The 72,089-nt window shown below is 35.7% G+C and overlaps 1 long non-coding RNA gene across 1 annotated transcript; it reads right to left on the reverse strand.

The window, feature by feature from the left end:
• Positions 1 to 16,814: 16,814 nt before the first annotated feature.
• Positions 16,815 to 28,066, reverse strand: LOC135277744 (uncharacterized). The gene is made up of 3 exons (XR_010345331.1): positions 27,871 to 28,066; positions 18,761 to 19,039; positions 16,815 to 16,926 (listed from the first exon to the last, which is right to left on the reverse strand). It is a non-coding gene; the product is annotated as an uncharacterized LOC135277744 (long non-coding RNA).
• Positions 28,067 to 72,089: the final 44,023 nt, after the last annotated feature.

The following is a 72,089-nucleotide window of genomic DNA, read 5'->3' on the forward strand; positions in this document are numbered from 1 at the left end:
AGATTTCAAATGCCTCACCATAAATAATTATAAGTAAGATGAAGGATATGTTAATTAGCTTGATTTAATCACACCACATTGTATACTTATCACTAAGTTTATACAAGCTTTATCAAAGCTGAGGTAATGGTAACCCAACACTATTCTGTGTACCGTTTACCCAAAATTATCTGATAATTTTGTATATAATTCATAAACTAGCAAAGATGGTATTACAGTCAATTGTTTTCAACTCCAAATTTTTTAACTAAATTTTAATAATTTGAATATCTTGCTTTGAACATTCATTGGTTCAATTTTTTAAAATTCTGCCAAGCTCTGTGAGAATATTAGCTGGACAACTGCTAGAAAGATTATGAAATATTGTAAATTCTGCACTAATGAAGGAAAAAGAAAGTTTTCTATTTCTATTATTAGATTTCTTAAAGCCATCATTTTGCTTCTGTAAAGCCTATTGAAAATTCATACTACAGAAAATTGTTATTATGATATAGTAAAACAAATAAACCAAAAACAGACATTTTGGAAATATTAAACTACTTTTAAAAGTTAAGCAATGTTATCATATTAAAATCAAACATTTCCACATTTAACATACATGAGACATACCAGCTCAAAACAATAGAAAAAAAGTACATATTGAAGAAAATCCTAAATTTGTTGCAATATAATTTTAATCCAGAAAATAATTTGTCCCATTACTTATTTTCAGAGAACAAATACTCACATAACCAAAAAAGAGTATCTGTCTGGATTATCTCCAAATCTTTCCTCCCTGTCTCCCTTCTCTCTTTTCTTTCTTTCTTTCTTTCTTTTTCTTTCTTTCTTCTTTCTTTCTTTCTCTCATTTTTTCTTTCTGTTGAGGTTGTATTTTCATTCCATTTTTTCTGCCAGTTTTAATTTCAATAATATATTGTAGACTACTGTTCACTGTTGACCTCTAACAAGTATCTGTATCAATAATTAACATTGAAATGGAAGTAGAAATAAGCTAAAAACCAGTTTAATTTTTGTTTTTAATTAATCCCTCCCCATTTGACTTTAAGAAAGATAAGTTTCTGGGAGGGGTGGGGAAGATGGCTGACTTGGTGCGGCCAGATGAAAGAGCTGCCACCAAGGGGCTGGGACTACTGGTGCACTCCTAAATCTTCAGAGGGAAGTTACTCAGCGTGCATAGAGGGAAGATATGAGACCTGGGCTGAAGAAGCAAGAAGTTGGGAATACTGCATATGGCTACCAAACACCAGGACTCATCCTGGACCCTAGTTACTCTGGGGGAACAGGTGAGTTGAACTGGCAAGGAGCAACATATTCTCACCACAGGCCTCTGGAATCCCAGCAGGAAGAGATCCTTCAACCACTATGGACATTCAGACACCGAGTTGGCAAGAAGAGCTGTTTAGAGCAGTGGTAGGAGCAGCACATCGGCTGATGCGGAGCCCAGGGGGTTTAGTGCAGGAGCATTTCTAGTGGAAGCTGACCAGAGATTCCCATCCCTTTAGGCTCACGTGCTCCCATAGGAGACTTAAGACCTATGGGAGCTATTGAATCTGAAATTTGCAGGGCAGTCTTGCCCAACCAATGGGGCTAGTCTGACCTGAGCTCCCCTTAGTTTGCTGGCCTTTCACAGGGCTCCAGCCTGGCTTTGTCTACTTGCAGGGCTGCCTAGGGTGCACTCAGGTCCTGAAGCATAGCTCCTGTGCTGGTGAACCTTGTCTGACTGGCAGGTAGAGAACACTAACAAGGCAACCCCTTTAGCCATGTACCAGTGTGCCTGCTACCTTCCCATACTGCGGCTTTTCCTGGGCCCACAACCTCTCCCCTCCACCATCATTGCTTTAGGGGTGTGTGTGCGCATGGGTGGGTTTGGTCTTCCTTTTATACCAGCATGGATTTGTGTGTGCATCCTGCCATGTCACTACTCCAGAATGAGTACATCCTGCCTCCTGCTGTACCAATGTAGCGGTCAGAGCTTTGGCAGGTACAGAGCCTGGTATTGTTTGCCTCTGTGTCCCCACCCAAATATCATTTCAAATTGTAATTTACTTGTGTGAAGAGAAGGGCCTGGTGGAAGGCGATTGGATCATGGGGATGGTTCCCCCATGCCGCTCTCCTGATAGTGAGGGCATTCTCAGGACATCTGCTAGCTTGAAAGTGGCAGTTTTCCTTGCGCTGACTCTCGCCGGCTGCCATGTAAAATGTGCCTTGCTTCCCCTTCACCTTTCTCCACGATTGTAAGTTTCTTGAGGCTTCACCAGCCATGTGGAACAGTGAGTCAATTAAACCTCTTTTCTTTGTAAATTACCAAGTCCCAGGTAGTTATTTATAGCAGTGTGAGAAGGTACTAATACAGAGCAAGACAGCCCCAAACTGCCAGTGGGAGTAAAAATAGGCACAGAGAGCAATAGACCATCCTCTACTCTGAACGACCACTCCTGCCTGTGGTGCACAGAAAGCACACACAGACCTGCACCCACCCATGCCCTGTCCCCATGCTACCACCACCACCAATGCAATTGTGCCTTGGAGCCTCCCAAATCACTCAGCTGTGCTGCATCTGTCACTGTTGTGAAGACCTGCATGGAGGCAGGCACCCCAGCACCCACTATCACACAGCGCTGCCACTGCCACTTCAGCTGGCATGTGCAAATGAGGATGTATTCCTCTACTACCACACTATGAAATGCTCTGGCTGGCACCACCTATCACAGTGTAGTGACCAGTGGTCTAGAAACACCTTGGGTCACATAAAGCAGTGGATTCCTAACCTTGAAGAGTCAGAGAACAAAGTTGGGGGCCAATTCAAGTCTCACAGAGTTAGAGTGTGCAGTCCACAAGTTGGGAGCTGAATATAGGCCCCCTTAAATCTTTCAGAAGTAAAGCCAGTTGACTGATTCCACCTTATACCATAATCAAATCCCCAAGGCCATTAAACAGGAAAAAAGAAAAAGAAAAAACCATCCAAAGGTCAGCAACTACAAAAATTAAAGAAACATTAGCCCACAAAGATGAGAAAGAACCAGTGCAAGAACTCTGACAACTCCAAAAGCCAGAGTGCTTTTTCCTTCCAAGCAACCACAATACCTCTCCAGAAAGGGCTCTGAGCAAGACTGAGATGGCTCAAAAGACTGAAATAGAATTCAGAATATGGATAGGAATGATGATCATTGAGATGCAGAAGTACATTGAAATCCAATCAAAGGAAGCTAAGAATCACAACAAAACAATAGAGAAGTTGACAGACAAAATAGCCAGTATAGAAAAAAATGTAACTGACCTGATAGAGCTGAAAAACACACTACAAGAATTTAATAATGCCATCACAAATATTAATAGCAGACTAGAGCAAGCAGAGGAAAGAATCTCAGAGTTTAGATACTGGCTTTCTGAAATAAGACAGACAAGAGTAGGGAAAAAAATGAAAAGAAATGAACAAAAACTGAGAAATACGGAATTATGTAAAAAGACAAAATCTGTGTCTAGTATATCTATTTGGAAACAAAAGATATGATTCTATTTATAGCATTCCATTTTTAGTAGTGAATCTCCATTTTCAAAATATGATAATTCTTGATGGCTGAAAATTTTAAATCCTAGAAAACATAGCATTCTTACATGCAATGTTAACACTGTTTACAAACAGTTGTTGGTCAAAGATTCATTTGATGAATCTGATTTTTCCAAAATAGATGATTCTGATGATTCATACAATTTTGATGTTAGTTTTGTTTAGAAATAACTCCAAGAAAATTTTTATACTTTTTTTTTATTTTCAAATTGGAAATCAAATTTGCTTTAGCCTCAGAGAAAATGTTCATGCAAAATTAAATGAGGGCTGGCAGTGAGCTGTACTTTCTTTTTCTAAATGAAAACAGGTCAAAGAAAAGAAATTCTAACATAGAATTTCATATCCAGTCAAACTAATCTTCATAAGTGAAGGAGAAACAAGACGCTTTTCAGACAAGCAAATCTGAGGGAATTCATTACCAACAGAAGTGCCTCACAGGAGCTCCTGAAGGAAGCACTAAATGAAAAGGAAGGGTCGTTACCAGCCATCAAAGAAACACACATCATAAGTACACAGACCAGTGACACTATAAAGCAACCACGCAAAACAAGTCTGCATAATAACCAGTTAACAGCATGATGATAGGATCAAATCAACTCTTACCAATACTCACCTTGAATTTAAATGAGCTAAATGCTCCCAATTAAAAGGCACAGAGTGATAGGCTGGATAAAGAACCAAGACCCACTGGTATGCTGTCTTTAAGAGACATATCTCATATGCAATGACATCCCTAGTCTCAAATAGTAGGATTGAGAAAAATCTATCAAGCAAACAGAAAACAGAAAAAAGCAGGGATTCCAACCCTAATTTTGGACAAAACAAATTTAAATCAAGAAAAATTGAAAAAGAAAAAGGATGCTACATCATGTTAAAGGAAGGGTTCAATTCAACAAGAAGATCTAATTATTCTGAATATATATGCATCTAACACAGGATCACTCAGATTCATGAAGCAAGTTCTTAGAGACCTTCAAAAAGACTTAGACTCCCAAAAATACTGTTAGAAGACTTTAACTCTGCACTGACAGTATTAGACAGCTCATTGAGGAGGAAGATTAACAAGGATATGAAGTACCTAAACTCAGCATTGGAACAAATAGGCCTGAGACCTGATAGACATCCACAGAAATCTCTACCAACAAACAAACATTCTTCTCATCACCACATGGCATATATTCTGAAATTAACCACATAATCAGACACAAACACTCCTCAGCAAATGCAAAAGGACTGAAATCATAACAACCACTCTTTTGGGCCACTGCACAATAAAATTAGCAATTGAAACTATGAAAATCACTTGAAACTATACAATTACAGAGAAATTGAATAAACTGCACCTGAGTAGCTTTTGGGTAAATAATGAAATTAAAGGAGAAATCAATAAATTATTTAAAACAATGAGAACAAAGATACAACACACCAGAATCTCTTGGACACAGGGAAGGCAGTGTGAAGAGAGATCTGTATAGCACTAAATTCTCACTTCAAAAAGTGAGAAAGATTTCAAATCAACAACCTAACATCGTAACTAAAAGATGTAGAAAACCAAGTGGAAACCAACCCAAAGCTAGCAGGAGATAAGAAATAGCCAAAAGCAGAGCCAAACTGAAAGAAATTAAGACAAAAGACCATTCAAAAGATTGACAAATCCAGGAATTTTTTTAATTAGTAAAATAAATAGACTGATAGCTAAACTAATAAGAAAGAAAAGAGAGATGATTCAAATAAGCACAATTAGAAACAACAAAGAGAATATAACCACTGATCCCACAGAAATATACATAATCATCAGATAATATTATGAATACCTCTGTGTACACAAACTAGAAAATCTAGGAAAGCAATGGATAAATTTGCAAACACATACACTTTCCCAAGACTGAACTAGGAAGAAAGTGAATCCCTGAACTGACCAATAATAAGCACCAAAATTGAATCAGTAATAAACAGCCTACTAACAACAATAACAACAAAAGGCCCACGACCAGAGAGATACACAGCTGAATTCTACCAGATGTACAAAGAAGAGCTAGTATCATTTCTACTGAAACAATTCAGGAGTAACTGGTTCTATGAGGCTATTACCTTCCTTATACCAAAACCTGACAGAGACACAACAAAAAAAGGAGACTTCAGGCCAATATCTTTGATGAACATTGATGCAAAAATCCACAACAGAACACCGGCAAAACAAAACCAGCAGCACATCAAAAAATTTATTCACCACCATCAAGTATGCTTTATCTCCAGGATGCAAGGTTTGTTCGTTACATGCAAATCAATAAATGTGATTCATTACATAAACAGGATTAAAGTTAAAACCATATTGTGATGATCTCAGTAGATGCACAAAATGGTTTTCAATAAAATTCAACATCCCTTCAGGCTAAAAACTTTCATTTAACTATGTATTGAAGGAACATATCTCAAATAATAAGAGCCATCTATGACAAACCCATAGCCAACATACTGAATGGACAACACATCCAAACATTCCCCTTGAAAATTGGTACAAGAAAGGATGCTATTCAACATAGTATTGGAAGTCCTGGCCACAGCAATCAGGCAAGATAAATAAATAAAGAACATCCAAATGGGAAGAGAATTCAAACTATCTCTGTTTGCAGAGGACATTATCCTATATTTAGTAAACCCCATAGTCTCATCTCAAAAGCTCCTAAAGCTGTTAGACAACTCAGCAAAGTCTCAGGATATAAAATCAATGTAAAAAATTACTGGCATTCCTATATACCAACAGTCAGCTCGAGAGTCAGAAATGCAATTCAATTTACAACTGCCACACAAAAAATAATAATAAAATACCTAAGAAAACAGCCAGCCAAGAAAATGAAAGATTTCTACTATAAGACCTATAAAACACTGCTCAAAGAAATCAGAAATGACAAAAACAAATGGAATAATATGCTTATGGATAGGAAGAGTCCATATCATTAACATTGCAATACTACCCAAATAAATCTATAGATTCAATGTTACTCTTATCAAACTATCAATGAGATTTCTCACAGAAATTTTTTTAAAAAATTTAAATTCATATGGAACCAAAAAAGAGTATGAATAGCCAAGGCAATCCTAAACAAAAAGAACAAAGCTGAAGGCATCATGCGAGCCAACTACAGGGCTATAGTAACAAAAACCAGATGGTACTTGTACAAAAACAGACACAGACATGTAGACCTACAGAGCAGAATAGACATCCCAGAAATAAGGCTGCACACTTACAACCATCTCATATTTAATGAAGCTAACACAAACAATCAATGGAGAAAGGACTCCCTGTTCAATAAATGGTGCTGGGATAACTGGCTAGCCATATGTAGAAGATTAAAACTCGACCCTGTTCTTACACTATATACAAAAATCAACTTAAGATGGATTAAAGACTTAAATGTAAAACGCAAAACTGTAAAAACACTGGAAGAGAACCTAGGCAATACCATTCTAGACATAAAAATAGGTAAATGATAAAGATGCCAAAGCAATTGTTTCAAAAGCAAAAATTGACAAATGGGATCTAATTCAACTACAGAGCTTCTGCAAAGCAAAAGAAACAATCAACAGACAACCTACAAAATGGAAGAAATTTTTGCAAGCTATGCATCTGACGAAGGTCTAATATCTAACACGTATTCAGAACTTAAACAAATTTACAATAAAAAAACATATAACCACATTAGAAAGTGGGCAAAGGACATGAACAGATGCTTTTCAAAAGAAGACATATGGCCAGGCATGGTGGCTCATGCCTGTAATCCCAACACTTTGAGAGGCCAAGGCAGGCAGATCATGAGGTCAGGAGTTTGAGACCAGCCTGGTCAACATAGCGAAATGCTGTATCTGCTGAAAATACAAGAATTTGCTGAGCATGGTGAGAAGCGCCTGTAATACCAGCTACTCCGGAGGCTGAGGCAGGAGAATTGTTTGAACTCTGGAGGTGGAGGTTGTAGTGAGCCAAGATTGCACCATTGCACTCCAGCCTGGGTGACAGGGTGATACTTGGTCTCAAAAAAAAAAAAAAAAAAAAAGACATATATGCAGCCAACAACCATATGAAGAAAAGCTCAACATCACTGATCATTGATCATTAGATAAATGCAAATCAAAACCACAATGAGATACCATCTCAAACCAATCAGGATGGCCATTGTTAAAAAATCAAAAAATAACAAGTGCTGGTGAGGTTGTAGAGAAAAGTTAACACTTAAACACTGTTGGTGGGAGCGTAAATTAGTTCAACCATTGTGGAAAACAATGTGGTGATTCCTTACAGACTTAAAAACAGAACTACCATTTGAACTTGCAATCCCGTTACTGGGATATACGCAAAGAACCATAAATAGAAATATAAACTGTTCTATCATAGGGTCACATACAGGTGTATGTTCATTGTAGTGCTATTCACAATAGTGAAGATGTGGAGTCAACCTAAATGTCCATCAATTGTAGATTGGATAAAGAAACTGTGGTACATATATGCCAGGAAATAATACTATGTTGTCATAAAAAAGAACAAGATCATGTCATTAGCAGGAACACAGATGGAGATGGAGACCATCATTCTTAGCAAACTAATGCAGGAACAGAAAACCAAATACCACATCTTCTCACTTGTAAGTGGGAGCTAAATGAGAACTCATGGACACATAAAGGGAAACAACAGACACTGGGGCCTTTTAGAAGGTGGAGAAGGGGAGGAGGGAGAGGGTCAGGAAAAATAAGTAATGGGTACTACAATCAATAATTGGGTGATAGTCTGTATAAGGAATTCCTGTGGCACAAGTTTACCTATATAACAAACCTACATGTGTACCCCTAAACCTAAAATAAAAGTTAAAAAAGAAAAAAACTTTAATGTCATTAATATAAATTGACAGTCATTATCATTCATTATGAAACAGGGTGTAACAAAATATAAATTAAAGAGAAATAAAACATCAAATTAAATCTATAAGTCATTGCTTAAAAAAAAAGACAAGTTTCTTATCTTCTTAATGATATTGTTGAAGTAGACATTAAAAACTAAATTAAGAAGTAGGGAAAAAACAATGACAAAGATCAACTGACAAACTAACAAGTATAAAATTAATACATCTTCATTTAACCCATTTTCATGTATTTTATTCCTTACAATTGTTCCTAAGAACTATGGGTGCTAAATATTGTGGGCATTAAAGGGAGGTAGAGAAAGTGAAATTAATGCCTATTTAATAATATTTCAGTTAGTGTTGACCAAATTGAATTTACTTCATCACAGTCATTGATTAATTCTACCCTACTCTTGGTTTCTACTTTTTTTATGTACGTGACATGCAGAGGCAATGTGTGCCAAATACAGATTCTGACTCCTAAATTTGCAACACAAGCTGAGAGGCCAACTATCCTCAACACGATTTATTTGCTTAAAGACTATGTTCAGCATAGATGAATTCCAGAGTGTGTAGTATTTTGCTCTTTGTTCATAACAAATATTTCTGGACAAATAGCTTAATTTTCTTGCATTTGTTTATATTGACTGATTTGCAAGGATTCCAGATTTACACTAAAGCAAATGCTACTAGTGTAATAAGTTTATTAGTTTATGTGTTTCCTTTAAATACAGGATATATCATGGTCAAAACACGTTTTTCTAATACCATTATTCATACTAAACTTTTCATCTGTCACAATCATGAGTTCGTATTTGTAATAGCTGTTATAACCAAAAACACTTTGAAAGTTAACATTTCTCTGTGTTACCTATTTCCTGACTCCTTTTAATGCAATATTTTTGCCCAAAAATTCAAATAAAGCACAGTGTATTCCACTTGTGAGTTCATAAGTTGAGCATCATATGTTTAAAGCTACTTTACATAGGCAAGTTTGTCAAATAATATTAAAATAGAGTCAAGAGTCATTTATTGTTGAGTCTGATATGGGACAATCGACAAGGTTGCTTGATTCATCTAGCCGTTTTAAATGTAAGATGCTATTGCTGAATGTATACACACTCAAACAAAAGCACATGGGAAACGAATAGTATATTTACAATTGCAGGCAACGTAGAAAGTTATCAGTCTGATGTTTCTTCTCATTCCATTCCAGCATGTACCATAGTTGAAAATGAAATGTTGAGATATACTTTGATTTCAGCTTTGAAGAGAGAATTACTCTATTTGTAGCAGTTAACGGTGTTTGCCAATGAAAGATTTATATAATTTAATTATTTCAACTTCAGTGCCTAGTAATAAGTGTGGGAGGTCTTGAGGCAGGTAGTAGGAAGTAATACATGCAGTCTTTAAAAATTTTTATTTTATTTTATTTTATTTTTTGACACAGAGTCTCACCTCACACTGTCACCCAGGCTGAAGTGCAGTGGTGCAATCTTGGCTCACTGCAGCCCCTGCCTCCCAGGTTCAAGGGATTCTCATGCCTCAGACTCTTGAATAGCTAGACTTACAGGCATGTGCCACCACATCCAGTTAATTTTTTTGTATTTTTTAGTAGAGACAGAGTTTCACCATGTTGACCAGGCAGATCTCAAACTCCTGGCCTCAAGTCATCCACCTACCTTAGCCTCCCAAAGTGCTGGGATTATAGGCCTGAGCCACCATGCCTGGCCTGAATTTTGTTATAACAGAATTCCTTTTTATTCTCCTACTAATAATCCCACCTCCTGCAGCAAAGGAAAATGGATTTACCATATAATACATATACAAAACAATGCACTGGGGCATGTTTATTTGGAAATGAGGTGCTGTGTATTAAAAGACACATGTTCATGTTCTTTGCTCTCTCTTTGATGTTCGCTGTTACCTGATATTGAGCAACTTGCTGACCACAGTATCTCTCTCATAGTTTTTTGAAATTTCTTCTCCCTTGTGGCTAGACAGTAATAAAACCCTATATTACTTAGAAATGTTTGGTTTTAATGGAATCCCAAATTGTACTTGCTTCAGTTAAGTTTTTTTGAAAAAGTAATTTATTGACATGTAACCAAAAATACTGATTTCAGATATAGAAAGACCAAACTCCCAGTGAATATTCTGAAGGTTCTTATAGTATCATTCTCAGTTTGGTTTATTAGCTCATTAGAGGGATAAATACTTTTCTAAAAGCTGTGGTGCTTGGAAGGCTGAAGTACAAGAATAGTTTGAACCTGGGAGGCAGAGGTTGCAGTGAGCTGAGATCACGCCACTGCACTCCAGCCTGAGAGACAGAGAGAGATTCTGTCTCAAAAATAAAAAAATAAAAACTCTGATGACAAGTCTCTGGTAAAATGTTGACCCAGTTTTGGTCAATTTCCGAAACGAACAGATTGGAGTTGGGACTATTCTAGTTGACCATGCCCAGATTTTATTTCACCGTTTCACTAAAGATTATAGAGAGAAACTTTAGCCATATCACATGAGATAAAAGTATAAAAGGAATGAAGAGTCACACATTGAATTGTATTGTTTAGCTATTTCTGCATAATGAAATATTCTAAAACTTGTTGTTTTAAAACAACGAACATTTAGTATTTGTGTTAAGTCTATAGTTATCTGGGTGATTCTACTGATAGCTGGATTCTAGTTGGATTCAGCCTGTCTTAACTGTGCTTGTTCTTATGGCTGCTGTTATCTGTTGTGGGTTGAGTGGACCTGGATTATGTAAGATGACCTTGGCTGTTATGACTTGGCTGTGATCCACATTCTACCTCATTCTCCAACAAACGAACGTAGACTTGTTCTCATGGCGGAGAAAGGGCTTCAAGCAGAGAGTGGAAAAAACAGAAGCCTCTTGGGTCTAGGTTCAGAAATTGCTTGTCCTATCTACTGCATTCTACTGACCAGGCCAAGCCATCCCAGATTCAAGGATGAAGAAATATACTATGCCTCTTAATACGGTCCCCTCTTAGTGGGGTGACCAGGTCAGATCCAAAGGGCAAACTTATAATGCAAAGGGCAAAAATAGAAGGAGTAGTGGAAATTTAGGAACATTAGTACAACTAACCTGAAGCACCAATAAAGGGAGAAAGTAAAGCTGGGCAGGAGAAATAAATTTTAAAAGACGTCTTTACTGCTGACTTTAAATGTGGACTGTGACTTTTGTGGTTAAGACCCCCCCTTAAGCTTCTGGCTTAAGGCTTAGGCTAAACTCAGCTTTATAAAGTCCCACAATTCTTCCAACATAAATAATGATTTCTCAAAGATAATAAAGCAGTACCTTGTTCCCCATTAGTTTTCTCTTTCTTGCCTGTATCTTCCTCAAGAGCCCTATAAGGAATGTGTATTTTTCAGAGAAGTTGTGGGTGTTTCTGTGCTACATGCCATTAAAAATCAAAACCCAACTCTGATTTCTAACTTTGGCTGAAATATTAATCCCACTTGTCTGGACTCTATCATTTATCCAGGGCTTTTACAAGAGTGACTTTTTAGTTCTCAAATAGCTCAGCAAATAATGTATTTATTTTGATCCTTTTTTTTTTTTCAAAGAAAAAAAGGAACTTTCTAAATTAGTGTGTAAGCAAATTGGAGACACATTGCGTAGGGCTTGCCTACCAACACTTTTTAGTCAAACATAGAACAGGCGACAGCTATTACATGGGAGAATATGAACAACAGTTCTGGGGTGAATAAATTTTTCTCAATGTGACTGAAAATACACATAGTGCTAGAGAAGTCTAGGCACTAGGTCAGATCCAAAGGGCAAGTATTTTAAATTAGCAAAATTTCTTTCTTTTATACCAAGCTTGTACAGCCTGTAACCCAATGCCGCCCAGGACAGCTTTGAATGACATCCAACACAAATGTGTAAACTTTCTTAAAACATTATGAAATTTTTTTTGCAGGCTTTTTTGTTTTGTAGCTCATCAGCTATCATTAGTGTTAATGTATTTTGTATGTAATCCAAGACAATTCTTCTTCAACTGTGACCAGGGAGGCTAAAAGATTGGACACCCCTGTTTTATATCTTTAACAGGATAATAAATTAGGTCAGTGATAGTTATCAAAAGGTTTTTTTATTTTATCATATTATGTACCCAAGTTTATATATTTTCAATGGTTTTAAAAGTATGATTCAATTAATATTCTTACATATATATTAGATACTAATTTTAAAAATAAAGAAAATTTATTTCCAGGGATCACTATATTACTGCTTTGGATAGAATAAATAGTGTTAAGATAAATGAATCATATTTTTAGAAACTAATATTATGCACTTTTCACCATTTTAAAAGAATGTTAAGAAAAATTTATTAATGAGTTCATTAGGAGAGGGTGATATCTTAAAGGCTATATTGATAATTCTGACTTTTGTTTAATGTTTTCAAATAAATTATTTTATTTATATGAATATCCAGAAATAATAAAGATAATGTTAATAGGTTTATTTTTTAATGCTGTGCTTTGTGTTTAATTCAACAAGCAAACATTATTTGTAATATTTACAATCATTTAACATAACATCCCAACTCTGTGCAAATAGCCTTTTTCTTACTGGGGAGGATATTAATTAGTAAAACATAAGAAACATATACTGTAAGAGAAGACCTGTGCAGTTTTTTTTTTAATTTAGTCATAATAACATTATCCAAACAGGTTACCATTTTCTTTACAGAAGAGTAAAATCAGCCTCTAAAATGATGTCTTGATGATTATGTTCATTACTAGGGTGTTAGCACTGTGTAAATGACAATGACCTCAATCTCTCCTTTTCACAAAATGAAAGCTCTTATAGAAGAAAACAGCACCACAAATAGGATATTTTATGGAGATCTTACTTCACTCTCTACCCATATAATTCTATAAAGTAGAGGGGTAATTTACCTTGCAGAATAAATTTGCACACCCAAGGATTCCGGTCCATAAATGTATTAATAATGTTTATATATTTTCCTTGAGGCATAAATTGTCAACTGTATTAAAAGCAGAGACAACCAGAAACTTTCTCCCAAAAAATAAAATAAATTACCTAATTCATGAAACCCAAAATGTATCACAAAATAACTAATGTGGAAATAATTAAAGAAAATCAGATTCAAAATTTAAATATATAATTACTATTTTTATATAATTAATTTCTTGTCTATATATGTGCATTTTATTTCAGATTCTAATTTGGTAGTCTGAAAACATGTTTTTATATTCTTGAATAGAGCTGGAAATTAGACAGCACGGCCATGTTTGCTAATATCTTCTGATATGGAAGAGACACAAGATTCTACATAATGCAGAAATGGAAAGTCTTGCATCCATTTTTCTGGATAGTTCAGCTGAATACAGATTTGCTTTTATTTTTGAGGGTAACACTTTCATACTTTCATAAACTGAATAGATTTTAATTGCACCTGTGATATATCATATGTGGATTGAACCTAGAGGCATATTACATGTAAGGCTGAAATTACTACTGCTTGATAAACTACCAGAGAAATGTATTCATTCTTTCCAGCTACTAATTTATTACTCAATATACTGAATAAGCAATGTATTAAAATGCACTCTCTGAGCTTTCTAAGCTCTGTTGGTCTTTCAATTAACAAGTTGGCATCAGCTCAAACTCTTATCTGACTCACTATGATATAAAATCCAACTTTGTAAATTAGGGATATATTGACTTTTATATTTTTACTTTTGATTAAAATCTGAAAATTTATCATGCAATATTGTTGTTTGGGGATAGAAAAGAGTTTGAAGTATTTCTGGCCAGGAAAAAATAATGTGTTAATTGAATGCTTATCGATTAGTTTATTTGAAACCATTCATGATAAGAAATCATCAGAATAATCATGCTTTACTTTAGCTTGAAATAAAATTAATTTCATTTTAAACTGTTTTAATGCCCTTTAATATTGAATATATAATGCTGAGATAAGTGAAGTGGTATTTATTCACCATTTATCAGACAAGTTTAAGAAAAATTGAAAATTTTAATTGTATTTGATTTGACCACTGTTAAGATGATTAGTTTTCCTTATCATATGGACATAATTTTAATATTTACTTTTGGAATAAGAATAGAAAAATGAGGGCAAAGGCTGAGCAAGAAGGAGAGGATGAAGAGTCAAGGGAGGGTAGTGGGGAGTAGAAAGAGGATAAAGAACTGAAAGAAAGAATTGTTACGGTTTAAAATATATCACTTAGCTATCAATTCATCACTAATACTAAGCCTATACAACACAGCATTAAGTTGTACATTAAGAATTACAAAGTTAATTTTGATGTATAGAAGGCTGTTCTGGATTCAAATCTGAAATGGCTATTTTGACACGTAAGATTTTCTAGTTTGTGCGGTTTTAAAAATATTTTTCCATTTTTTGTTATTGTGGAAAAATATATGTAAAAAAATTTGCCATCTTACCCATTTTTAAGTATACAGCTTGGTGGTGTTGAACACATCTCCGTAACTCTTCATAGTGTAAAGTGGAAACTCTGTACCCATGAGTCAATAACTCCTCATTCTCTCCTCCCCCAGGCCCTGGTACCCACCATTCCACTTTCTTTCTCCATGATTTTGACAATTCTAAATATCTTATATATGTGGAATTAACGGTATTTGTCTTTCTGTGACTGGCTTATTTCATTTAACCATGATTTGTTTTTAGTTCAGCAAATATATAGGTTATGTACAGAAGTTCTGTCTTAGTGATTCAGTTTATGCGTGTTTATGCAATGGAAATGAAAAACTAGTCAATTATTAAGCTAATTTATTTCCAAAATACTTTTCACAATTGAATTTTTAAATGTTTCATAGCTTTCATCCCTAATTCACTTATCATAAGGAAACAGAATAATATATCTATATATCACTAGAGAGAGAACTTGATATAAATATTTTTGCAGGACCTATATAAAATGTTATAGCAATATATATGGCACACACCTAGAAAAATATAAATGCATATGTATAATTACATTGATATATGGACATTTTTATTATTATTTATTCAGAATTTAGATTACTCTGACTTTTCAACTTATTTGTGACAAACATCGAATAACAAGTCAATGAGATTATTTTACATATATAGACACTGTGTGAGTCCTATGCAGGTTTTCATCCTACTGAATAATAAAGACAGACTCCCTAACACGCAGAGTCAATCTAGAAATAAAACTGAACACTCTGCAAAATAACATGGAAGACAATTTGTGTTCTTAAAGAATTACCAAGATTCATTTTCTTCCCTAATGTCACTGTTTCATGACTTCCCAAGTCTTTGAGATTTTTCTGGAGAAAGCTTCTACTCGAGTATATTTGAATCATAGGTAAAGTTTTTATTGTTTTCTCAATTTGAGTTTTTAAGACACTATATGTGAACTCCATTTTTTGCCAACAGTAACAAACCACGTGGCTTGTTAGGTTATCTAGGCTGAGCAAAACTTCAAATGCAACAAACTGAACAACAATAAAGATAATAATAATCTACCAAATTTTTCCATTTCTACTGATTGTTCTTCCTATTACAACTTCTGACATATGCATTGGTTAACCATTGACTTTTATCAAAAGCAATTATAAACATCCATTCTATCATGAAACTACAAAATCTGGGGAAGATTATAATGAAGGTTTCAGGTCACTCATGTTGTGCAGTGATTCACACTTTACGTTATAATTGCATTGGAGACTGGAACATCTGTGACTAAATCTAACCTGACTCAAAAATTCATCATAACATCAACTTTATATACGATTTATTATGGTCATACAAAAGAATACAATTATGTCTTTTGAAGCAACAGGGATGGAACTGGAAGCCGGTATCTTTAGTTAAATGACTGAGAAACAAAAAGCTAAAATATGTGTTCCCAATTAGAAGTGAGAACAAAACGATGGGTACATATAGATATACACAGTGGAATAAAAGCCATTGGAGGGAGGCCAGGGATAACATCCTAACTATTGGGTTCAAAGCACACTATTCAGGTGATGGGTACACTAAAAGCCCAAACTTCACCACTATGAAATATATCCATGTACCAAGACTGCACTTGTACCCCTAAGTCCAAAAAAAAATAATTTTAAAAAATAGAATAAAATTGTATTTAAACTCATACATCAATTTCTAAGAGCAAGTGAACCAACATTTCTGAAAATAAATAAAAATTGTCATTGCTTATACATTTAGAATATTTTAAAAAAGAGGTATCAAAATATATAAAATGTGAATTATTATTATATATGTTGGGTGTATATTAATGTAACCTTCAAACTAGCAAACTCCAGTTTATCAGAAGTTTATAAGAGGAGTGGGGCTTCTGCCTACTGAGGGCTACTCATATGTATACAGCATCTAGTCTTCTGCTTTTCCCAAAGCAAGTATCAATGAATGCTTATATCTAAAAACTATATTCATATTATTTCTGCTAATCAAATAATTAAGTTCTACTTATTTATATGTTTATTTGTCAAAGGAAATATGAAACTAATTTGGAAAATACATTATGTGTTTTTCTGCATTATTCAAAAACAACTTAGAGTTATTTATGGATTTATTTATTTGAGATGGAGTCTCACTCTGTCACCCAGGTTGGAGTGCAGTGGTGTGATCTCAGCTCACTGCGACCTCTGCCTCCCGAGTTCAAGCGATTCTCCTGCCTCAGCTTTCTGAGTAGCTAGGATTACAGGCATGTGCCACCACACCAGGCTAAGTTTTGGATTTTTAGTAGAGATGGGGTTTCCCTATGTTGGTCAGACTGGCTTCAATATTTACTTTTAATATATGAAAATTATTGCATGCTTACTTATAGATACTATGGGCTTTCCAAGTAGGTACCATGTCTGGCTCATCAAGTAATTATCACAGTGCCTAATCCAATGCCTGACACAAAGTAAACATTCAATAAATATTCAAAGGAAAAAAGTGAATTTCATATATTAGTTTATAGGATGGTAGTAGTTTTTCTATTCACTAATTCTGATTCCTCAGTCTGGTATGGAGATTATATAAATACATATATATCAATGATAGTGTAGCCATAAATAAATAACACCACTTTTTCCCTAGGTAAAGCTCAAAATAATTTTGGTTAAACACGGATTATGACCCTTTTTAATTTCTTGCAATTAAGGATTGGAAAACACCCTTGTCCTATGACTCTTTTAGAAAAATACTCTCTAAGAATTTTTTTAGAATATCACAACAGTTAAAGCTGTAATTGTAATTAACAATTACAAGACAGTAATAAGAGTAAAGCTATTCCCTCTGTAAATTCAACTAAATCATAAGTGAATTCTACTCCAAAATTCATACTGAAAATAATGTAAATTCAAAATAACTTTTCCCACTAATTTATTCTATAAGCATTCTGTTATGATTCTAAATAAATGATAACGAAGCATACAATGACCCCATCTTGTTAGATATATGAATCTAATTTTTCCTATTAAATATTATACTTGGTCAATAGCATTTCTGACTAAGACAGAGTGTGCTTTTCATAGGTAACCACAACAATGCCTTCCAACTCACATAATCATCTCCCTGAACCTGGAAACATAGTGAAGGTGACTCCACAACTATTCTGGAACCATATAATGCCACACACATCTATCTTGTTTCTGAGGATGCTCCCATTTGGAATACAGTCACTATGCTGCAAGCAAGCTAAAATTAGCCCTCACAGAGAGTAGATGTTTCAGCTCACATCCCAGTGGAGGTTCCAGTTGACATTTAGCATCAACCCCTATTTATAAGAGAAGTCATCCCTTTTACCAGCCATAGAATCACCTCTAACCTTCATGTATTTCCGGCTGAAACCCATACTCTGTGGAAAACAACTAAGCTCATCCCCGTACTGAACAAGAAGGCTTTAAAATTCCCCTCAACTTGACTAATCTTAGACAGGTTTCTTCCTGACTGCAGATCCAAGACCTTTCTTTTATAGAGCATCTACTTGAGAAAACGTGCAATTATAAACTTTTTCTCTGCCTCTATGAGATGTAAAGCTTCTTCCACTTCTCACCAGTTTTACAATGAATGTCTTCCTTAAAGTCTTGGAAACCATCCCTTCGAAATGCGAAATCATTTAAGGAGATATTGTCCCTAATTTTGAATCTCTGTGGGAGGTTAGGAGTCTAACTTTAAGCAAAGATAGATAACCTAATCACTTTGCCCAATCTCTTGGCTAATGTTGCTAATAATGTCTTTGCTAATATTTTTCATTAGCTTATTCCAATATTTAAAAGTTCTCCAGCCTTTTCTTTCAGTGAAGTTGAATATAATCACTCTCCTTTATTGAAATAGTCTTGATACATATTTCAAGAGCCTTGAATGAAGTCTTCTTTACCTTATTTTTATTTTTATTTTTCTAGAAACAGGGTCTTGTTATGTTGCCAAGGCTGACCTCAAACTCTGGCCTCAAGTGATCCTCTTGCCTCGGCCTCTGGAGTAGCTGGGACTACAGATTCCTTGCCATTTGTAACAAGTGTCCAGAGCATTTTTCTTCTTTTATAGCTCCTGGTTGAACTTTTAGCCTACAAAATTCATTTACATTTTAAATGTTTTTATGTCATTAAGTTTGGGGTTATTTTATTATAAGAAATAGTAGTTAGAACACAGTTTATCCTGAGAAAAATTATCACTGCAATATATAGTTGAAATTATATACAAATTAAAAATATGAGATAACAGTACTATTTTAATGTAAATGATTAGAAGAAAAAATAGGAAGATTAATAATTTTAAATTGATCCTTTTCTCAAATACACCACAATTTTTTTTAATTAACCTTTGCCACAGAAACCTAACACAATTCATGCTGGAAGGGAGGAAATTGTTCACCTCCTCTTGGCCAACAATTGGACTGATGACTACTGTCAGAGAATGCTCATGATCAAGGTTAGATTTACCATTCATTCTTTGTCACTACTATTAACCTCAAGTCTTAATCACTGCTACCAATTCTATTTTTACTGTAATCATAATCTTTCTTTGTCAATTCAAAGTTTAAGCTTTCTCCACTCTCCTCATATGTTTTTTTCAACTCTCTTTTATTCATCAGTGTAAACAGAAGCCAAGAAACCAATTATAGTGTAGACTCATCTGTTTTATTACACTTTTTTCTTTTTTCAGGTTTGGTAAAAGAGATACCACTCCTTCTGTCTTAAGCCAGTTCTTTCAACTACGCCTTACATTTCAACACCTTCCACATTCTCAGTAGAAACTTACACCATAGAGACAGACCATAATAGATGCAAAGATTTCCATAGACATTTTGTTAGTAAATATAATAATTATATTTCACTTTCATATTGGTTGACTTCTCAGCAGCACTTGAGAGTATCTGCAAACCAAAAGCTCAGAAAACAAAAGCAAAAATAAACAAGTGGGACTACATAAAACTAAAAAGCTCTTGGGTGCACACACACACATACACACACACAGAGATACACACAAAATAACACAGTGAAGAGTGAAGAAAATCTAATGATTGGGAAAAAAAGAATTGGAAACCATATATTTGTTCAGGTGTAAATATCCAAAATATATAAGGAATTCACACAACTCAGCAGAAAAAAAGAACACAAATAACCCAATTAAGAAATGAGGAAAGAAACTGAATAAACATTTTTCCAAAAAAGGCATACAAATGCCAAAAGATATATAAGATGGTGTTCAACATCACCAATTAGCAGTGGAATGCAAATCAAAACCACAGGGTGATATCACCTCCCACCTGTTAAGATGACAATTATCAAAAAGACAAGAGATAACTAGTGTTGGTGAAGCTGTGGAGTAAAGGGAACCCTTGTATACTCTTGATGGTAATGTAAATTGGTACAATTCTGCAAAACATTATGGAGGCTCCTCCAAAAATTAAAAATAGAACTACTGTGTGACTCAACAATCCTTTTTCTAGATATAAAAGAAATCAAAATAGCACCTAGTAAAACAATCTTTACTTCCATGTTCATTTTAGCATTACTCATAATATTCAAGATATGAAAACAGCCTAAGTGTCCATTGACAGAAAAATGGATTAAAACAATATATTAATATGAAAGGGATTATAAATATATATATTACAATATTATATATATATATTACAGTATTATTCAGCCTTGTAAATAAAGAAGATACTTTCATTTGTGACAGCATAAATGTTGTTACAACATTCATATTGGTAACCCAGAGGACATTAGGCTAAGAGAAACAAGCCAGACACAGAAAGAAAAATATTTCATGATTTCACTTCTACAGAGTAAACAGAGAATAGAGCAGTGATTACCAGAGAAATCAGGGAAAAGAAATAGAAGGAAGTGGATCAAAGGTTATGAACTTGCAGCTATGTAGAATGAATAGGTCTAGAGCTCTAATGCAGGTCATGAGGTTTATAGTTAACAATATTGTATTGAATACTGAAAATTAACTAAGAGAGTAGATTTTTAGCCACTATTGTTTCAGGAAAAAAATGTAATTATAGAAGGTGATGGAGAGAATAATTTGCCGGACTGTAGTTATCATTTCACTATATGTATTAGTTCATTTTCAGGCTGCTAAAAAAATTTACCTGAGACTGGGTAATTTATAAAGTAAAGAGGTTTAATGGACTCAGTTCCACATAACTGGGGGTCCTCACAATAATGGCAGAAAAGATGAAGGAAGAGCATAAGTACTTCTTACATGGCAACAGGCAAGAGAGAGCGTGTGCAGGGGAATTCTCCTTTATAAAACCATCAGATCTTGTAAGACTTATTAACTATTACCAGACTGGCATGGGAAAAACCTGCCTAATGATTCAATTACCTCCCACTAGGTCGCTAATAAAAACATACCCAAGACTAGGTAATTGATAAAGAAAAGTGGACTCACATTTCCACATGGCTGGGGAGGCCTCACAATCATGGCAGAAAATGAAGAAAGAGCAAAGGGACATCTTATATGGTGGCAGGCAACAAAGAGAACATGCAGGGAAACTCCCCTTTGTAAAACCATCAGATCTCATGAGACTTACTCACTCTTATGAGAATAGCACAGGAAAAACCTGCCCTCATGATTCAGTTGCTGCCCACCAGGTCTCTCCTACAACATCTGGGGATTATTACAATTCAAGGTGAGATTTGAGTGGGGTCATAGAGCTAAGCCATATCATTCCACCCTTGGCCCTTCCCAAATCTTATGTCCTCACATTTCAAAACCAATCATGACTTTCCAATAGTCCCCCCCAAATCTTAACACATTCCAACATTAACCCAAAAGTCCATAGGTCAAAGTCCCATCTGAGACAAGGCAAGTCCCTTCTGGCTGTGACCTTGTAAATCAAAAGCAATAGGGGTACAGGTATTGGGTACCCATTCCAGATAAGAAAAATTGGTCAAAATGAAGTGGCTACAAGCCCCAGGAAAGACCAAAATACAGCAAGGCACTCAAATCTTAAAGCTACAAAATGATCTCCTTTGACTGTATGACTTACATCCAGGTCATGCTGATGCAAAAGGTGGGTTTCCATGATCTTGGTCAACTCCTCTCCTGTGACTTTTCAGGGTACAGCCCCCATCCTGGTTGTTTACATGGGCTGGTGTTAAGTGTTCACAGCTTTTCCAGGTGCACAGTGTAAGCTGTCAGTGTATCTACCATTCCGGGGTCTGGAGGATGGTGATCCTCTTTTCATAGCTCTGTTAGGCAGTGCCCCAGTGGAGACTCTGTGTAGGGGCTCCCACCCCACATTTTCCTTCTTCACTGCCCTAGCAGAGGTTCTCCATGAGGGCCCCACCCCTACTGCTAAATTCTGTCTGAACTTCCAGGCATTTCCATACATCCTCTGAAATCTAGGTGGAGGTTCCCAAGCCTCAATTCTTAACTTCTGTGTACCTGCAGGCTCAACACACATGAAAGCTGTCAAGGCTTGTTGCTGGCATCCTCTGAAGCCATGGCCTAAGCTGTACCTTGGCCCCTTTTAGCCATGGCAGGAGCAGCTGAGATTCAGAATACCAACTTCCTAAGTGGTACACAGCAGGGGGGCCCATTTTTTCATTCTTGGCCTCATGGCCTGTGATAGAAGGGGCTGCCCTGAAGGTCCTTGATATCTCTGGAGACATTTTCTCCATTGTCTTGGTGATGAGCATTTGGCTCCTTGGTATTTACACAAATTTCTGCAGCAGGCTTCAGTTTCTCCCCAGAAAATGGATCTTTATTTTCTATAGTATTGTCAGGCTGCAAATCTTCCAAATTTTCATGCTCTGCTTCCTTTTGAACACTTTGATGCTTAGAAATTTCTTCCCCCAAATACCCTAAATTACCTCTCTCAAGTTCAAAATTCCATAGATCTCTAGGGCAAGGGAAAACTGCCACCAGTCTCTGCATAGCAAGAGTGGCCTTCACTCCAGTTCCCAACAAGTTCCTCATCTCCATCTGAGACTACCTCACTCTGGACTTTATTGTCCGTATCAGTATCTGCATTTTGGCTAAAGCCATTAGATATGTCTCTAGGAAGTACTAAAATTTCCCACATCTTCCTGTCTTCTGAGCCCTCAAGGTCTCTAGGAAGTTTCAAACTTTCTTGTATTTTTCTGTCTTCCTCTGAGCCCTCCAAACTGTTCCGACCTCTGCCTGCTACCCAGTTCCAAAGTCACCTCTGCAATTTATGGTATTTTTCACCAGTGTCCCACTCCTGGTACCAAAATCTATGTTAGTCAGTGTTCTCTAGAGGGACAGGATGAATAAGATAGATGTATATTTACCAAAGGGAGTTTACAAAGGAGTACTGACTCACACAAGCATAAGATGAAGTCCCACAGTAAGCCATCTGCAAGCTGAGAAGCAATGAAGCCAATCTGATTACCAAAACCTCAAAGGTAGGGAAGCCAACAGTGCAGTCCTTAGTCTGTGAACAAAGGCCCAAGGGCCTCTGGGAAACCACTGGTGTAGGTCCAAGAATACAAAAGCTAAAGAACTTCGTCTAACATTCAAGGGCAGGAAGCATGCAACATGGAAGAAAGATGGAGGCCAGAAGACTTAGCCAGTCTAGTCCTTCCACATTTCTCTGCCTGCTTTTATCCTAGCTACAATGGCAGCTTATTAGATAGTGCCCACCCAGATTGAGGGTGGGTCTGCCTCTCTCAGCCCACTGACTCAAATGTTAATATCTTTTGCCAGCACCCTCACAGAAATACCCAGGGACAATACTTTGTATCCTTCAATCCAATCAAGTTGAATTCAGTATTAACCATCACACTATATAGGTGTGCGTACTAAATTGTTGTACACCTAAAATGTATGTAAAAAGAAAAAAGAACTTGAAAATAAAGACACATATAAAAAAGAAAGTACATATCTGAAAAAAACTGCCATGAATTTCCTATACCACTCCAATTTTTAGGCTTTATATTTTTGATTACTTTCATTCACTCTAGCATTCTTATTTCTCCACCGTGTTTACCCTATGCACCCCCATAGCTTCAGTTACCAATTATATACTTCCATCTCACAAAACTATACTTTCAGTGAAGCTCTAGTTTCAAAATTTCAAAAATATATAATCAAATGTCTCCTGAATATGTACACTTTAAGGTCTTACAAGCAAATGAAACCAGAAGAGAAGATTTTAGCACAGGCAAAGAGATTAGAAAATAGAGAAAAAGAAGGAAGAGCATTCAAAAGGATATATATGACATGTGACATAGAAGTTTCCCAAATGAGAATGAACTGCAGTGCCAGAACAATAATGTAACTAGAATAAATACAATGCATATTACATCTGGTGAGGGAACAAATTAAAATGGAGGAAAATAAGTTTGGAGGTCAAGTCCCTGAGATTATTATGCCAGGAGGGTGATCCAGGATGTCTGTAGTACTATTAAAAGCTGAACAAGGCTAAGAGAGATGACAGAGGCCTATTTACTCTGTAGTAGAAAAGGTAATAAGAAATTGTTATATGCAATATTATTTATTATATAGGATTTATTAAGTGTTGGAGTGCTGACTCTATAATGAAAACTTTAAGTATATTAACTCATTTATCCTAGCAACAGTGTTCTTAAGTAGAAACTCCTTTATCCCAATCTTTCAAGTAAAGGGTGTGTGAAGAGTTGTACACCTTGCCCAAGTTCAGGAAGATAAATAAGAAGTAAGGCTAAGATATAGTCTCAGCTATACTGACTTGAGTTCATGCTTTATGGCATCTGTCACAGTTTTAAAGCTGAAAAAATAACTCCTTCCTTGAACAAATTTTAGTCAGGTTTCTCTAAGCCCTTCTCCTGACTTGACCTCAACCTTAGCCCCCATCCATGCTAAGCATGCATGGCCCAGTTGTAGCAAAAATTCTACTAAGTCAGTTTAACGAAAATTCCCCACCCTTGATATCTGATCGCTCTTCACATATAAGGAAATTTATAATCCCTTAACTTTGATAGCTTATCCCCCAGCCTATCTTCAGCAAGAAATATGTAAAGTTTGCTTAGAAAGAATTCCTCCACCCTGAAGTTTCCTCTTAGTAATTTTTCTATTGATCCTTCTAATTCTGCTGGTTGACTCTATTTCCACTGTCTTTGCTGTACGCAGAGCTGACAGTGATTTCACTACCCAATTGCAAAAGATTTGATGGCTATTGCAATAGGGCTAAAGAGTCTTCTTCCTCAAAAACTATGCCCTTAAGGAACATATCTCAAAATAATAAGAACTATCTATGACAAATCCACAGCAAACATCATATCAAACAGGAAAAAGCTGGAAGGATTTCCCTTCAGAACTGGAAGAAGATGAGAATGCCAACTCTCACAACTGATATTCATCATAAAACTGGAAGTCTTAGCCAGAGTAATCAAACAAGAGAAAGAAATAAAAGGCATTACATGGGAAAAGAGGAAGTTAGATTATCTCACTTCACTAAGGATATGATTCTATACCTAGAAAACCCTAAAGATTCTGACGAAAATTTTTTACAGACAATAAACAATTTAGTAAAGTTTCAGAATACAAAATTAATGTACAAAAATCAGTAGTATTTCTATATACCAGTAGCTTTCAAGGTGAAAGGCAAATCAGAAATGCAGTAAAATTTATAATATCTACAAAAAATACCTAGAAATATATCTAACCAAGGAGGTGAAAAATATCTATGAGAATTTGTAGAGAGAAGAAAACATTTCATGCTTGTGGATCATTAAAATGACCATTTCTCCCAAAGCAATCCAGAATGTTATTCCTATAAAACTACTGCTGTCATTTATCACAGAAATAGAAAAACATATTCCATAAATCATATGTAACCAAAAAGAGAGCAAATAGCCAAAGCAGTCCTAAGCAAAAAGAACAAGCCAGAGACATCACATTCACCTATTTCAAGCTATACTGTAAGTCTACGGTAACCAAAACAGCATGGTACTAGTACAAAAACAGGCACATAGACCAATGGAACCAAATAGAAATCCCATAAATAAGACTGCACACCTACAACTATCTCCAAAGTCAACAAAAATAAGAAATGAGGAAAGGACTCCCTGTTCAATAAGTGGTGCTGTGATAAATGGCAAGCCATATGCAGAAGAATGAAACTGGACCCCTGCCTTTCACCATAAACAGAAAGTAACTCAAGATGGATTAAATATTTAAGTGTAAGACTTCAAATTATAAAAATCCTAGAAGAAAACCTAAAAAATACCCTTCTCAACATCAGACTTGGAAAATAATTTATGGTTAAGTCTTCAAAAGCAATTACAACAAAAATAAAAATTGACAAGTGGGATCTAATTGAACTAAAAAGTTTTGCACAAAAACTATCAATGGAGTATACCAACAACCTACAGAAGGGGAGAATATATTCATAAACTATGCATCTGACAAAGGTTTAATATACAGACTCTGTAAGAAACATAAATCAACAAGCATAAAACAACCCCATTTTAAAAATGGACAAAAAACATGAACAAACACTTCCCAAAAGAAAATGTACAGGTAACCAACACAGATACAAAAAAGGACTCAGCAGCAGCAGCAGTCAGCAAAGAAATGCAAATCAAACCCACAACAAGGTACCATCTCTTAACAGTCAGAAGAGGTATTAACAAATGATAATACCTCTTATCATAAATGATAACAAATAATAAAAAAAAATATGCCAGCAAAGCTGTGGAGAAAGGAGGTGCTTATACAATGTTGGTGGAAATGGAAATTAGTTCAGCCACTGTGGAAAGCGGTTTGGTGATTTCTCAAAGAACTTAACACAGAACTACAATTTGATCAAACAATCCCGTTATTGTTTATATATCTAAAATATAACCACTCATTCTACCAAAAAGACACATGACTTGTATATTAATTGCAGTACTATTCACAATAGCAAAGACATGGAGTCAACCTAGGTGCTCATCAATGGTTAACTGGATAAATAAAATGTGGTACACCATGGAATACTATGCAGCCATAAGAAATAAAGATATTATACCCTTTACAGTAACATGAATGCAGCTTGAGGCTGTTATCCTAAGTGACTTAATGCAGAAACAGAAAACCAAATACAGCATGTTCTCACTTATAAGTAGAAGCTAAACACTGAGTCCACATGGACATAAACACGGGAGCAATAGACACTAAGGACTGCTGGAAGCAGGAGGGAAGAAAGGGGTGAGAGGCTGTCTGTTGGGTGCTATGCTCATTGCCTGGATGATGGGATCATCCATACCCCAAATCTAACCATCATGCAGTGTTCCCATTTGACAGACTTGCACATGTATCCCCTGAATCTAAAACATAAGTTGATTTTTTAAAATAAGTAAGTAGATGAACATACTAGTAATTTTAGAGCAGTTCATATACATCGGCAAATTTTGTCGTGTTTCACCAGAAAGAACCTAAATGTTTAACATTATAGATATATTCGTGGGAATCATGGACTGTCATAAAACATCTTTAAGTTTTTAATATATGAAAAATGTCTATGGTATTATGCTATTTTTTAAAAGGACATGAAGAGATCAAAATGTCAGTAGTGACCATGTAATGGTAATTGAATAATGGGTGATTGCTACTTTTATGTGTTTTATATGTACATATTTGTTTACAGTGAGCATGTTTAACTTTCAAAATATGAAAATATAATGAACATTTTTAAAAGTTAAATAATAATAATAAATTCTTCCTTACTCTTTTAATAAATATCAGAATAAATTTTCCTTAACAGTTATGGAGTCATAATTTGAATAAGATCAGATTAATCATTGGAGCTCTGAACTTCTCGGCCCGGATCTCAAGTGTTCACTTTTGAAATCTTTGTCTTCGCTCCTGACTGATTGATAAGGGATTAATTGGTGATTTGACTCCTGAGCCAGTGCTCCAGATGATAATCCATTGAAGTATAGTAAGGATGGACTTTGATTCTTACGGTTGCTGAACCCCCACGGACTATATGCTCTACCAGTTCTGCCGGGTTCTTCTATTGTTGGAATAATTATATTAAGGAAAATATGTCTTAGCCTGTTTAGTCTGCTTTAACAATACTACACATTGAATATCTTGTAAACAAAGGAAATGTATTTCTCACAGTTCTGGAGATTGGAAAGTCCAAATCAAGTTATAGGCAGATTCAATGTCAGGTGAGGGACAATTCCTCACAGATAGTACTTTTGAGCTGTATTTTCACATGAAAGAAGTGGGAAAAAAGCTACCTCATACCTTTTTTATAAGCACCTATCCCATTTAGGAGGGCATCACACTCATGATCTATTGATCACCCCAAAGTTCTGTCCCTTAATATCATCACCTTGTTAATTAGAATATCAGAATACAAATTTGGGTGGGACAAATACATTTAGGCAACAGCAATTTTAAACTTCAGAGGCTCCCCGAAATAGGCTCTTCTAAAACTTCTCTCTCCTCATAGCTTGCACTCCTCCTTCCTCATTTTGCCACCTTCAATTTTCTCTCCAGTTTCCTTGAATCCTTTGATAAGTTGATCTTTAAACTCCTATGTCTTCAAACCTCTGTTCACCCCTGCCAGACGTTTTCCTTTCACTCACGCCTTTCAATTCCATATAGTTACAGAAAGTTTAGGACCCTCGATCTCCCACTGGGACCTCTCAAAGGACCCAGAGGCTCTGAAAACAGCTGCACATCAGGTTAAAAGAAAATCTTAAAAGGCTCCTCCACAAACATTGGCAAAATGCATTCGTCCTCATATTGAACAGGTAACCTAAACTTGTTCCATGTCAGAAACACTGTTCATATAAAAATGTAAAATGGAGCAAAGATAAGAGACAACTGTTTTATATAAACCAGTAAGTTTGTATTATTTTGTTTACTTGACTCATGGCTAAGATTTTAGAATGGAAGCTATAAGGTCTTTGTTTTCATCTATTTGTATATTTATGTATATACGGTGAATTTTTCTACTTCTATATAATATTACCAAATTAACTTGTAAAATCCTATACAGAAGCACTATTCAAATTACTTTAGTGATAAGTAAGCCTTTATATAAATTTAATATTCAGAAAATTTCCAGAAATATAGAAACTAACCTAAATGCTTTCTAAACTCATGTGTATTGGATAGATATCTATGGGATGTTTAAGATTATAAAAATTATAAACTCAACTTAAGAACAAATGTACAAATTAAGATGCAGTTAAAAATGTTATAATGCATTAATCTGAAAATAGTCTCCAAAATATTTTGGTAACTTACAGCTTTACAGTTATGCTAATTTAAATAATATATATTCATTAAATATTTAAATCATTAAGTAAGATGAACTACTGATTACAAAGAATGAGTTTTACTTTGTATGCTTTTGAATTCTTATTTTTAAATAGTACAGAGAGGCTAAATATATTTGAGTATGTTAATTAGTAGGTTATTTTTGCTACAGTGAAAAGTTGCACTATGAGGACACATATAACTATCAAAATTGTTAGATGTTATATTCATTAAATTTCCTAGCTAGCCTGCTGTAGAATTCTAATATATAGCAGACAATTCACAATTGTCTTCTTTCTAGTTTTTTCTATAGAAGAAAGTTTACTAATGATTAAAAATTGTAATTAATATATGTAAATGAAAATACTAAAAGTAATAGGGATATAAGGTAAACCATTTTGTATGAAAAACATAAGGATTTGTTTTTGTTAAATGAAAATGATTTTGTCCTAAATTAAAATGACTGATTTCTCCAGAAAAGAAAGAGGAAAATAAAGAAAAAGTAAATAAAAGTTTTTAAAGGTTTGTGAAAAAGATATATTGGAAGAATTATTTTATCTTGTGTGTCCAAAGATGGCCAGCATTGAATGAATTTATTTATAATTTTTTAAATCAACTTTAACATAAAAATACACACGTATAAAACTAGAGTTTGGTTTTATCTTGGTTACAATGACAAATTTTTCTTGGATTATTCGTTTGCTCTGAAGAGATTTTAAAAGGCTTCCTTTACCTTTTAAGTAACACGCCTAAGGAAAAAAAAAAGATAATGTGTCTTATCAGAATATTTTCCTATGTTTATGTTAACCTTTATGAATTTGATTATTCAAGAGAAATTCATCTTTTACTTTTCAAAAGAGCTAAAGTTTTTTTTTTATATTTATGAGACCTCATATAGTTACTTTTGAATTTTTTTAATTGTCACTTTGGCTAAAAAGGTACAAAGGTATAGAGTATTGTTTCACAGTAACTCCGGATATTTTTTAGTCAAATATTCAAATTTTTTGACAATTTTGACAATTTTGTCTTCCTAAAGTCATAGCATAAACGAAATCTTAATATTGAACTCACTTTGAGACTTTCCATAGTGCTCATGGAAATTTTCAAGGAATTTTTTTCCACTTTTTTAGAAGAGAAATGTTAAAAAGTAATTAGGTTTATTTGATATCTTCGATCACATAAAAGTGTCAAATAAGAGATGCTTTAATCTTCCATAGTTTACATATATAGTTCAAAATCACCCATACAGGTATTTTATAAATTTTTATAAACTTCTCTGAAATTTGACAATACTCTTGCTGTCCATGGTTTAGTGTTACCATCTCCTGTGTCAATGTTATCAGTCATAATTCTAGTTATAAAATATTGTATGCCACAGAAATTACATTCTTGGCAAATGAACTTTTATCGTATCTTTAACCACAGCCATTTTAATTTTTTGTCATTCACAGGTAATTTTTGTTTTACTCTAATTTATCTCTGAAAGCACTTTCAATTAACTGTAGGCCAGAGTGCTTCATCTTCAGTATAAGGAACTGTTTCAAAGATCCATCAAAAGCACTATGGCAAGTATCTGGGGCACAGAATTTTGATGGAATTGCTTATGTAACTTTGGGACTATACTCCACTGTAGTGGAGTAGATGACAGGTTCATAAAACTGCTAACTCGAAATCAAGTGGCACAATAATTTATTACATAGAAGTGAATAAACTTATGAAGAGTAATTATTATGTTTTATGACTTGTATTTGGAGTATTTCTGGTTCTTTAATGTTCTGTGTTCTATGTTTAAGGAACCTCTTTCTATTTTTAAGTTATCGATAATTTATCTAAATTTATTAAAGTATACTTTTGTAAACATAAATAAAACATTCATCTTTTCTCCTTGTTTGATCCCTCCAGAATTCAGATACACTTATTAAGTATTCCTATTTTATGGGAACATAATTATTTGCCTAAATTTAGTAAGAATCTTCCTAGCTAGTAACAGTGAATATTTGGAAACATTAGTTACATAACAAGGCTTAGATTGGAATGTCATATTTGAGAATGATGTGCATAGAATCAGATATAATCAGGCCATTTTGTGGAACTAAGGTCAACTTTATGAAGACAATGCTTACAAAGCCCTCTTGGAAAAACTGGTCTGTTACTTTGGATAGAAGCTTACTAGCCTTACATGTGAATAAGAATGGTTACTTCCCAGCAAGCCTGAGAAACTTAGGATAGTTTGAGGCACTCATGAAGAGAAGAATTCACTCAAATCTGTAAGCATTGCAGGTGAAGTCTGATGGCAAGATCTTGGCTTGGTTTCCTAGTCTCAAGAGGCCTTCACAAGAGCAAACTAAAAGTTATTCAAGCAAAGCAGACTCACAGTGGCTTATATGGTCAATTATCATTTTTGTATCACTTAAAATAATCAGCCCAACTCTAATGAGATCATACTTATGTTTTAAAATATATTATCAATTGGGGGGTAACCGGAGGGAGAAATTTTAGGTTTCAATAGAACACTACAGCACAACCTTAGTTTCCAGTGCTATTTATTGTTTCGGAGGTTTTGTCACCTACCTGTAAGTTGGATTGGATCCTGACATCTTATATGTTTTATGATTTCTTACCAAATTCTAAACTATTCTAGCTTTCTCCAATATCTCACTAAAACTCTCCAAATTAACATTTTCAATTTTCCCCTACTTTCCTGTCTTGGTGTGGTCGAGAACTAAAACCAAATGTCCAGATCCTTATTGGAATGCTAGTTATCTATAGCTGACTTTCCCCACGGGATCTAAAGAAGCCCTGCAAGCTGACACTGAGTAATAGGCAAGATTTTGTCTGGAGCAACTGTTGTATGGGCCACTCAGGATTCTTTAAGACCAACATCTAGAATTCTTCCTGTCTGGTTGCCCTTCTACCTAGACTCACTTGATGGCTCAGCTGGTCTTTAATGAGCAAAAGGCAATCAGATAAACAAAATGAATGTCTCTTCTTTTCTTGAACAAGAGGAGTAACTGACAAAGACTGTCTTCTTAATCAAACTTTAGTCAGGCTCCTCTGAGCCCTGTTTTCAACTAGGTCTTGACTTTGGCTCCTGTCCTTGCTATACTTGCATAACAAGTTGTAGCAAGAATCCTGTTAAGTCAGTTTAGACAGAGTTCCTCACCCTTGATACTTGATCAACCTTAATATCTGATTAAATTCCCCTTCCCCACTTTTGATATCTGTTCACTCTGGCTTATCTTCAGCAAGAATCCTGTTAAACAGGTTTAGCAAAAATCCTCTCAACCTTGAAGTCTCCTTGTTTTTTGGTTTTTGGTTTTTATTTTATTTTATTTTATTTTATTTTTTTATTTTTGGCAGAGTCTCCCTCTGTCATCCAGGCTGGAGTGCAGTGTCATGATCTCAGCTCACTGCAACCTCCACCTCTCGGGTTCAAGCAATTCTCCTGCCTCAGCCTCCAAGTAGCTGGGATTATAGGCATGCACTATTATGCCCAGCTAATTTTTGTATTTGTAGTAAAGACGGGGTTTTGCCATGTTTTCCAGGCTGGTCTCGAACTCCTGGCCTCAGGTGATCTGTGCACCTCAGCCTCCCAAAATGCTGGGATTACAGGCGTGAGTCACCATGCCAGGCTGAAGTCTTCTCTTAATAGTTTTCCATTCACCAATCCCTCCAACCTCACCACTGTCTCTGTCTCTCTCTGTCTCTGTCTTTCTCTGTCTCTCTCTCTCTCTCTTTCTCTCTCTCTCACTCACACACACACACACACACACACACACACTCTCTCTCTCTCTCTACCACACACACACTCTACTCCTTGGTTGTAAATCACGACTTGTCCTTATTGTATTTGGAGTTGAGCTCTATCTCACCTATACAGTATAATTGACACCTATCACAAGAGTCTTGAATAAAGACTTTCTCACCATTTTAACAAGGGTCAGAATAATTATTTTCTCTTTAACAAAACTTCTGGATATATTCTATCTACATACTATTTACCATTCCAAGATAAAGAAATGAGGCAGTTTGACTGAAATCAAATAAAATATAAAAATAAGAAGGGAAGGAAGAGTAGAAGTGAAGATGAAAGAAAGAAAAGAAAAGAAGCCAAATCTTCATTTGGAAGACTATATAAAATGAAATTTCCTATTAGCTTTCTCTGAGGCAATTTCCTCCTCTAGAAACAATATGCAGTTGTATGAGAAAGAACATAAGCTTAGGCTAACTTAGGTTTAAATCTAGTCTTTGAAAAATATAAGTTAAACAAACTGAGGAATGTTCCCTTAAACCCCATGATACTCAGGATAAAGATGAATGAAAAATTTTACAGAAATTTCCTAGCATAAGGTCTGGTTTTAGGTATTTATTAGGAGTGTGTTTTTTTCTTTACCCTGGAAACCATCTTTACCCAAATTCAGTGATGCCAGAACCTTCCTTCAATACCCCCCGTAGACTCAGGCTTACAGCACTGAATTCACCCTGCTGCCTCTGCTGCTGTTCCTTAGTTGGAAGGCAGCACAAAATGAGGAACAAAGGTGACTCAAAGAATATTTTAACTCATTTCAAAATGTACACAGCTGAACAAATATAAATGTATTGAAAGTGTAATGCTTCTAAAGGAGACACTAAATAATGTGTTTTATTGCCTTGGTTTTTTTCACATGGTAGCTAAAAGAGCTTTCGTTAATTTTTTTCAGGCCAATAGTACATACTTTAGTAAATCATTCCTTAATTTCATTAAGTTGCATCCAAGCATTCTATTCATTTAAGTGAAGGTAAAATTCCTTCTTTTATGGCTAAAATACATAGCTAATATCAGAGCTCTATTTACTTAAATCTGATTGAATTGTGGGCTAAGGTTTCTTGATATATTATTCTGTATCCAATACTATTTTCTTTTTCAAAAACATTTTAGATGCAAAGAACATCAAAGCTAAATAGATAAGAAGACAAAGAAAAGCAGCTGTTCCATGATAAATGAAGTAGGTTATCACTAATATGATAAAAGTTAAGAAATCATAAGGAGTTCTCTACAGGTGCTAATTTTACTACTTGAATGAAATTAATAAGACTCTCTATAAAACAGCAGGAGATTCTTAGATTACACAAGTAATCAGCAAGAAAATTTATTGTGGTTTTATGAAGCATAAAATGTTTGTGTAATATATGCAAAAGTGGTACTTTATTCTCTTCAGTGAACAATTCTCAGTCCTTATAATAGAAAATATTTAATAGTTCGACACCTCTTGAAGCAAAGTTTTTAAAAGTTGTTCAAGTGTGATTAATTTGACTCAATACAAAATAACAATGCAGCAATGTAGAGTCATTTAAAACTACTGGAAAGCTTCTGCATTAATATGATGACATAAGTAAGGAGAAAATGTAAAAGGACATCTAAATTTCCACCTTGAGATATAGGCCAAGCTCTGAAGTAATCCAGAGCACATAGTAATGTTTCAGAAAATATGCATTCAAGAAATAATAGGAAAAAAATGAATGATCCTAAACCTAGTGCAAAGAATGAATCTGAAACTTGAGAAGTAACTGTTAAGAAGGCTAACTGGTACTTTGAATATATTTTCAAAGGGGATTAAAGCATATAATACTTGTTTTTTGACTATAATCTTTAGACTATATGTGTTACACTTAACTGAATTTAACCAGGTCCTATATTGTACTTTGCTTCATGTTGCTGAAAAAATATTACACACACACACACACACACACACACACACTCTATATGTATTATATATATAGAATTGCGGTCTTTTCCTCTATATTTTCCTTCATCCCATAAGGAAAACATAAATGTAGGCCTTGATCCAGGCCTAGATATATGTTTCTTGAATTTCAAACACTTAGGCTTTGGGAAATGGATGTCTTTGAAGAGAACCTTATGCAAAGGTTAGCATAGTCACATTCAATCTAATCCTTAGTAAATGCTGTAGTATCTATTAAGTGGTAAATAGGTGTGATATTAGGTTTTGTTTCTTGCAAAAGCAACCAAGATCTTTCAATACAATTTTAGTGCAATCAGTTTTCTTTTTTTTTTTTTTTCAGCTCTAGTTTCAGGAGGATTATTGGGAACATAAAAAGAGAAAATATAGAAAAGAGAAAACATAGTAATGGCAAATTTTAAAACTCTTTTTAAGGTAACTCTTTTCCTAATATGCTAGAAGAAATATATACCATTTTCAGAAAACTTTTAAGCACATACATGTTACATACAAGGCAGTTTTCTAACAAATTTACATACCAACTTAATTAAAATAACCACTTTATTAGATATGGTTATTCTCTTCATTTTATTGATGAGAAAATTGAAGCTCAAAGGATCAATCAGTCTGTGATATTATTTGGTAGAGTTAGGATTTGAACTCTAGTTGTTATGGCATTACAACCAAGCTTTTTGTCGATATAATATACTGCTTTTCATAGAGTGCAACAAGAGATAAAGATGTTGGTTTATCCAAAAGCAAGTGCTGAAAATCAATTATGTTTCTATATGTATTTCTGACAAATTTTGGAGATTCTCGGATTCCATTCGCTCTTTTTATAGAGTATCTTGTTTTGCCTCTTTCTAACTCCCCAAGTGCTTTACCCTGATGCCCAATAAAATGTATCTTATTACATAGAGGATGGGCTGCTCTAAATCATTAAATGACTCTAAAACTGGATATTTTCCAGGAACAGCATATGCCTGAATGACAGAGAGTGGAATGAGTGGTAGGAAATAAAATCATAGCAATCAAATGGACATCTATTTTGGACTGAACTGCAGTCTGATTCCTGTCAAAAAGGATAAACTAAATGGGAAATTGCCCTAATAACCTATACATCATTTATGGTAAAATGTATTTGTCTGATTTAACCTTAGATTTTGCTAACATGCCATAATAATGTAGCTAAGAAATAAATAATAGTCAATTTTAGATATTCACAACATATATATGCCAAGTGTATTTTTAAGGATCATGAAAACTTTAATGTCCAACTTCTTTGTATAGAGTTGATCTATTATTCATAAGTCTTCGTTTTGAATTTATGAATATTTTTACTTCGGGGGCATTTAACATTCATTGATTTGAGACATTAATTGCAATTTTCTGCACTTGTTATTTTAATTAACTGAAAATATCAATATAATAGCTGAGAATTTGAAGTTCAATTGAATTAGAACTAAGCCAAAGAAAGATTAAAAAAATGCAAGCTTTAGTGCAACTGACTAAGCCAACTATTTTCTCTAAAGTAATTTTTAATTTTTCTATTACAGGCAGAGCTGCTAGATCTTTTTATATTGATGATTAAAAATGAGTATTTTTCTATGATCAGACTTACTATCTTGTTGTGACTATTTAAGAGAGTAATTAAGCTTATGATGACAGATTTGCCAGTTTTAAAAAATGAAATACATAGCATCCACTTGTGTAACTACATTATTTTTTCTCAGGTCAAATCTCTAGTGTTGGAAAAATAACTTATCATTCAGGCTGGCCCCTTAATAGCAAATTTAAGTCTAATAATCAGCTTCATAATTCTAGACCCTCAATGTTATCAGTTAATCTATGAATGATTATGTTCTCAAGATGTTAGTTCTTATATCAATGCATTTATTCAAAATGAGACGTATTTCCAGCATAATAAATGAGTAGTTTTGTTCATGGCACTGATTTTTATTGCATAATTCTCCTCAAAGAGCACATTTCTGAGCCAGAAAGAAATAGAATAAAATTAAACTATAGTTCAATATTAGGATTATCACAAAAATTTGGTAATTTGATGATTTAATTAAATATATAAACACATTTTATATACACATATTTATGTGTGTGTCTGTGTGTCCATATATATAAGATTGGGTTGTAGAGAAAAAATTCTCTTTTGAGATAAATGATGAGATGTCCATTATTCAACAAGCCAGAAGTATGAGGAAATATCATGTAAATATCATGAGGAAGAGGATTCCTAGTAGCAGAATCAGAAGAGAAGATAAGGAACAGAAAGAGATAGAGATAAGTGAAAGAAGTAAAAATTAATGAGCTAGAGAACGATGTTGAAAAACAACATGGGAACAAGATCATACTACAGGCCCATTAGGACATATTTGGCACTTTGAATTTGATTTTGAATTACCAGAATGTATTGAAGAGTTGCAAATGGTGATGTAGTATAATATAACTGAAATTTTACAGTATAGCACTGGCTGCTATATTGACTAATTATTGTAAGAAAGCAAGGTGAAAAAGGGAATACAGAAGGGAGGTTATTATTATAGTCTAGGGGAGAGACTATAGTGGCTTTAACCAGAGGGACAGTGGAGAGGTGATGAATAATTAACCACATTACTAGGTTCGGCAAAGAAAACTGGCCGATATATAGGATGCAGACTATAGTAAAAGGGTGAATCAATAATAAACTTTAGGATTTGGGCCTGATAAATCAGGTGAATAGTGGTGGCATTTACTGAGATGATGAGGAGTGAGAGGCATGCAGAGCTGAGAGGAAAACCAAATGTTCTGTTTTATCATATGTACTTTGAGATACTTTTTAAAAATCCAAATGGAATGGCAAGTAGGTAGTTGAATACCTAAATTCATCAGAACAGTAGAACAATGAAGTCTTGAAATAAACTGTAAGTATCATCAGGATATAGAATTTACTTTAAGCTGTGGGACTTAATAGAATTACCTAGGGCACAAACAGAGAGACAAGATTGTTATCCCAAAGGCAATTGAAAACATAAGACTGTAGGTAGAACATCATGGTGGTGTATATAGATTTGGAATTCATCCACATAGAATGCATAATATCTGGAGCTTAAATATACCATAAGAGATGAAAACTAGATTTGTCTTTTTTCTTGTATATTTTAGATTTTTTTACTTTTGTTGTTCTAGGGATTGGGGAGCATTTTCACAGAGACAACAAATCTCCTGGATCAGTTGTTAAAATAACTGAGTCTGTAGTTCCCCAAAATGTTGTTTAGAATTTGTAAGTATAAAAGTACAGACTAGGAATAGCCAAACGGGCAAAAATAGGTAATATCTGAACTAGATTAATCTTCCCTTGTGATGTCCCTAAAACATTGTTTATGTCTCTTTTAGAAATGGGGGAAACGAAGATGGCCGCTTAGGAGGAAGTTGGGATTGCAGCTCCGAGAGAAGGCGCAGAGGGTGAGTGGACGCCGCATTTCCAGATGGATTTTTACTGTCCACAGACCAGGAGATTCACAGGAGGAGAAGCCCCATGGGTCGCCAGCACCGCTGGTTTGAGCGGAGTGGCTGCTCAGCCTACGCCCTGGGGTGGGGGGCAGTGGCTTCTTAAGCAGAGCGAGAGAGACAGAGTTCCCTCTGAGCCAGCAAGGGGAGCTGAAGCAGGGAGCCAAGCCAGGAGACTCCCAGGCAAGGGAGTGCCACGAATCTCAGAGCCGCTGCTTCGGCTGACGCAGCGGCACACAGGGCAGCGGATTTTAACTGCCCACAGACCAGGAGATTCACAGGCGGAGAAGCTCCACGGGTTCCCAGCGCCGCTGGTTGGACCAGAGCAGCCACTCGGCCTGCACCGGGGGTGGGGAGCAGCGGCTCCTTGAACAAAGTGAACGAGACTGTGTCCCCTCTGGGCCAGCAAGGGGAGCTGTGGCAAGGAGGCAAGCCAAGAGATTACCGGGCAAAGAGGGCCCCTCTGGAAACACGGCTGAACCCGGGACGGTCCAGCTCTGTGGGGGAGGGGCGTCCTCCATCGGGAAACACCCTGCAGTTCCCGGGGCAATTTTCCATAACCAAGACAACCCGCCACTACAGAGACTCCGTCACTACAGGGGCGGGCCAGCATAGAGGAAGCAGTTCTAACTACACCCACAGGACTGCAGGGAAGCTCACACGGAAGCTGGACGGAGCCCAAAACAGCTCAGCGAAGCCTCTGCAGGCTGAGTGTGACTAGACTGCCACCTTGTGGGCAGGGAAAACAGTAGCAACACAGCTGAAAAGCATAAAGCGCTAATCCCCTGGGCCAGAACACCTGGGGAGAAGAAAAGGGGGTTTATGAGTTCAGCTGCTGCAGACTTAAAATTACCAAAATCAGAAAGACAGCAACTACAATGTCAATAGGCGGATAAATCCACAAAGATGGGAAGAAACCAGCGCAAAAAGGATGAAAACACCCAAAACCAGAACACCTCTCTCCCTACAAGGCAGCATAACTCCTCACCAGCACGGGAACAAGACTGGACGGAGAATGAGTGTGATGAAATGACAGAATCAGTTTTCAGAAAATGGATAATAAGAAACTTCTGTGAGCTAAAAGAACATGTTCTAACCCAATGCAAAGAAACTAAGAACCTTGAAAAAAGACTTGATGAAATGCTAACGAGAATGGACAACTTAGAGAGGAATATGAGTGAATTGATGGAGCTGAAAAACACAACACGAGAACTTCGCGAAGCATGTACAAGTTTCAACAGCAGAATTGACCAAGCAGAAGAAAGGATATCAGAAGTCGAAGATCAACTCAATGAAATAAAACGAGAAGGAAAGATTAGAGAAAACAAGGTAAAAAGGAATGAACAGAGTCAACAAGAAATATGGGACTACGTGAAAAGACCTAATCTACGTTTGATAGGTGTACCTGAATGTGACGAAGAGAATGCATCCAAGCTGGAAAATACTCTTCAGGATATTATCCAGGAAAACTTCCCCAACCTAGCAAGGTAGGCCAATATTCAAGTCCAGGAAATACAGAGAACACCACAAAGATATTCCTCTAGAAGAGCAACCCCAAGGCACATAATCATCAGATTCACCAGGGTTGAAATGAAGGAGAAAATACTAAGCGCAGCCAGAGAGAAAGGTCGGGTTACCCACAAAGGGAAGCCCATCAGACTCACAGCAGATCTCTCAGCAGAAACCCTACAGGCCAGAAGAGAGTGGGGGCCGATATTCAACATCCTTAAAGAAAAGAACTTTCAACCCAGAATTTCATATCCAGCCAAACTAAGCTTCATAAGTGAAGGAAAAATAAAATCCTTTGTGAACGAGCAAGTACTCACAGATTTCATCACCACCAGATCAGCTTTACAAGAGCTCCTGAAAGAGACACTACACATAGAAAAAAACAACCAGCACCAGCCACTCCAAAAATGCACGAAATGGTAAAGAGCAGCAACACAATGAAGAATCTGCATCAACCAATGGGAAAAACAGCCAGCTAGCATCAAAATGACAGGAGCAAACTCATACATAACAATATTAACCCTAAATGTAAATGGACTAAATGCCCCAATCAAAAGACACAGACTGGCAAATTGGATAAAAAGCCAAAACCCATCAGTGTTCTGTATTCAGAAACCCACCTCACATGCAAGGATACACAAAGGCTCAAAATAAAAGGATGGAGGAAGATTTACCAAGCAAATGGAGAGCAAAAAAAAATCAGGAGTTGCAATTCTCATCTCTGATAAAATAGACTTTAAAGCAACAAAGATCAAAAGAGACAAAGAAGGACATTACATAATGGTAAAAGGATCAATGCAACAAGAAGAGCTAACGATCCTAAATATATATGCACCTAATACAGGAGCACCCAGATACATAAGGCAAGTTCTTAAAGACTTACAAAGAGACATAGACTCCCACACATTAATAGTGGGAGACTTCAACACACCATTGTCAGTATTAGACAGATCAACGAGACAGAAAATTAATAAGGATATCCAGGACTTGAACTCAGACCTGGAACAAGCAAACCTAATAGACATTTACAGAACTCTCCAGCCCAAATCCACAGAATATACATTCTTCTCAGCACCACATCACACCTACTCTAAAATTGACCACATAATTGGAAGTAAATCACTCCTCAGCAAATGCAAAAGAACGGAAACCATAACAAACAGTCTCTCAGACCACAGTGCAATCAAGTTAGAACTCAGAATTCAGAAGCCAACCCAGAACCACACATCCTCATGGAAATTGAACAACTTTCTCCTGAATGTTGACTGGATCAACACTGAAATGAAGGCAGAAATAAAGATGTTCTTCGAAACCAACGAGAACGAAGACACCACATACCAGAATCTCTGGGACACATTTAAAGCAGTCTCTAGAGGAAAATATATAGCAATAAGTGCCCACATGAGAAGAAAGGAGAGAACTAAAATTGACACCCTATCATCAAAATGGAAAGAGCTAGAGGAGCAAGATCAAAAAAACTCAAAACCTAGCAGAAGACAAGAAATAACTAAGATCAAAGCAGAATTGAAGGAGATAGAGACACGAAAAACCCTACAAAAAATCAATAAATCCAGGAGCTGGTTTTTTGAAAAGATCAACAAAATAGACAGACCACTAGCCAAACTAATAAAAAAGAAAAGAGAGAATAACCAAATAGATGCAATAAAAAATGATAAAGGGGATATCACCACAGATGCCACAGAAATTCAAACCATCATCAGAGATTATTACAAACAACTCTATGCACATAAATTAGAAAACCTGGAAGAAATGGATAAATTCCTGGACAGTAGCCTCCTCCCATGCCTAAACCAGGAAGAAGTCGAAACCCTGAATAGACCAATAACAAGGTCTGAAGTCGAGGCAGCAATTAAGAGCCTACCACCCAAAAAAAGCCCAGGCCCCGATGGGTTCACAGCCAAATTCTACCAGACATACAAAGAGGAACTGGTACCATTCCTACTGAAACTATTCCAAATAATCCAAAAAGAGGGAATCCTTCCCAAATCATTTTATGAGACCAACATCATCCTGATACCAAAACCCGGCAGAGACTCAACAAGAAAAGAAAACTACAGGCCAATATCCATGATGAACATAGATGCAAAAATCTTCAATAAAATACTGGCAAGCCGATTACAACAACACATCAAAAAGCTTATCCACCATGATCAAGTAGGATTCATCCCGGGGATGCAAGGCGGGTTCAATATACGCAAGTCTATAAATGTATATCACCACATAAACAGAACCAAAAACAAAAACCACATGATTATCTCAATTGATGCAGAGAAGGCCTTCGACAAAATTCAACAGCTCTTTATGCTAAAAACTCTCAATAAACTAGGTATCGATGGAACGTATCTCAAAATAATAAAAGCTATTTATGACAAACCGACAGCCAACATCATACTGAATGGGCAAAAACTGGAAGCATTCCCTTTGAAATCTGGTACTAGACAAGGATGCCCTCTCTCACCACTCCTATTCAATATAGTACTGGAAGTTCTAGCCAGAGCAATCAGACAAGAAAAAGAAATAAAGGGTATTCGATTAGGAAAGGAGGAAATCAAATTGTCTCTATTTGCAGACGACATGATTGTATATCTAGAAGACCCTATCGCCTCAGCCCAAAATCTCCTGAAACTGATAAGCAACTTCAGCAAAGTCTCAGGATACAAAATCAATGTGCAAAAATCACAAGCATTCCTATACACCAATAACAGACTTAAAGAGAGCCAAATCAAGAATGAACTGCCATTCACAATTGCTACAAAGAGAATAAAATACCTAGGAATACAACTAACAAGGAACGTAAAGGACCTATTCAAGGAGAACTACAAATCACTGCTCAACGAAATAAGAGAGGACACAAACAGATGGAGAAACATTCCATGTTCATGGTTAGGAAGAATTAATATCGTGAAAATGGCCATACTGCCCAAAGTAACTTACAGATTCAACGCTATCCCCATCAAGCTACCAATGACCTTCCTCACAGAACTGGAAAAAACCACCTTAAACTTCATATGGAACCAAAAGAGAGCCCGCATAGCCAAGTCAATTCTAAGCAAAAAGAACAAAGCGGGAGGCATCACACTACTGGACATCAAACTCTACTACAAGGCTATAGTAATCAAAACAGCATGGTACTGGTACCAAAAGAGAGATATAGACCAATGGAACAGAACAGAGGCGTCGGAGGTGACACAACATATCTACAACCACCCGATCTTTGACAAACCTGAAAAAAACAAGCAATGGGGAAAGGATTCCCTGTTCAATAAGTGGTGTTGGGAAAACTGGCTAGCCACATGCAGAAAGCAGAAACTGGACCCCTTCCTGACACCTTACACTAAAATTGACTCCAGATGGATTAAAGACTTAAACATAAGATGTAACACCATAAAAACACTAGAAGGAAACCTAGACAAAACCATTCAGGACATAGGCGTAGGCAAGGACTTTATGACCAAAACACCAAAAGCATTGGCAACAAAAGCCAAAATAGACAAATGGGACCTAATCAAACTCCACAGCTTCTGCACGTCAAAAGAAACAGTCAATAGAGTGAATCGGCAACCAACAGAATGGAAAAAAATTTTTGCAGCCTACCCATCTGACAAAGGGCTGATACCCAGAATTTACAATGAACTAAAAAAGATTTACAAGAAAAAAACAAACAAGCCCATTCAAAAATGGGCGAAGGATATGAACAGATACTTTACAAAAGAAGACATACATGAGGCCAACAAACATATGAAAAAATGCTCATCATCACTGGTCATTAGAGAAATGCAAATCAAAACTACATTGAGATATCATCTCACGCCAGTTAGAATGGTGATCATTAAAAAATATGGAGAAAACAGATGCTGGAGAGGATGTGGAGAAATAGGAACACTTTTACACTGTTGGTGGGAGTGTAAATTAGTTCAACCACTGTGGAAAACAGTGTGGCGATTCCTCAAGGACCTAGAAATAGAAATTCCATTTGACCCAGCGATCCCATTACTGGGCATATATCCAAAGGATTATAAATCGTTCTACTATAAGGACACATGCATACGAATGTTCATTGCAGCACAGTTTACAATAGCAAAGACCTGGAACCAGCCCAAATGTCCATCGATGATAGACTGGACAGGAAAAATGTGGCACATATACACCATGGAATATTATGCAGCCATTAAAAACGAGGAGTTCACATCCTTCATAGGGACATGGATGAACCTGGAAAACGTCATTCTCGGCAAACTGACACAAGAACACAAAATCAAACACCACATGTTCTCATTCATAGGCGGGTGTTGAACAAGGAGAACACATGGACACAGCGAGGGGAGCACTATACACGGGGGTCTATTGGGGGGAGGGGGGATAGCGGGGGGGTGGGGAGTTGGGCAGGGATAGCATGGGGAGAAATGCCAGATATAGGTGAAGGGGAGGGAGGCAGCAAATCACACTGCCACGTATGCACCTATGCAACAACCTTGCATGTTTTTCACATGTACCCCAAAATCTAAAATGCAATAAAATAAATAAATAAATAAATAAATAAATAAATAAATAAAAGAAATGGGGGAAACACAAAAATAAAAGATAGAAAATAAGCCACAAACAGTAAGAAATCCCTTGGAAAGTGATGCTCACACAACGCAGAGTACTAACCACTATACGAACATACAAGCCCATTCAAAAATGGGCGAAGGATATGAACAGATGCTTTACAAAAGAAGACTTACATGAGGCCAACAAGCGTATGAAAAAATGCTCATCATCACTGGTCATTAGAGAAATGAAAATCAAAACTACATTGAGATACCATCTCATGCCAGTCAGAATGGCGATCATTAAAAAATCTGGAGACAACAGATGCTGGAGAGGATGTGGAGAAATAGGAACACTTTTACACTGTTGGTGGAGTGTAAATTAGTTCAACCATTGTGGGAGACAGTGTGGCGATTCCTCAAGGACCTGGAAATAGAAATTCCATTTGACCCAGCAATCCCACTACTGGGTATATATCCAAAGGATTATAAATCGTTCTACTATAAGGACACATGCACACGAATGTTCATTGCAGCACAGTTTACAATAGCAAAGACCTGGAACCAACCCAAATGCCCATCGATGATAGACTGGACAGGAAAAATGTGGCATATATACACCATGGAATATTATGCAGCCATTGAAAACGATCAGTTTGTGTCCTTTGTAGGGACATGGACAAACCTGGAAACCATCATTCTCAGCAAACTGACACAAGAACACAAAATCAAACATCGCATGTTCTCACTCATAGATGGGTATTGAACAATGGGAACACATGGACACAGGGAGGGGAGCACTATACACTGGGGTCTGTTGCGGGGGAGTGGGGGGGAATAGCAGGGGGTGGGGAGTCGGGGAGAGATAGCATGGGGAGAAATGCCACATATAGGTGAAGGGGAGGAAGGCAGCAAATCACACTGCCACGTATGCACCAATGCAACAACCTTGCATGTTTTTCACATGTACCGCAAAACCTAAAATGCAATTGAAAAAAAAAAAAAAGAAAGTGACACTCACATAAATTGTTTACTTTAAAGATATTTCCTCCTTCTCAATATTACCAGATTCACTTGCATATCTTTTGTTATTATATGTTCTTTCAATTTAAATTATGTAATTACATTTATGATTTTACATAATTTATATTTTACTTCAGTGGGCTGCCTTTATAAAAGGGACATTCTTTTTGTTGCCCAGGCTGGAGTGCAATGGCGCTATCTCGGCGCACCGCAACCTCTGCCTCCTGGGTTCAGGCAATTCTCCTGCCTCAGCCTCCTGAGGAGCTGGGATTACAGGCACGCGCCACCATGCCCAGCTAATTTTTTGTATTTTTAGTAGAGACGGGGTTTCACCGTGTTGACCAGGATGGTCTCGATCTCTTGACCTCGTGATCCACCCGCCTCGGCCTCCCAAAGTGCTGGGATTACAGGCGTGAGCCACCGCGCCCGGCCTAAAAGGGACATTCTTGAACCTCTGTGGTAATCACGTAGAAAGAGAGAAGGACCTTCCAGCTTAGAGGAAACAATGGAAACAGTCAGCTGATGTGGAGAAAGTCAAGGTGGAGAAATAGTACCTGGATAGACTTAATATTTGACTTTGTATGCTTGAAGAAGTTTTCAACTTGGTCTTTCTTTTTAAAGACAAAATTAATATAAGAGTACTAGGTGAGCTGTCTATGTCTTTATTATCTTTTGGAAGACTCCCTGCATTTCACAGGTTAAAAACACATTTAGTCACATCCCCTTCTCTATTAATATGTAATATCTTTAATATGACATAGGCAACTAAAGGAAATTAATTTGTAAATGCAGTGGTAAAATCACATGGCTCTTAGTGACAGCTGACATGTTCATTTTCATTTTCCTGTCACTGTTGCTGATGGACAAGCAGCCTGGCAGAAGGGTTACATAGGTAGGACTCTGTCAGCCATATCAACTGCAGAACAATTTATTCTCAAGACTTGGTATTAGAATAAAATATGTCCAAAAAATGAAGGGGAAATATGTGGCTAGATATTATCCATGAACTGCTTGTAAGTTGAATTTGAAGATATTGTATTACTTTCCTATAGATGCTGTAACAAACCACAATGTAACGGTTTAAAGCAAGACAAAGGTATTATCTTTTGGTTCCAGAGGTCTAAACTCTGTAATGAGTCTCAATGGCTAAAATCTAAGTATCAGCAAGTCCGTGTTCTTCTAGAGTCTCTAGGGAAGAATTCATTTCCTTATTGTTTCTAACTTCTAGAGACCACCTCCATTCCTTGGTTTCTAGTAGCATCGCTGTGAAACTGTTTCCCTCATCACATCTCCTTTTCTGACTCTGACTCTCTTACCTGTTTCTTACAATGGACCTTATAATTGAATTGAGAATAACTGAATAGTCCAAGATAATCTGTCTCAGGGTTTTTAATTTAATCATATTGGCAAAGTCCCTTTTGCCATGTCAAGCAACATAATTACAGACTCTGAAAATTAGAACTTGGACATCTTTGCAAGGCCATTATTCAGCCCACCACAGGGATCATTAAGCCTTAGTTTCGACTAATGACTCTGCTTGATTTCAGAACAATATCACCTTCCTTGATATTCTTGATATTGTAAAAGATAGAAACTTGACACAAATACACAAATACAACTAAAACCAAAATCATTCTAAAATTTAAAAATTGATTTAAAATACTGTGATTGTAAATGATTTCAGCAATAATTTAATTAAACTAAACATTTAGAAATTCTCAGAAAATTTAAGTGTATTTCCAAATGTGCAAATATATCATTTCCTAATATTAAATCAATTTTTGGAATCATGGAAATTAAATAGTATTAAAACAAACATCATTATGTACCAAAAATATGTGGAAAACGGATATAGGTCTCACTTATTTTTTAATCCCTTATAGCCAGATGGTAGAATACGTATAATCATAAAAAAATAAATAAATCAGTATTTGAGAAAGGAAAAAGAATTGTGTATGTATGCATAAACTAGTTTACTTATAGAATATTTAATTTTATCTTTAGATGCCTGTGAAATAAATAATAAGAAAATGTACAGTTGACCCTGAACAATATAGGATTTAGGGCACTGAAAGTTTCACTGACCTGGACAGTGAAAAATCGGTGTATGCATCTTACTCCCCCAAAATACAACTACTAATAGCCTAATACTGACTGGAAACCTTACCAATAACATTAGCAGTTGATTAACACAAAAAAACACTAGCATCTACATGTATTTTGTGCATTAATACATATATTTCTCTTAATTTTTTTATATTTCTGAGCTACACAATTTATCTGTTAAGATTTTTCCAATTGTTGCAAATTTCTAAAAAAAAAATTCAAATATACTTATTGAAAAAAATCCTCACATAAGTGGACCCAAGCAATTCAAACCCATGTTGCTCAAGGGTCAACTGTGCTTTTTTCAAAAAGAGTTTATTTAACAACTATTAATAAACAGTCTCTTGAAATTCAGGCTTTTTTACATGAACCACTCTAATAAGACAATTAGTGAAAAGCATCATTATGCTAGCTATTATAAACCAAAACCTACATCCAAAATAAAACTAACAATGCCCCTTAAAAGTTCACTGTAGCCGAATTCTCTACTTACAGTTCAAAATCACTGAAGAAAAGAAAAAAAGTATAACTGATCCCGTAAGAATGAACTACATTGCAACACAAACAGTTTATTAGGAAGTTTTCTGGCCGGGCACAGTAGCTCATGCCTATAATCCCAGCACTTTGGAAGGCTGAGGCTGAGGTGGGAAGATTGCTTGAGGCCAGGAGTTCCAAACCAGCCTGATCAACAGAGTGAGGCCCCATCTCCACAAAAAAATAAAAAAATAAAACTTAGCTAGTTATGGTGGTGCACACCTGTAGTCTCAGCTTCTTGGGAGGCTGATGTGGGAAGATTGCTGGAGCCCGGAAATTTGAGGTTGCAGTGAGCTATGATCACACCCCTGCACTCCAGTCTGGGTGACAGAGTGAGAGACCCTGTCTCTTAAAAGAAATTCTTATGATTTCTCAGCAATATCTATGCATAATATTGAAAGGAAAACTCAAAATTTATGAGGAAATATAGGATGGGCTGCCATAACAACGTACCAGATACTGAGTTATTAAAAAAAAAAAAGAAGAAGAAGAAATATATTTCTCACCATTCCTGAGGCTGTAAGTCCAAGGTCGGAATGCCAGCACAGTCCGGTTCTGGTGATGGCTCTCTTCCAGTTGGTGACTGCCAACTTCTCATTGTATCCACACTTGGCAGAAAGAAAATAAGAGAGCTCTTTTAGATCCCTTTTATCAGGTCATTAATCACAGTCATGAGCACTCCATCCTCATGACCTAAGTACCTTCCAAAGGCTTCACCTCCTAATATTATCACATTGGAGGTTAATATATCAACATTTAAATTTAGAATTGGCAGGACACAAATATTCAGTCAATAAGATTAATTATAAATATAATTCTTAAGGTATAGCTGTAGACTATAGTTCAGGCATAATACTTATTGCTTAGAATAAGCATAAGATAATATTGACCTTAAGTAGACTAATTCACATTCCTCAGTGGCTGCAGCTGTGTGGTCAGAAAGGCAGTGTAGAACTCTGTGCTTCCTAAAACCCGGCAACTGAAACAGTGGACAAAATCTAGCATTCAAGGGCATTGTACAGATATTTGATCACCTTTGGGTTGTTCTGAGTCAATAAGCCCATGAACAGGTGGCATTAGTCATGAATGTAATGTTTTTATTGCTAAAGAATAAAATACTTATCTGGCATTGCTCACATTTGCTAAAAGAACATTCCCTCTCCCATTTTCTTTAGACTAATTTTCAAAATTTCAAGGGGAAAAAAAAAACAAATTAAACATCACATCACTGCTGAAAATGAGCATTGCCTATGCCTTTAAACTATCAATTATTCTGTGATGTACTTACATGTGTTTCTGCAAAATAATTTTACAAATCTCTATGAGTGGAAAAAATAACTTTTGAAACCCTTGAATGATTACTGGCAGGTGGCAGGTGGCATGGGTAACAGAAGAGTTAGAAGTTTTTTGCATGCTTTCTGGTTTCAAGTAGACAAGTCTATCTCAGACTTGCAAATCTCATGGGCCAATTTAGACAATCTCTTAGAAGATAAAGTTTGCTGTCTTGCGCGGCATGTATCACTAGATGTTAGGCCATACCTTGCATATCAATGTCGCCATGGTTGATGCAGTGTGTCCTGCCAGACAAGAAAAAATGAAGAGCCCCATGTTGACATGAGACATTGGCAGAGCAGAGCTGAAAGCAAAGGTGCTGATCTCCTCTAGTTCAAATGCTATCATCATCTCTAGGAATTAACTTTACTCTTTCGGATCTCAGATCTCAGAGGAATAACTACAAACCAAACTATTAAGGCATGTTCAAGAAACTAATCAAATGCAGAATGGTATAAAGGAGGCTTGCAGCTACACAAGAGATTTATTTTACATTAGTAAAATGGACTTCATTAATGCTGAAACTGAAGATCTGTACTTAACGTGTATGCTTCTTTCGATTCATTTTTCTAGTGTTTCTATTTCTCCTACTATGTCCTATAGGTAGCCTGAAGACTAGTGCCTAATCACTTGCTTTATTCTATTTGCTGATGACTTAATAAACATTTCTCTCAGAAGGCATAAACTATGTTATCTTTGATTACATCCACAAAAATGACCCATTAGTAGAACTACAATAAGAAATAAAATAGCACAAAACAAAATAAAAATACTGTTCCTTTATTTCCGTCTATTATAAAACTATTAGACAAGAATATGCAGAATTTAACCAATAGGATTAATCTGCAGATTAAGTTTTAGGCTCTATGAAATTTGTATGTTTTAAAGAGTTCATTTTTTACCTTAAGAAAAATTTAAGTAAAAGTCTCTGTGACTGCAATTTGTAACAAACACAAATATGAATGATTAAATTATTTTATGAAATGTTTTATATTCTCAATGCCAATAAATTATGTAATTATAAAGTGTATATTCTTGAGATCAGAGTAGCTAAAACCGTCTTAAAACAAAATGTCCTTTTACAGTTTTAAAACTTAATTGCCTGTTGGTTGAAAAGTGATCATGAGTTATTCACGTGTGTGTGTGTGTGTGTATATATATATATGTGTATATATATGTGTGTGTGTATATATATGATAATTAAATACATTATGAAGATTACATTCTAACTAGAAGTTAGAAAATACAATCCTGTTCATGTATTTGTGCCCATATATATTTTCAACAAAACTAATCATTTGAGTAATTATGACATAATATCACTCATTATAAAATCTTTTTTTTCTGATTATTTTCTATTAATATCAGTGTGATGTTAACTCTTAAGATAAGGCATACATCACTTTTTTTCTAATAAATGTTACGACCAGGTATCTCTCATTCCCTACCTGAGAACGAAATTTGACTTCTTCATTCTCCTCCATATTCCCATAATCAATTCTTTTTTATATTGTCCAAAGATGATTAGTTTATAATAAGTGGATAAGAGTGTAGATTTTGTTTATGCTAAAGCTATGTGTTAAGTGATTACAGAAGAGACTGGAATAGCATTTTAATATATATCTAAAATATTAAAGGGCACTGTTATTCTGTATATAATTTATTTTCCACAGAGAAATAATGTGCTTCAGAAAGGCTAAACATTATAGAAAAGAAACATGAATTCCAGATAAAAGCACCTAAGATTAATTTAACATGCACAGAATTTCCCAATCAAAACTTTCACATTAGCATTGCATTTTAAACAGTTAATCTCCTAATGAGACATCCCCAGCAATGAGGATGAGAGTTGCAGGACTGAGTGTGGCCCTGAGGCCTGCATCTGGAAAGGGCTACATTTTGCTAATTTTTAAACTATTTTAGTTCATTTGGGAAGGAAAGTACTACACTGCCACCTTCTGACAGTGACTTTCTCCTTAATGAGAAAAATTTCAAGACTAACTTGGGGTATATATTACTTATATGCCTTCAAAGTCCAAAAGATTAGAATATCTCAGTTTCTTTCTTTAAATAGTTTATCATCTGTACTATATGGCACATACAAAATAAAATAGCATATATGAAACTAACCATGAACCTATCATCCAAATTAAGAATTAAACAGTATGGACAATGTTGAAGCTGCCTATATGTACCTCTCCAATCCTGAGTAAGTTTAAGTTTTAACTCGGAAAACGTGGAGGTTTTTGGTTTGTTGGTTTGTTTCTATCTTTACTGATGCCATTAGAGTGGCATTCATTCATGCCACGTGTTGTAGCTCGTTGCCTTGGCATTTCCTCCATTCTCTGTTTCTCCTGCCCTATCTGGCACATATGTGGTTGAAATGCCTGTTGTGTTTCCACAGCGAGATTACCTTTCTCCTTTAACTTTTACTGTGTTGGCGGAAGATTAGTACATTTATTTAACAAACATTTATTGGAAAACTGCTATGTGTCCAATAATACCAAACATAATAGATCTAATGGAGAACAAGATGAAATCATTGAGTGGCCACCAGACGTTTTTATTTAAAAAATTTTAGGGAAGTTACCAAACAATTAAAATCAAGTTGGATTAGTAACATAGTAAAACTAATGAAAAGTTTTCTGCCTAAATCCGGTTGATTTTCAAGAAACTGAAGGTACTGAAGACACTGAAGGAAGCTCTGGAGAACAGAGAATCTTAATTAAATAATGGATTGGCTTGGGACACTGTCATTGAGTCAGTAATATGATTGAACTGACTGAGGATTTTAAATTCAAATATATTGTGAAGTTTTGTTTTTTTTATCACAGTTCACTTAGGTAATAGATTTCATATAAAACACAATACTTAACCCCTAGTAGAACTGGCAAATGTTATTGGATGTAAGATCCATAAAAAATAAATACCTAGAAAGAATATAGACAAAAATGGTATCTATTCCTTTAATAAGAAAAGAAAAATTCTAAAGGTGGAGGTTAAAAAAAGTTTGTTTATGTAAATGTCCAGAGTAAAAATTGTGGCTTCTTACTGTTTTTTATAATGTTCCTTCAAATTTTAAAGTAAAACAAATCAGACTGTAAGCTCTTTTAGATAATAAAAAACATGTTTGGGCCAGGTGCAGTGGCTCATGCCTGTAATCCCAGCACTTTGGGAGGCCGAGGCGGTTGGATCACAAGGTCAGGAGTTCGAGACCAGCCCGGCCAATATGGTGAAACCCTGTCTCTACCAAAAATAAGAAAATTAGTCGGGTGTTGTGGCAGGCACCTGTAGTCCTAGCTACTGGGGAGGCTGAGGCAGAAGATATTGCTTGAACCCGGGTGGGGGAAGTTGCAGTGAGCTGAGATCGCACCAATGCACTCTAGCCTGGGTGACAGAGTGAGACTCCGTTTCAAATACATATATATATATATGTATTTGAAATATATATATATTTGAGACTCCATTTCAAATATATGTATATGTATGTATGTATGTATATTTTTCAAAGTAAAAAGCTTTTCATAGAACATTGACACTAATGTTAATTGAAATTAATTATTTTCACTGTTAGAATTACTAAGAAATTCTAAACTATATTTTAAAACATTAGATTTAACTGATGGTCATAAAATTAAACAATGTAGTAAGGAAAATAAGTGTCTTCAATTTCAGTAGTAATATGGGTTAAGTTTGGAAAATGACTAGAAATCTTAGTTATGTGCTCTTCTGGCTCTACATAGTAATTCTTAACATTATATATAGTTATTTTGTGATGTTTTAGTTATTGTCTTAAGTAAAATAAAATGACAAATCATCTAACAGTAATTTGTATATCTTTCAATGAAAATAAAAAATGTCTCATCCTAGTTGATTATAAAGTCATAGAAAGTAAATTATCTAACAATTTTGGAAACTACTTTGTACCTTTGCACCTTGAATAAGGCCAGTCTAACCAGTGCTCCTCCACTGTGTTTTTCTGGTTGGTCCTGGTTAGTTACTAAGAAGACTTTTGTCTTTCTTTACATCCAAACAATTTGGTTATTGAAATATCTCTAAGCAGCAGAGCCTTAAACTGTTTACAGTATTAAACAATCCTGGATTTAGAGCAAACAAGTATCAAGTGGTTTTTCCAAAGGAATTACCCTCAGATTTGAATCTTACCTGGATATTATCTTCATGAAATCCACTGCCTAAAAAATAGTTGGATCTCTCTAATTTAAGCACGTTCAGAGTTATTTTTAATTGTTTAAAGAATGAGATTAAATTATATATTAAACAAATGTGATTATTCCATTCTATACTTGAATTTTTTCCTGTTTAGCTTTCATGCATTTAGTTCTTATAAAACATTATACAGTTTGCTTTGTCTACTTAAATCCCTTTTTATTATTGCCATTCATCTTCAGTCTTTTAAAAGTCTACTTCTGTAATTTACAATACCCACTTAAGTTCTGTTTCTCCTCCTATGGTGTTTTTAGTTCCTCCTTATTACTTGTCATCTGTTTCATCCCTCTGTACCTTAATGGAATTTATAAAAGCGTATCATTTTTGAAGACTAGACCAAGCATACTCGAGGCATTTATATTTGAGCCATTTAGTGCTTGAAATATTTTTCAGGAAGATAATAGCAGGTATTGCTTCTTCCAGACAATTAGTAATCTTTATTTGAAAGACAAGTCTGCACCAAGGTGCACATTGCCAGTTTACTTATTGTGATGTTTGGACAGATTACTGACAGGGCACCAAACAGTCTATGCACTCAGACATCAGAGAGAAAATGAGAGCCTGATTTGCTCCATGTAGATACATGATTGTTAGTTCCTGTGTTTACAAATATATAATTTATTACAGAGAAGTTGTCTGGAGTAAAATTTTAATAAACTGGTTTGAGAAAGAACATTTTTCTGATACTTGATCCAGGACATTTATAAGAAGACTGAAATAAAAGCAACTTTGAAGTATTATCAGGTCCCTCATTTTCCTTTTAGTCAAACAGGAATGGCATTGCACAAGGTTAAATTATGCATCCAAACACATCATGTGTTTTGTTTCTACTGTGAATTAACTTGCAAGTGCCTCGCCTTGCAGTATTAGAACTGTTTTCCTTTAAGTCCTAAAGGTTTTTCAATCTTCAATAGTTTCTTATGAAAATGCAAATACTCTAACTTTGGAAAGCCCTTTACTCAAAAGTATTTAACACTTTGAGAAGCAGGAAGGCATGGTGACCTCTAACTAGAAGTCACTGATAGCTGTGATGATGAAGAGAAGACACACAGGAGGCCAGGGAAACCACCTGGAATTGCCAGTGTTGCTTCTCTACAGCTTAAATATGTTATATATTTGTTGTATTTAATTATGTATCTTTTGTCTCTTTTATTTATTACATAGAGGTGAAGATTTTCTCTCTCATTTCCATGGGGTTCAGAAAGGAGCAAAACCAAATCAATCAGATCAAACTCCCTGCCATTCTGAGGCAGAAATGACATGCTTCCTCCTCAAACATGCTACAGATCAATTGTTCTGGTGCAGTGTCCATAGATGAATAAAATCCTATTTCATTTTGAAAATAATTTGTTCAGTGATGCATTGATTTACAAAAACACAGGATTAAGAAATGCTAAATGCTTCTTTACATATAAGTATATTTATAGTTTGTTTCCGTTTCAGAGAATTGCACTTCAGTCAATGTACCTGTTGAGGACTACATTTATTTTAAGTTTATTATCAAAGTTTGGAGAGTTTATGAACTGAAACTATGACACAGTTTTGGAAAATATTTCCTGTTCATCATGATATGGCAACTTTGTACACGTAATATATACTATTTTGTGACACCTGAGTATAAAACAGGAGTTATAAAAATTATGTTTGAAACTTTAATAATCTATTTGCTTGTATCTGTGAGATACAGTTTGTGAATAACTCTTTAAATAAATTAATGAATGAGCTAATGAATCCTGAGTTTTGCTGGAGAATTGAAATATAATGTATCTAGATATTTTAAGAAGTTTAGATATAGAAGTAACAAATCAAACTGTCAAAAGCACATTACTTTTTGGCTCACAACTTTAAGATGAGGCAGAAAAATGTTCAATTTTTGTTTGATGCAGGAATCTACTTACTTTTGCAAAGACTCTGTTTCACCCCAAGCTTTCCTCTTAGTAACGACATTAGTTCCTGGCTTCCATCTGCATACCACATTTCCAGGATAAGAAAATGTTAGCTTCTTGCAGCTATTTCAGGATAGGGAAGACATTTTCTTTCCCATATTTTCCAGAAAACTTGTCATCATCTTTTATTGATTCAGACAGACTCAAATGCCCATTTTTGAACATACTATTTTCTCCAGGAATATGTCATGTGTTAGCTGCAGTTGGCATAAGTTACCTGAGTTTATCATTACGGCAAGAGGGAGAGGGTGCCAAGAGGGAGGGAGGTTTCTTTCACTGAGGTGAAAGTCAGAATCCACAAATATTGCTGATGGATATGGTGAAATGGATGTTAAGAAGAAAACTAGATTGCCACAAGCAACCTACCCAAAATATAGCTTGTCTCTTCATTGTTTTTGATAATATTACATGATTTTTAAAAATAAAAACAGTTCATAAAGATAAAAGAATCAAAGAAACCTGATTCATATTGGTGTAATAGCACATAGAGAAGGAAGTGGTGCTAATACACACACACACACACACACACACACACACATATACATACAAAAGCAACCTGCAGAGGATAATGTACCTACGTATACCTATCATTTCAGGCATATATGCATATCTTAAATTTTGATATTTAAATACAAAACCTTATGTTAATATTAGTTAAGGTGACCAAAAAATACTTTTTTTAACTTTGATTTATATGTTTTTGTACAATTTCATAGCATACCACCCATATATTCACACAAAGCAAATTTCTCTGTTGATGCCTTATTTAAAATAGCAACACCTCTTATTCTTGAAAAATTATCAGAACACCACTATTCTTTGACAATTAAAATGTATTATTATTTCAAATGAGCATTTACTTTAAACATTTGAAAATATAATAAAGATATGCTCCTAAATCTCATCCTGTACAGTATATATGTTTTCCATAATATAGCACAGGAAATATTTTCTGTTAAAGCTAAGAGAATAAGTATTTTCTACTGAACGTGCCACATAGTCACTGCTGCAGCTACTTAATTCTAATATTATAGCATAAAAGTAGCATAACTAAGTTGAAAATGAATGAACTTACCTTTGTTTCAATAAAACTATTTACAAAAATAGGCTGGAGGCCAGGTTGGTAGGTTAGCAGGTGGTAGTTTGCCTACCCTTGTTATATGAAGTCATTAATTTATTCAAATTTAAAAATCTAGTGTAGATGCTATGCTCATTCATTTTCAAAGTAATAAATATTTTGAAGTCAGCATCTAATAATAAATTTATTATATCTAATGATGATTAAGAATGTAATTTATAGGCATTAACCTAAGCGACACATAAACTTAGTCTTGTAAATATGCGTAGTCTCATCTAATTTTGTGAAGATAAACTTTTCCCCTTACTTTGTAGATGCAAAGATAGATTTTCTCATAAACTAAACTTATTTTTTCTTAATAAGAAACATGTATACTCTGGGTTAATAAAGAATCTTACTCATTGTTATCACTGAATAATCAAATATATAGCAGTGCCTAAGTAATTTGTGAAAAACAGAAAATTTTGAGTAAAATTTTATCTTTATGTATTATCACACTCAGAAACACAATAATCTGGGTTGGCTAGGCTAACAGAGCAGGACCATCAAAAATAATCTCATTGTTAAGCATAGAAGCGACTTGGTAAAAATTAGAATTATAGATGTTCTATGGTTATTGTTTTGTAAATAATAATTAATGCATGGTAAAAGTAATTTTAAAAAACTTTGTTAATTGGGAAAATAAAAGCTTAATAAAATGGACACTTCATATTTTTTCTGAATTATAATAAGCGGATATTTTTACTTATAATATGCTGGAAATAGTACTAAATATCTTAACATACATTAACTCAATTAATCTTTTAAACATTCTTATAAGGTAGGTATTATTACCACTCTCATTTTACAGATGAGAAGACTGAGGAGCAAAAAACTTAAGGAAAGTACTACTCAGGACACATGGCTATTAACTAGCAGCACAAAGGTTTACATCCCAGGCATTCTTTTAAAAAAATGTTATTGATACATAATCTTCCTACATATTTATGAGATGCATGTGTGATATTCTTTTACATGCATAGAATGTGTAATGATCAAGTCAGAGTATTTAGGGTACACATTACCTTGGGTATTTATCATTGCTGTGTGTTAGGAACATTTCAATTTCTCTCTTCTACTTATTTTGAAGTATATAATGCATTGTTGTTCATATAGTTAACATGCCAGGCATTCTGAATGCAGACTATGGCATTGAAACCTTTTTGTGTGGAGATTTTTGTTGTGGTGGTGGTGGTTTTTATTTTTAAGGAGATCTAAGCTCTTGCTCTGTCACCCAGGCTGGAGTGGCAGTGGTGTGATCGTAGCTCAGAGTAACCTCAAATCACTGGGTTCAAGCAATCCTCCCAACTCAGTCTCCCAAATAGCTAGAACTACAGATACATATTACTATGTTTGCCTAATTTTTTTAGTTTTTGTAGAGACAGGGTCTTGCTGTGTTGCCCAGGCTTGTCTCAAACTCCTGGCCTCACCTCCTAAAATGCTAGATTATAGGCATGAGCCACCACACCTGGCCTATTTGTGTTTTCTGTTTGTTTTTAATTACTAATTTATACCACCTTGTATTAATCATCAAGATTTTTTTAAGATATGAATTAATCATTAAGCAGATATGTTGAAGTCTTATTTCCTGAGCATTTGAAATGAAAGGGATGTTGGTTTTAAACATTTTTCTCTACATTTGTGATGAATATCTAGATTTTTTAAACCTTTACTTTTTATTTTAACCATTAAACACTACATCGTATACCACGTGCTATTAAGACACTGCCTAATCTTCTAGCAGGGTAGGCGAGCATAACCAATTTTATTTTAATCAATGAGTAAAATGCTTCCTTAGTCAATCCTCTCCAAACTCTTTAATATACAATCATGATTAAACACAAAGATCAAGCTGAGTCCATCAAACTCCACCCCATAGTACTAAATAGCTCAACATATTTTAACTTACTTAATCTTTTAAACAGTCCTATAACGTAGGTATTACTACTACCCCCCCACCTCATTTTACAGATGAGGAAACTGATGAGCAACCAGCTTTAGAAAGCACTCAGGGACATACAGATATTATGTAGCAATATTGCAGACAGGAAAAAATGGGCAACCATTTTCTATTTATCCCCATTAGTTAAACTGTGGATGTTCACAGTGGCCACTCCAGTGATGAGCAAACACCAAGCCACGACAGTGATTCCAGCAAGAATATCCACTGTGGCAAAGTTACCTACCTAGACATTTTTTCTAATCACTACAAATTTCAAAGCATTATTCATCAGAGTTCAAATAATACCATATTAAAATCAAAGGGCCATTCAAATCAAAATTATAACAGGTGAGAAGAAGTATAATATAGTAGTAGATGGCAGACAGGAATTTAAGCTTTTAATTATGAGTTCATGAAATTAAAGAACTCTAGAAACTATTTCAGCAAATTATGTTCTGGAATGAATTTATAGTCTTGTTTAGAAGTTAAAGAAGTTGGCCAGGTGTGGTGGCTCATGCCTGTAATCCCAGCACTTTGGGAGGTCAAGGTAGACAGATCACCTTAGGTCACGAGTTCAAGATCAGTCTCATCAACATGGAAAAACCCTGTCTCGACTAAAAATACAAAAAAACTGGCCAGGAGTGGTGGTGGTGCATGTCTGTAATCACAGCTACTCAGAAGGCTGAGGCAGGAGAACTGCTTGAACTAGGGAGTCAGAGGTTGCAGTGAGCCAAGATCACGCCACAGCTGGGCAAGAGAGAGAGAGACTCTGTCTAAAAAGAAAAAAAAAAAAAAAAAGAAGTTAAAGAAGCTTAATGATGGGTATGTTTGAACTTCTAAGCTTTTTTTCTGATCCCAAAATTCAAACTAGATCTCTTAGATACTGTCTATTGTTCAATACATTGTGAAGAAATATTTGAAACTGTGGAGAATTTTCTTTTCTGAAAATAGAGAAGATCACAGAAACATTGAGCTATAAAAATGTTGGGCCAGGTGTGGTGGCTCATGCCTATAATCACAGCACTTTGGGAGACTGAGATGAGCAGATCACCTGAGATAAGGAGTTTGAGACCAGACTGGCCAATGTGGTGAAACCCCATCTCTATTAAAAATACCAAAACAAAATTAGCCAGATGTGTTGGCGTGTGCCTGTAATCTCAGCTACTCAGGAGGCTGAGGCAGGAGAGTAGCTGGAACCTGAGAGATGGAGGTTGTAGTGAGCCAAGATAGTGCTGAATCCCAGCCTGGGTGACAGAGTGAGATACTGTCTCAAAAAAAATTTTTTTATAAAGTCGGAAGTCCACAGAATTTGAGACATGCCATTGCTTCAAAGAGACTTTACAGTATTTGGCATTGAGAATTACCCATTGATCCCAAAGCATAAGAAGTGTCTTCTGGTGTTGATTTTATAGAAAACTTGATTGATGTACAAAACAACTATAGCAACAAACATGTGGCAAGGTACAGGGTGATGAGATTTGTGACAGGGACATTTAGAGTTCAGCAAATCTGGCCCGTGACGCCTTACTTTCCTAGCCTCCATTGCAGTTAGGTAGAACTCATGTGAGATGGGTTCTGGCTGCCCAAAACACAAGTCATGTATTTTATGCTTGTCCAAAAGAAATTAAGAACTGGTAGGCAAACTCCCTCTTTCTCACAGTTCTACAGAAATTTAGAAGCCAGATATACTAGCTGATGCACGTTCTGATGAAGGACCACACGTTTTAGAATGTACAAATCCATTAAGCTGAAGAGATTTCAGCACTTGTTTACTGGTCCTACTTAGATTAGTTACTGTGACTAACAGAGCGTTCATGTAACAGCCTGATAACCATTTGTAAGAAATTGTCTGTCTAGGAGAGAGATTTTTCCGGGTAACAATCTAAGAGTGTATCAAAGAGCACTTTGAAGAAGTACACACTTGTGAATTGAGACAGTGCAGCAGAGTTTCTAGTAAAGGCTTACTGCACAAACTTAAATTGTCTTACTTTTCCTATGAGAGAGGAAACAGAGAGAAGAACCACTGAGGATGTGATATAACTGAGAGGTCAGACATTAGATAACAGTATGTTTCCAGCTCCTGTATCTCATCTCCAACCAGCAGGTTCTCCCGGAGAAAAGCAGGGGTTGTACTAGAGTCCTGCCAGTCATCCAACTGCCCCTACAATTTAAATCGAAAGTGCCAGTAACTGTTACATACTGGGAATTCCCTTGAATCTCTCCTTTGGCATTTCAAAGACTCCATTTCTTGGATGGAACAAATTCTTTAGCAAACTCTAGATTGGCCAGGATTTTGATGTAACTTGACATGTTTTTGTTTCAGATTTAGTAAGAAGTAGAGTCAGTGGCCAAGAGAATCATGCTTTTTCCACAGGAAAAGTAATAGGGAAGATAATTACTGATGTTGATATTTTCACCATGACATTACTTTTTTTATTTCTTCTTCTTTTTTTTTTTCTTTTTGAAGAGCTCAGGTTTTCTAAAAGTGACTTTGATAGACATAGCTTGGCCAACATGAACATACGAAAGAAAAGATGTGTAATATTAAACGGAGCTTTAAAAACATGACAGAATAGAGAATGTCTAGCATATGTTTATTCTGAGTGTCAGAAGGAGGAAAGGGAAGAAAGAGGGAAGAGGATGTTCATAAAGAGAGACACTAGTCCTTAGGTTCAAATGATCTGGTAAACTCAAAGCAGTGTCAGAAAGAAAAGAGAAAAAGAAGGAAGTAAGAGAGCAAAGGAGGAGGGAAAATGAAGGAAGGAGGAATGGAGAAAAGAAGAAGGAGGAAGAAAGGAAAGAAGGAAGGAAGGAAAGAAGGAAGGAAGGAAGGAAAGAAGGAAGGAAGGAAGGAAGGAAGGAGGGAAGAGAGGGTGGGAGGGAGGGAAAACATCCCAAACTAGGTCTTTTATTAGTAAAATTTCAGATGGGAGAGAAAGAGTCATATAATGCGTAGTTACGATGGCAGTGGCGGCCAGTCTGGCAGGGCCAATGCAAAGATGCTGACTGCAGTCTGGAGGTGCAGCCAGGGCTATGCACTCCATGGAGCCTGCAGGAGCCCTGCCCCTTCTGAGTTTATAGGCTGGGAGCCTCAGGCTCCCTAGTCACAGCTGCAGCCTCCCAGCTGGCTGCAAACTCGGATATCCTTGCGCAAATGCAGGAATCTCTACATACTCGGGGACAAAGAAGCCCCTCTGACCCAGAGAAGCACGGGCTTGGAAGTACTTGTTTGCATTGCCTAGCCTTTCCCTGCTCCCAGTGCTCACTCCAATTTCTGAGCAAAGTGGAGGCCAAGCCCAGGCACTGTTGCAAACTGGCTGGGTGTGCACACATTTGGGGCAGCAATGACACACCAATCCCCTGTTGCCTCTGCCCCCTCTGGACTTTGGCCACCGATGAGCAGTGGAAAGAAGCCAGGGAGCGGCTAAGGGGAGCTCAGCACAGGACTGCAGGTGCCCCTCAGCATGAACAGCCTGGGTGCTGTTGGCACCATAGGCAGCAGATAGCAGGAGAGAGACAGACTCCTGGACAGAAAGAGGTGGGTTCCCAATCTGCAGGCCAAGAATGGCCTGGGGGCTGGGCTGCCAGTTTCACAGCCTGGAATAAGAATTTATGGTGCTTTTTCTGTGCCCACCTACGGCCACCCATGGACCAATCAGCTCACACTTCCTCCCCTCTGAAGCCCATAATAACCCTGGACTCAGTCAGACTCAGAGATGATGGGACACCCTGCCTGAGGAGAGGAACTATGCACTGTGGGTATCATCTGAGCCATACTGTGGCTTTATAAAGCACCTCTATGCATTGATCACCCTCCACTTGTCCACATACCTCATTCTTCCTGGACATGAGACAAGACCTCAGGACCCACTGAATGGTGGGGCTGAAAGAGCTATAACATAAACGGGGTGGACCACGCCCCTTGCTCACCAGGTTACTGGGTGACAAGAAGGAGAGAAGAGAGAGGGAGAGAATAACTTTGACCCTTCAGATCTAGGTGCTCCACAAACCAGGGCTGTGACAGCCTCTTGAAGCTCTCTGGTTCCTGGGATCTCCAAGCTTCTGGGCGCTGCAGCATTCCCCAGTGCCAGCAGTGGAAGCTGCTTGAAATACACCTAGTCCAGCTGCAACCTTGCCGGGAGGAAGTGTTCGTCTTGGTGCTTGGAGCTGCCCACCCTGCCACAGCCAGTGTGCTTGGCTGTGCACAGTGGCCAGACCTCACATTCACTTGCTCACACACTTGGCTCATCCTTGATGGCATGGGATCCAGGATGGTAGTGCAAACTAAGCCCAGCCTGCCAGGCCAAGTGGGGAGAACTAGCCCAGTGGGCCCAAGCAAAACTCAGGCAAAGGCATCACCAGCCACAGAAGTTTCCAGCTGGAAAAGCAACACCACTGGGATCTTGTAACAGGGAGACATTATTGATAGATTTCTCTTTCATAGATTTTTTTTCACAAATTTTTTGTATAATTTTTTTCAAAGTTAAAAAATCATTTAAAGGGTTAAATTGAAAACAAACGTCAATTTAGAAGACAGGTTGATGTCTTAATATGTGACACCATTCTAACACAGCTATAAGTCTACATGGGTTCAGTTTGTATAGTTTTTTAAGAATTATTTTGCCTAGTTAGAGATGATCAGAATTCTAACTTAAAAAATTATAAAAGGTTGTAAGCAGTTAAACTATCTTCCTACAGTAAAAAGAAACATACCTTTCATGTTAAAGGAAAATGTGTAAAAGCTTAAAAGGTTTTAAGAGTAGACCAATACTTCATTATATATATTTTCATTGAAATTAAATGTAAGGTTCACATTTTATATAGATCATCTAAGTATTTTGTAAATTGAAATAAAACATTGTATTAAGTGCATAAAACTACTGTAATATTGCCATTTTTGTTTGACAGTCAACACTTAGGATCATAATGCATATACTATAAATATGTACAGAATGACTAAATGAATGAATTATAGGTTTCATATGCCAACAGAAAAACAGATTTGAAAGAGAATAAAAACATTGATTTTTAGTAGATGTTAATTTCTAGAGCAATGCCTAACAAATTGTTTACAACTCTTTTCAACATTTTCCTGCTAAATCTTAATAGGAAAAAATTATGATGATGATTATTATTATGCTTCCATTGTTTCTGAAGAAATTCTATGAAGAAAAGAAGAGAATGAAACCTGTTTCTTTTACAGTTATTTCGGAACAAATTAAGGAAAGCAATACATACATAAGTATACACTGTTTCATAACATTTTAGGACTCAGTAGTGTCACCACTTACTCAGAAACCACCACCCGCTTAAAAATAGTTGAAACCTTCCTACTGTAAGCACCAAGTATCTCTTTTGTAACTTCTCACTTTTTCTGTTATTATTTATCTATGTGATCAACATCTGTCTCTGCCACATCATAAGACCTCCAGGAGAGAAGTGGTCATTGACGGTCCTGCTCCCCAGAATGTCCCCAGGGCCCAACACCATTGTGCCCTCTGTGAATAGGTCTCAGATGAACAAATCCTTGACAGACAGACAAGGCACACGTGAGAGAAAAAGAAAATTTTTCTTGCTGCTTTTATTAATCTGTGTTTAATTTGACCAGTTCTACAAAGTTGGTATAAAATTACGTTTAGGCATATTTCACTTCTAGTCGCAAAAGTAACTTTGGGGCTGGGCACAATAGCTCCTGCCTGTAATCCCAGCACTTTGGGAGGCTTAGGCAGGCAGATCACCTGAGGTCAGGAGTTTGAGGCCAACATGGTGAAACCTGGACTTTGCTAAAAATACAAAAATTAGCTGAGCATGGTGGTGCACGCCTGCACTCCCAGCTACTTGGGAGGCTGAGTCAGGAAGATCACTTGAACCTGGGAGATGGAGGTTGCAGTGAGCCGAGATTGCACTACTGAACTCCAGTGTGGGCAACAGAATAAGACTCTATCTCAAAAAGAAAAAAAGTAACTTTGGAAATAATTTATATTATTAAAAAATCTCCTTCGTGATTATAATTTATATTCATTAAATGCATAAATTCATTTGCAGGTAATTAATACTTTAATAAGTTCTCCTGGCTGAAGTAGTCTTTTCTTATATTTATATTTAGAATTATTTGTATTTATATATTTGTATATATGTTTCTGTACATATAAAATACTTTTTTGAAAAGGAAGCTTCACTTATAATTCAGATTTTTTAAATTCTCTATGACCATAGTTTAAATTTTAAAAATTCTTAGTTTTCAGGTTTGCTCATTTAAAAAAAAGGATAGATCATAGGTCATATTTGAGTTGGAGTCTGGTATAGATTATGGTGAGTCATCGCACAAAATTTGAGTAAGTGTATTTTTAGATGCAAGTAGAAATGAGGAAAAGTGTTTAGATTTATAGCAAATATTAATTAACTTAATGAATATCCCATGTCCCAGAAAACAGAAGTAGTCTCAGTTATAATAGCTATGGCACAGTGGTATTTCTGTGCTGAGTGTATGAATAAATTACAATGGGAACCACCATTACTACCCAGTCCACACCTCTGGAGGAATTCCTGTGAAAGTTGCAAACCCTTGATCTTTCTATTGGTGTTCAATATGCATCCAGACTGAAGGAGGGGATAAAAATATGTTGCTTTTCTCTGTGTATCATCTGTAACTTTTGCTTTTACCAAGTGTGAGATGTCAGTGTTTTCCTCCACTTGCTTGTCTGGTTTCTGCTCCTTCTTGTTTAAGATATGTGTGGAGGCAGGAAGACAGAAGTAGAGAAGCATGAAGCATGAGGATCAGGCTCCTTCCACTCAACAGTCCATCAGCCCAATTCCATTGATAGATACTATAAGACAGTCTTAAATAATGTTGCTTATGTATGTCAAACACAGTTATATTGTCAGTGCTAATGCAGTAGCTGACAAGTTTTTAATATCTATATTTATTTATATCATCCTGAAAGTAGATGCAAGATTTCTGGGACAAAGAAAGATTAATTATTACTTAGACAAGAACTACATCTATTCTCCTTGTCCCACATGTTCAATTTCTGGGGTGATATGATTAGAGCCAGATGGACAGTCTCGTATATGTGCAGCCTCGTATATGTTCCTGAAACCCTCAATTGGAGAGTTTATTAGGACAGAGCTGCCCACTCTTCCTCCACTCCTAAGAAAAGGACAGAAACCTTTGCTTCTTAATATAAATAAACTCTTCTTTGGAAGAGAAGGGAAACAAATTCTGGTATATTCCCCTTTGGAATATAAGTAAATGTCTCCAGAGGGAATGTAAGAGGAGCTTCTCAGAGTTTATAAGCCCTGAAATATGTCTGTAGATCTGGGTTTCTTCTCTGATTAAAAAATAAACAAATACCTCTGGATAGGTACATTTCTCCAGATGGTCTCTCACTATCTGCATAGTCAGTAACTTCAAGGCTTACACTTTGATTCTGTCCCAGTGAACTGTTCAGAAAGCACTAAATATTCAGAAACATAAAAAAATTATTTTCCTGAAAGTAATGTCCTCATAGAAAACACCTCAAGCATTTCAAAAATAATTTGACAAAGAGGCAATCGCCAATGTATTTTATGGTTATTTTGCCAAGAAATCTTTGCATGTTCACAAAATGAATGTCTCTAACCTAGTTTCCGGCTTAGTTTGGAACTATGGTCCTCAAACTTCTTGCAATGTGATGCTATACCATATTTCATCTATAAATTCATCTAAATATTTATCGAGCATTACTCAGTGCCAGACACTGTTCTAGGTGTCGGAGAAACAGCTGTGAACAAAACATAGCAAAAAAAAAAAACAAAAAACCCCACTTGTACAGAGCTTGAAATATGGCATCCCATAATATTTGCCAATAATTTATTTCTAATAATGAAGTGTATTTCTTAAATGATGATTACATCAATTCAGTATTATTATTTCTAATAATAAAGCATGTTTTTTGATGATGTAATCATCATTTAAGAAATATGCTTTATTATTAGCACGCGTTTTTGTGTTTTCATGTATTTAATACAAAAGTGTGGATATCCATAAAAGGGCACATCTCTTGACTTTATATTCTAACATGTTACTGAAAGGTAGATAGCAGTGGATTAAAGCTTTGGTTACCTGAAGATGTGTGTCATCTGGAGCATCTGTGTGCAGGCTAGAAATGTTCTGAAGGTTTCTGGTTTGGCAAGCTCAAACCTGGGACCTGGGCACCTCTTTTCCCTTTCCTCAGTTGCTACCCTTTAAAGAATAAGGACTTGATGATTTCTAAGGACTTCTAAAGCTCTAACATTATAGTATTTTTTTTTTTTTTTGCCTAATGCTAACAATTTATTTATGAAATATCTTTTATTTTTTTTATATTTTTATTTTTTTCTGTTTAAGTTCGTTCTTCAGGATCTCAAATTTCTGTTTAAAAGATTTATGATTTAATGTCTCCTCAGAGCATCATTTGGTGACCACTCAATCTAAAGCAGACATGAAGTTATTCTGTATCTTAACATTATTTTGTTTTTTGGGTTTCTTTGTAGTTTGTATGTGTTTATTATTTATATCTGTCACCACAATGTCAGCCTATTAGAACAGGAACACTGTCTTTTTCACAGCTGTTCCCTACTGCTTAGAACAGTATGAGACATGGTAGGTACTCACTCATTTATGAGGCAAATGACAGGATTGTTAAATTTTATACATAATCACAATTCTCAAGATAATTCAAATGAGGTAATGTACATTAGAGTGCTTTGTAAACCCTTCCAAAAGATTTATGGTTTAAAATTTTATGAATAGAGAATATAAATCTGCTTTTTTTTTTTCTTCCAGCTAGAGAAATATTTAGGTATAGTATAGGAAATTTATATTAAGTTTAGGTGATTATTTCAGTAACTCTGATAGGGATATATTTTTACTTAGTATAGAGATGGTTATTAAAGTTATAAATCTAGGGCACAGCATGAGGGCTCACATCTGTAATCTCAGTGCTTCAGGAGGCTGAGGAGGAAGGAAGAATGCTTCAGCCTAGGAGTTGGAGACCAGTCTGGGCAACATAATGAGACTCTGTCTCTACGGAATATTTAAAAATTATCCAGATGTGGCGGCACGCATCTATGGTCTCCGCTACTCAGAAGGCTGAGGTGGGCTGAGCCTGGGGGTCAAAGCTGCAGTGAGCTGTGATCATGTCATTGTACTCCATCCAGCCTGGGTGACACAGTGAGACCCCATATAAAATCTCTCTATATATGCAGTTACCAACATTTAACTGAAGCTTTTTGATGCATAACACATTTTTCTTAAGTCCATCATATCTAAAATCAATTTTATAGAAACAGTAGAATATTTTCAAATAATGTTAACTACACATTTGATAGCCCAAATTGATCTAAATGCATAAAATGGTTTTTCAGTAAGAGTTATCTGTTTTAAACCACGTAAATGTAGGTAGATAAATATTGTGCTTCTCCAGAAATAAAGTACATTTTCTTAGTACTATGAGTGTCAAAAATATATAGCATTCAAAATATAAAAAGTGCAGGAGGTATATTTTTAATAAACACCAATTCAGTGATCCCCATTGTTATTTTTAAATTACCTAAAATTATATTAATATATTGGTTGATGTATTTTCACTATTTATATGATTTTAAGAGCAAGAAGAAAAGTCATAATCTAAAGCAGAAATAGCCTATCAATGACAGTCTATGTGTAAACAGCCACTTCTAATGGCGCTGAGGGCTCTTGCTCTACAGGTGAGATCTCTAGTAGTAATTGATTTACTGAAGGTAATTGCTGTCAAGTTTTCCTGTCAAGTTTATTTTCTGTGATCAACTTCATTTAAAAAAGCTCATAGTATAGAGAATACTTTCTTTGTTTTGATACAACTTGAGTAGGTATAAAGTAGTTTCCGAAGCTCACCAAAGGTGAATTTAGTGGGCTGCCTTTCTCGGTAGAAAAGTAATCAAAGCAGAAAAAACAAGAGCAAGAAATCTGTCTTTGCTTCAATGCAAAGTTGTGTGCAATTTACTTTGTAGTTCTGGGTCCGACTGAAAGCCAGTAGAAAAAAAATGATATAGTAACCAGTACTTGTGAAAAATGTGAAAGGAGACTTTGACATTTGATTCAGTGCTAAACTTTATGATTATAAATAAGAAAATGCAATATTTTAAAAGAAGTAAAGGTAGAGTGGGAAAAAGATAAGTGGCACTTACAAAAAAGCATCACCAAAGTTTGTCTTAGAAATCCAAAGAGCTCAAGCAAATGCTGCCAGCAAAGTGTCAGGATGGCCCAGCACAAAGAGGTGCAAATCCAGGAAATTAGGTTTTCTCTCTTTTCTGAGGTCTGAAGTCAGTACTTGTGCTCCGTAAAATGGAAAAGACCATAATATTCTGGTTTAATCATCTTTCCTTCGAATAAGATGAGTCACAGATTTGTACTTGAAATCCTCTACATTCAAATGTGATATAGATCTAAGCTGGCACTCCCATCTGCCTGCCATCAGTTTGAACCCACTTGTAAGAAATAATTCAAATCATTTTGATAAAAATGAGAGTAAAACTTGCCTAAATACCCCACCACTGGGGAAAGATGCATCTAAAATCACAATAGGGATACATATTTTAAGACTCATGGCTACCTATTTAGGTAGAAAGGGAAATTATATATGTAGGAATTACAGCATACAAAGAAAAGCTAAAATAAATTCATTATTTCTGTGCAATATAATATTGCATTTTGTCTTCATACCATCTGTGTGATGCAATGAGACTCATAGAAATAGAGTATAAATTTGAAAGTTTCAACTTTTAAATTGTAAAGTCACAGAAGAAACAAAATAGGTTAAATTATTTTCATTTTAATCTGCCATTCAACATGTGTATTACAGACATGTGCACACACATACAGTAAAATTATTTGATAAGCAATTATAATATTAGAGAGATAGCTAGACCAATGTTTAATTCCTCATCAATACACATAAACAATGAGGAATTAAACATTGATCTAGCTATATAGCTAATATTACAATTCCTCATCAAATGATTTTAGTAACATAAACCTCCAGTTCTATAGCATGCTTTTTAAAAATAAGGCTTCACATAGTCATCCCAGGTGGTCTGAGAAATTGCTGAAGATTACATGCCTATGCTTGAATTCATGGCCTGCTCTGTGGTTACTGGATAATAAAGCTCCCAAGGCTATTTGTGCCATTTTAAGGCAATACATCCTCCAAAACAATAGCCCTGACTCTATAGCCCTCTCCCTGTTTGAGGTAAACAGATAGACTAGGCAACTGCAGAGCTGTAGAAAGTGCATCTATCTAATAGCCTGTATAACGAAAGCACATGCCTTTCTGATGAAGCGAAAAGGGGCAGCAAGTTTGGAGAGCCAAAGGAAAAGTTAAAATGCAACATTCCAAGTCAATATTTTTTCTCTCACTGCCAGTCACTGCTCTATCATGGCAAGAGCATGCCTCTACTGCACTTCAGAATCTTAGCCACGATAGTATCTGTCAAATGGGAAGGAGAGTAAAATAAAGTTTTTCTCTTCCCTTCTTAAAAAAAAAGATCTGTCATAGACCAAGAATGTAGCAACCAGCCTCATAACAAAACAATTAATGGCTACATTTCACGAAGTGTAATACTATGCCCCCAAAACAGAACTAAACAGTCTACAGACATTATGTAAATTATTCCTTAGGCTAGTCATATGGAATAGATATTACTTTATTTCACTAATTCATGGAATAATTTTTTTGACACTTTAATATCTTAAAACTTGGGGTGTGTCTTAAAATGTATGCAATGTCATAGTTTGATCATTATTTTTCTTAGTGGTAAAACATGCGCTTAATTCTTAGATTTGATGAAAGAGTATTTTCCCATTTTTAAGACCCAGGAAATGGATCCACTATGACACAGACAGCTTCAAGTGCAGGACTCTACAACTGTAAATTTATTTTTTAACTGATATAAGATACATCAACCATATTCCCAAATCCCTTGGAAGCAAGCTCACAGCACAGAATCTTATCCCATTATATAAATGATGGCCCAAAATCAGAGATATTAGAAGCATGAATGGGATTCAACATGAGGGAGATTCTTGGTTGCTGCTTTTAAAGACGGAGAGGGTCATGTGTCAGGAATATAGTCAGCTTCTATCTTCTAAAAGTAGACAGAACCCTCAAGCTGACAACCCTCAAGGAAATGAGAAACTCAGCCTTAAAACCTCCAGGAAATGAATAATAAAATAATAAAATTTGTGAATATTAACACCCTCAATAAGCTTGTAAGCCGTTTTTTTCCTAGAGCCTCCAGTAAGAATGCAGCCTGGCCAAGGACACACTGAGTATGAGAACCCAGTATGAGTCTCTGATTAGAAAACCCAGTGGAACTGTGCATAAGTATCTGTGCTACAGGACTGTGAGCTAATAATTGGGTATCTCTAATTAGGCTACTAAGTTCTTATTACACAGCAATAGAAAACGAATCCAGATTTTGATAAGAGAAAGAGATAAGGGGACAAGGGTAATGAATGATAAGAAGTTTTTTAAATGTCATAGGCAATCCATGACAGGGTATTCTTTTTCTTATTATTGTAAACTAAATACTACTGAGATATATGATCACCTAAATATGTGGTAAAAAATGGTGGTATGTTTCTCATCATCTCAACAGTAAGATGAGAAGCTTTGTCAATGTGACCTTGTACTTCATTCAATATTTTTCTTGGGAGAATAGGGCTTTTTTATGTTGATGATGAATTCAGATTTCTGTAGCTTGGAGTGATGAGTAGTTTTTGTAGGTCTTAAATCAACAACGAGAGCTTTTATATGCTGAGTATACCATATTCATCAATTATCATACCATATTCTTTGTATAGATACACTCAACTCTTCTACACAATGATATGGCATATCTATTATTATTTTATTTTGCAAATGAGAAAATATGAACAGAGTGTGAACAATTTACTATTTAATTTTTAAAGCCATGATCTTTCGCCTCTGCTGTACTCTCAATCACGGTCTGTTTTGTTGTGGTACTGCTTTTGTGTCTCTCAAAATAGAAGTACATAACTTATATTGGAAACAAAAGTATAAGTAATGCTATTTTGATATAGTCCCTCTTGATAATATGAATATTGAATGTGGGAAAAAATCATCAAATAAGTGTTTTTAAGGTGCTGAAATATATTATGAATTTCTTAAGCTGTTTGTAAAGATATTTGTATATAAGAACATAAGATATATTTTAAAGCATCATTTAAAATAGTTTTATTAGTAAAAAAGATTCATAATCTATTGTACTAACAATTTTAAGTCAGTTGACTGGAATCACTAAAGGTTAATAGCAGAAAAAATTATCTGTCAACGGCAAGAGGAAATAGCAGAATGAGTTGAGTTAA

This window comes from Aotus nancymaae, unplaced genomic scaffold (genome assembly GCF_030222135.1).
Source record: "Aotus nancymaae isolate 86718 unplaced genomic scaffold, 86718_ANA_hifiasm-v0.15.2.pri h1tg000033l, whole genome shotgun sequence".
NCBI classification, from domain to species: domain Eukaryota; kingdom Metazoa; phylum Chordata; class Mammalia; order Primates; family Aotidae; genus Aotus; species Aotus nancymaae.